This window comes from Thermobia domestica, chromosome 3, assembly GCF_964235325.1.
Source record: "Thermobia domestica chromosome 3, izTheDome1.hap1.1, whole genome shotgun sequence".
Taxonomy (NCBI): Eukaryota; Metazoa; Arthropoda; class Insecta; order Zygentoma; family Lepismatidae; genus Thermobia; species Thermobia domestica.
Window position 1 is genome coordinate 321,176,366 of NC_137456.1, and position 72,089 is coordinate 321,248,454.

At 36.7% G+C, this 72,089-nt stretch overlaps 1 protein-coding gene across 1 annotated transcript; it reads right to left on the reverse strand.

Moving 5' to 3' along the window:
* Nucleotides 1–4,409: 4,409 nt before the first annotated feature.
* LOC145682298 (glycine receptor subunit alpha-2-like) lies at nt 4,410–47,453 on the reverse strand. Its single transcript, XM_081753875.1, has 10 exons — nt 47,332–47,453; nt 45,349–45,455; nt 40,439–40,506; nt 38,106–38,219; nt 27,287–27,387; nt 23,472–23,554; nt 19,064–19,204; nt 16,753–17,012; nt 10,181–10,285; nt 4,410–4,709 (listed from the first exon to the last, which is right to left on the reverse strand). Exons 1-10 carry the CDS (start codon nt 47,451–47,453, stop codon nt 4,446–4,448), a joined length of 1,365 nt encoding a protein of 454 aa, XP_081610001.1. The 3' UTR covers nt 4,410–4,445.
* Nucleotides 47,454–72,089: the final 24,636 nt, after the last annotated feature.

Consider the following 72,089-nt stretch of genomic DNA (forward strand, 5'->3'; position numbering starts at 1 on the left):
TTTTGGATTGGCAAGTGCGTTTACTTTGACTTTGAAGTTCTGCGTTCTGATATATATATATATATATATATATATATATATATATATATATATATATATATATATATATATATATATATATATATATGAGTGTGTGTGTGTGTTGTTCCGAAAGTTCTACAAGTTGGGAAAAATAAACACAATGTATGAGAGTAATAGATGTTTTATTTGTCAGCATATCCTTCTAATACATTTCTACTAAAGCCTTCCAATGCCTTGACATCAGCACACTAGAACAATTCGCACAGACCTGTACAATAGAATGTCACTGTGGAGATGAGATTCTGCTCACTTCTAACAGTCTCAAACGATGGTACCAATGCTCCCAATCCTGTCTCCAATTCGGCTTTGACGGCTACCGCTTTTAGTACCATTTTTACAAGAAGGTTGATGACTATACGAGCTTCCTTTTGTTCTATCTTGTAACGCCACTTGCGTTGTTGCTCCTTCTCGTGTCTCAGAAAATGAGACTATCAGGCCATTGTGTTCCACGTTTTCCTGGACGCTGAGAGCAGGTGCGGCTTTGAAATACTAAGGGTTTGTTCCAATTGCAACACCATCTCGACGCGATATTTTAAAGTTTCTTAACAGTTCATATTATAAATATAGACTAAAAACTGTATCTTTATTGTCTTTTCATACACTTCTTCTGAATAGCATTAGCAAGCTGTGCCACTGCTTGTGAAGCATTCTTGTAAAATGGAGTGTTCATACAGAACCACTGCATTTGCTTTCACTAGAACGGTGTTACATCTGTTTTCTCTCAAGCAACTTCTGTCAGTTTTCTGTCAATGCTCGCCACTCGAGATGAAGCATTCTTAGTAGGAGCATTCATACGGATACACTGCCATGGCCCTCACTACAAAGGGTTCCAATGTTGTTGTTTTTTTCTAAAAGCTAGAATTTTATTTTGATTTATGATCAAAAAAGAAACTTGCATTTTGTTTATGGATTAAAATAAGCACCATTTTACAGAATTTACTGGAGTATTCGTTTGTATTGAAAGTACTATAGACTTTCTATATTTTGTGTTACAACTCGGTACTCATTCCTCTGGTGGACATGAGTTGATATGGTCACTAAAAGGAAGTAAGGTATCAGGAAGAAATTGTTGCTCTCTTCTATATATTACTATCATTTCATTTTCCAAACTACCTATGAAATTGTAACATGAGTCTTATCCATCCACTGTCTCCGATTAGGAGTGGTTTATAACATTCACCATTTTTCACGTAATTTATCAGTTGTTTTTGATAATTTAATACTGTTGAAAATTAGATTCTACAATCAAAATTAATTTCTAAAAATTACAAATTAATGCAAAATTAGGGTAAATGGAAAGATTTATACTTTAAAGAAAACTATTCCTGTATAACAGATTCGAAAGTCGAATAACAATAGATTAACAATCATTCCATTAACTTGAATACTTATAACATTTAAAATTCAATGAATATAGGACCAAGCAAAAGAACATGAAGAAACTATATTCCAGAATTAAACTGATCCTTGTAGTAACACAGTAAGGGTTTTTAATCTTACATTAAATTTCAATTTTCCATTCTCTATGTTCTGCCTATAACCAATGAAACAAGCTGCAAGTATCATTCAAATATAATATTTTTCCTTGAAATAGGAAAGTTAAAACTCTGCTCATAAGAATTTTTAATCTTTAACTCACCAGATAATAATTTGGCATCCGGTCACGATATGTCCAATAGCGGTATACTACACTCCATTATGCACTTAATTACAATCTGTCTTTTGAATTTGATCGGTTGAACACTAGTTAGCAACTAAAACAGTAACCACTCAAACTGGAGTACTTAAACTTTAGTTCCAATTTTTGCCATTAGTGGCGCTATAAGCGACTAACAAACCCTGGCGGCCGAAGCTCCTACAATAATAGTCAATGACATGAGACATGTGTGCGTGAAAAGAATAAAGGAGTAATCTTAAAATCAGTACAGTTTGTAATGTTTATAGAAGATAATCTCAATTATTCAAACACGACCTCAGTGCTCCAGCTTTCTTTTAATAACTTTAAAGTTCATGATAGTCAAACATCAAACACAACATTAGGGATAGCAGAGACTTTAAGATTTTTCTTTGTATTGTGATTTGTAAATAAGTCTACCTGGCGCTCCTTAGTATCTCTAATAATTGATTTTCAAGAATTTGTTTAGTAAAATGAGCTCATAATGATTTTCATTTGATATACGTAATTATAAATAATAGTATTTAGTAATATTTACGAAACTGTACCGATTTGACTTGGAATATCTTGAGGAAGCACAACAGAAGGGTTTGTTTACAGGTTACATAAATGCCTTTAGAGTAAAGTTTCTTTCTTCCTAGTGCGACATTTCAGATTAGGTTTCGTTTTATTTTATTTTTTGTTGCCCAATCTTGGTCTAAATTTCCATCTTTTAGTATTTAGCTTTAGATTTCGATCCGTTTCTTTCCTTAGTAGGGCTAATTAGAATACTTTCAACTTCTCATAATCAGTGTTAATTAGTTCCGCTACAGCTGAGGGTTTAGGATATTGTGTTTTGGTGGATTGATTTTTGCAAACTTCTTCACAAGGGATTGTCGATAACAAACTGCTGGCCTTGTTATTAAAGTCTGAGTTAACCTGAAAGATATCCTGAGTAACTTCAGTGCGCTGAACGGAGATATGCTTTCCGGGGAACATATGGAATGTGCAGATATGTTATTGATTATTAAATGTACCGTGTTTTTGATTGTTAGATGCATATATGTTTAATGTTACAGCACTAATCCTTGCTCATCTTTTATTTGTCTAATATGAATAAATAATTTATTTTCTTGTCTTTATTTTTTGTCAACCTGTACAAGTTCTTCACTCCATTTGATATTTAAAGTTTGTTTTACATTTTATTCCAGATCTGCGATTTTGCTCTAGCTACGCTTCCCATCAGGCTCTTGTTACTTGCCTTGAAGCAACATATATTCTCTTCTGCTCCAGAAGCATTCCAATTTTTCTTTGCTTCTCTCCTCTCGTATTTCTTGTATTTCCTCGTTCCACTAATACGTCGCTTTTCGTGGAGGAGTCCTTCTCTCATTCAGTTCTACCAAAATCCTACTGTTTATGTTCTATCCTTTTTGCACAACGTCTTCTTGCAGGTTTACTCATTCCATATTACTTCCTTTCAAGAATATCTTTAACTTATATTCTTTTAGTCGTCATGAATTAATTTTCAGTTCTCTATTTCACAGACTCCTTATTATCTACTCACGAGAACGTGCAGTATCTTCTCACCATTCTATGCTGCATGCTGACGCTTTCATCATTTATTATTTTCCATTTCTTAATTACCTTATTATAATGACAAAATTGGCCGATAAATGGACGGGAAGAATGGACAATGATCATTTTTTAACACTAAATTACAAGGAAAATATGCGCAAACAGATGAATTTAGAATGTTATGAAATGCACTAACTATCAATATTTACTCGTTATTGACTATAATCTAGAGAATAATATGAAAAAACCCAAGTCGAGTATATCAAATTGGATCTTAGGTGTAAGTGTGATAGAAATAATGAAGGTAAACGAAGAAGAATGAAAACAAAATTAGTCTTCGGGAAGATCAAAAGAAACCGTGACTGGATTAGCGAAAATTCAATCCACAAGCAAGCTCTTGACTATACAGAGATGGAACAGTCATTTGAGCTATAATGTTAGTTGCATAAATACTAGTACAACAACTGGATGAAGATTCGAGAATGATTCACTCGAAGCCTACGGTTGAAAATCTATTCTCAAGCACACGAACATTTCTTTCAGTTTGATGTTAGGTATCTTACAGTTGGATAATACAGCTAAACAAACATTAAAGTTTTGGAACTAATCATAATTTTGAACTATACTGCGTTCATCGTACTGTACGATATCCGATTGGTAGTGAAAGCTAGATAAGTGTGGTTTCTATAGTATCACTTTCATCTTAATAGACGTCCTCCTTATCTATTATTAGATCGTGAAGGGTCTATTATTAGTATTACAATAACCTTCCATTTTCTCGATTTTCCTGGACGTTACCTATGAGGATTTACACTTACTCATATCCAGAAGTATAAGTGGACCTGAAAAGGTAGGGGGATGGATGATATCACGCCGTCCCCCGGGCCTATCTTTGCCCATTGTATTTTTTAGGAAGTGGAGGGGACGCCACAAATATCTTTGGAAGAAGAAGAACGAGATCCTCCCGCGTACCCCCTCACTTTTACCCCTGCTCATATCATTTTGTCTAGATGAACGGGATCAATCAATTGATACATTAGTCAATTTGAACATTTTTGCTTCCGATCAACATTAATAACACTACAGAATATATTTAACAAGCTCTTACTTTATTCGCAAACAGCTACTACATTGTTTACAAACGTGGTAAATATACAGACCAGTAGATAGCGTTGAAAATAATGAAAGACAATGCGTAAACAACGATAGCCATTTTGTCCACAATGTTCCTTGGTCCTACCAAAGCACCACCATCACCTCGTTTTGCTTCCGACTTTGAGGGTTTTCGTTTTAAACTTCTGTCTGCAAACATTCTGAGAGGAATCTCGGTGTCTTTCCAAGGAAGTTCGTGAAGAGGTACGCTTTGTGTTGGGAATACTGCAGATGAAGTATTCTGTTTCTGAAAGAATACAAATAAAACTATTACGTGTAAGTGTGTAATAGCAACAAGGATGCGTATACATTCTGTACATCCCTTTACGATAACGTTAGAAAGTACCGACTAAGTTGTCAATATGTTATGAGTAATCAGTTTCTTAAGACAATAATGGGAAAATGTCTTGAGTGAGGCAAAAAATTTCAGTATTTTATAAAAAAAATATTATTTTTGGCAATAACGACACAACGTATCGACAGACTGCAACCGAATTTTCAGTAGTTGATTGGAAATATAATTACTTCTCTTTACGCCAAAGAAAAATTATCCAGTTGGTGCTGTACTTATTTTGCTGGTGATTGGACAACCAATAGTGAAGGTATATTTCCCGATAAGTCTATACGAAAAAAAAATATGACGAATCAAATTCTCGTTAATGTTTACCAGGTTTTAATCTTCTTCCCCATTTTTGAAGTTAAATCTAAAACATATCGCTATTTTTCGAAAATATTGAAAATTCTAGAAGTAGGTATCAAGTTTAATAATTAATGAACAATTGAAACCTCCCAGCTTTAATACAGAAATAATTTCTAAATAAAATTTTGCAATTGTTTTCATTTTTCGTATTTACTTATTAAGTGAAATGTTTGTCTACGCCTACAACTGAAAAATTTACTTCGAAGCAGAGTGAACATTTGATAATGGGCAAAATGTCGCTGAGAAAATAGCTTTGCGGAAGAATATGTCATGGCTCTTTCCCATGACAACTTATGAACTTGGCGCATAATAGAACAGCGTCCCCACCAATGCCGGATTGGGTCCCGATTGGGTACATTTTGCGGGGTCCCAGGTTTCCAACTTGCAAGAAGGTCTGTACAATATATATATATATATATATATATATATATATATATATATATATATATATATATTGCGCTCTCCCTGCTGGCCTAGTGGTTATACCCATTTCCCTTTATAACTTTTCTCTATCTGCAAAATAATCTGTTGAAAATGCTCACCCTGTTCATTGCTTATAGCAGCTAATTTTTCAGAGAAATAACTCAAATGGAAATGCAAACAGTGAATGAGTTTTAAAATACATATTTCACCCTTGTCCTTTGCAATTTTTCAAGAAGGTTCTGTACCAGTATTTCATAGTTTTCTTCTCTTACAAGTAAACCTATCCATGTCGAAATCTAGTTTCTCGACCAAACTTCGCATAGAAGTGTGGAATATCAAGAAGCAAGCGTTAACAAAATTTAAAGTGCTTCCGTCCATAAAGACGGCCGCAGAGGCCAAAATCCTGATTGATCAGAATAAGCCATAACAATGTGTTTTAAGTTTGAAAATTTCATTTTCTTGGTTAAATGGGTAAAGGGGTGAAAAACAAAAACACATTTCCCACACCGGAAGGAAATAGACATCTACTTGAGGGTATGCTTATCATGGTCAATATCTTGAAGGCCACCTTGATCTCGCTCCACTTTTTTAAATAGGGACGGGGGGCCATGTGATATATCAAATTGGGTTAGAATCTTATGAGAAATACAATGGTGAAATCTGTGTTTCCATAAGTTTATATTTGTACAACATAATGAAATTCACATTGATACGAATTCGTTGGTTCAAAGATTTCTTAAAAACTGTATTAAAAAAAAAAAGAATTCAAGTCAGGAAAACCTAATGTATGCTAGTGAGAACATCGTAGATAGCTACTTATGAAAGGTATAATCAACTTGAAATCGTTATCGACTGCAGACAATGAGTCGATCACAAACCTTAAGCAACTGTTGGAAGATGGATGACATATTTTCCATTAGATTATTTCAGTTAGAAGACAAATCTTTATAAGCAGCCACCTATTCAGTACGCACCAGTAAACATTCCTAACTCGATTTAAGAAAAAAATACATCCACGTAATTGTTGGTGTAGTACGTTTTCGCACGGTGCTCATTATCAAGCAACTTCAAATGGTTTGAGTCCCACGTTAAGCTATAGGTTCATTCTCATATAGCTTTGGTGCTGAATAGGACACTAAATATAAAATCACGGTTTGTCAAATGATATCGTTGCTATTATATTTGTTGTGATCATTTGCATGTCAGTATTGTATGTGCACTCAATTTAGTTGTCTGTGAAGAAGAGGAAAACTCATCCTGACTTGAATTTCGTTTTTCCGTGCTTCTCCCCAGGCAATGCCTTACACAATCAAAACCTATATTCTGAATTTCTGATCCATTTGAAATATAATACTAAAAACACATATACGAGCTAACTTCACAATATTATATATACAGTCGCACTAATACAAGGAAATTCTGCGATAAATAACATTGCAATTCTACTAGAAAATTGGCCCTTTAACCCATCTCGTCCGTGAAGAGTTAATTGATAATTTGTTTTCGAAATTTTTATCACATTAATTTAATTTTTATTAATAATCAACTTTGTATTAAAACAACAACTTTTCGTATTAATTTATACATTTCCCCAGCGTCCTTAGCTGTGCAGGATAAGTTATGCATAAACATTCATAAATGAGGGAAATTCACATTGCATAGCAGTGAACATTGTCATTTTCAATTTAAGTTTTAATCAATTAATTTTGAAACTAATCTTAATTTTTACCTGTTAATCTTTTTCATTAATTTTTCGAACTATGTCTATGGTAAATCTTGGTATGGGGAAAACATGACGATTAAATAGCACGTCTCGAAATAACTAAGCAATAGAACTGATGAATACGAGTATGCTATATTGAAACATGAAGGAGATATGCAGTATCCTTTCTATTATAATGTGCACAATAGGAAGAGTCGTATTAAGATCAAGCGACATACATGGCTAAAGATGTTCATCTGAGTTCGTGCTGAAGAAAATTAGAAATAATACTACCATCAAAAGAAGCAATTTCATCCACCCTAATCCTTCATATGTAGCACAGTCAGTCAAGTGTCTTGAACCTCTTGCAACACATATCTGAAGCCTGTTTAATACCTCATTACCGAACATTTGACAATATTATGCGATTTCTTATCGGTGCTAAGTTGTTACTATATGAGAAGTTTGGTTCAAATAGTGTGGCTTTATTTTATTAATGCATGTTTCGAATACATGCGAACAATAAAACACTTTTTTTCACTGCTTACTGTCTCGTTTTGTAATTGCCAATAATACTGACGCGCGATGACTGACTTAGGAAACAACATAGCCATACATCTTACCAATTGGCGAAGACAGTTGTACAATTAGCCTTCACTACTAACTGTCGAGACACAATGGTTAAAATGTTGCGCCACCAGTTATATCCATCATATTCATTTTGGTTTGGTGTTCACTGTATTATGTCTATTAGTTTGAAGGTTACAAGAAGAAGTCAAATGTCTAGAATTAAAACATCCGGTAAATATATTCAAATACGTAATAAAACACTAACAATCTGTATGAACTTTTATCATCCTCGTAAGTAATTTTACTTTACTGAAAAATCTATTTTAAATAAAATGAGGATCTTCTATGCATTTAGCGTTGTTAAACGTATATCTTCAGTTTGTGGTAAAAACTATAATCTTCATCATTACTAATCAACGGGAAACATTTTCCACATCAATTCTTTGGCCATACCTTTTATTGCATTCCCAATAATACAATTTATTCTTAAATGGAGCTTATCAGTCGTACATTGTTTTCTTGTGGCTTATTTCCACTAATTAGTCACTGAATTTTGATTTATACAGTGAGTGGTTTTCATTCCTTTTTATGCGCGTAATACTGAACCCTTTCAGTTTGTTATATCTTTCACGTAATATGTAAATTACTTCTCTGTACCAAACAACAAGGTACACAAAAGATTTCATAATTCTCCGTTCAGTTAATTCTTCTATTTTTTTCTTTCTTCAATTCTTGGTCATATTTTTATTTCTGTTTACATTTCAGAACTTCAGTAAACATTCTACTAAACTGAAGACATCTAATTTCCTTTCCGCTTTCCAATTTCTCAAGATGATACATTTGTCTTTGTTCCTATCATTAATACCTTCGATTTTAAACAATCACTTTTACCCCTCATGATTCTCAGCTTTTCCTCAAATTTCTAAGACTTCTTCTAAAGTACAGTGTGACAATTAATGAACTACATGATATAAAACAGTCATAATTTCTGAACAGTTCGTGTGATGACGTCCAAACTGCGTGGCTGAGCACAAAGCATGATGGGAATTCGTACGCGCAATTTGATGTCGGTCATTTGCAAGTGAAAATGCCATGGTATAGAGTGCAAGGCCGTATAGCACTTGTGAAGGCCTATTATGCGAGTAACAACAGTCCGATTGCGGCGCAAAGGAATTTTGCGCCCAAATACAAATTAAAGACAATCAGTCCAAGTGTTCTAACGATCAAAATTTTGATTCTCAAGTTTGGGAGAACAGATTGTGTTTGTGATGACAATGTTGGCAATGTCGGTCGACAAACAAGTGTGAAAACGTCTGAAAACTTTGCGAAGATACGCGCTGTGTTTCAAACCAACCGACGGACGTCGATCAAAGGAGCTGCACAACAGGTGGGAATCAACCGGGAGACACTGCGACAAACTGTTGTTGAAGACCTGCATCTCTTCCCATAAAAAAATCAAACCCATCGGCCATAAAGTCCCGTGCCCATGGAACAGCGGTTGTTTTTCGCCAACACTATTATCCAGGGAATTGACGACTAGGAATTTGATGTGAATATGGTTTGGTTTAGCTCTCATTTGGATGGTTTCGCCAGTAAGCCAAATTGGCGCATTTGGGGGACAGAATCCGCATTTCGCAATGGAGAAGCCTCTCCAACCTGAAGAGGTGACGGTGTGGTGTGCAATGTCCAACCATGAAATAATCGGTGCGATATTCCTTGACAGCATGGTGACTACTGCACGATATATGACAGTTTTGGAAAATGATTTCATACCGATTATCCAAAGTAACCCTAATTTCGACAAGATGTGGTCCATGCACGACGGAGCTCGACCCATCGGGTCATGAGAGTGTTTGAAGTCCTGGAGGAGTATTTTGGGGACCGCATTGTGGCTCTTGGATACCCAGAAGCCACTTTTAGGGGACTCGCTGGGCGCCATATTCCCTGAATATGAACCCATGTGATTCATTTTTGTGTGGCTATGTTAAGGACAAAATGTACAGTAATAACCCCAAAACCATTAAGGATGTCGAGCTGAAAACTGCCATTCAGGACGTAATCGACACTATAGCGGGTCATGCAGAATTTTGCTGTTCATCTGCGCCACATCATCGCCAGAGATGACAGACATATCAAACATGTCATAACCTACATTTGAATGCCTGTAGTGCAATTTACATGTGTAATACAGTTTTTTATTACGTAGTTTTTCACTAATTTCCGTTTTATTTCATATAGGTCATTACTTGTCACTCCTATTCTTTTTTAAATCTTAAAATAGAATCGTACTACAATTTTACGCTTTTAGTATACTTTTACTAACCTTTTTGTTCCAAAACTTAATGTGGAAATTTGTCCACTTGAAAGAATCTGTGCTTTCCCAACTGTAAGCTATAACAAATTCAACCAAGCTCAGAAATACGAATACCTGGAGGAAAAGTTTAAATATATGTTACGAGTAAAATTAATGAATAAACTAAAAGTTAAGAATAAAATGAATGCATTATATATTATGATTTAATAAATAAAGGGTCGAGCAAGTAAGTATGTTGGTTTTGAAATACTTGTCATGCATGCTGCTGTGGATGAGATGTGAACTAGAAACGTTAAATATACTTGTTGCCACATGTCATTTTAATAAGAATGGGGCCTTGGCCTACAGCACGTTGTGTGTTTGTTTACAATGCTTTCATTAAAACAGGGCATTCAGTTGTGCTTACGTAGGGTGGCCTCCTCGGTAACCAGACCTAATCCTTTGTGACTATTTTTACAGGATAACTAAAATGTAAAGTTTATAGACAAATCACGTACTCTTGAATCCCTTTCCGATATAATAATTCGAGGAATTCAATAGGTCATGCCTGCCATGCGTAGAAGCTGTATTCACAATATCATCGTTTGTCTACAAGAATATCTCAACAAAAATTGAGCCACCTAACTCATAATGACTTTTCGCAGCTTTTTTGTTACGTTTTAATATTTAACCTCAAACAGCAATATAACATTAATGAGTAATAACCATGCATCATGAAATTCGTTCAGAAATAAGTATATGATAGTCCTTTTAAACCACCATACCTGTGGCTCAGTGGTAGAACATTCACCTCTGGTGCGTGGGGTCCCTGGTTCGATTCCAGCTCCCACCAAGTGAACTTCTTGGTGGACAAACACCGTGTGCGTGGGTTTTCTCGGGATTGTCCCGTTTCCTCCCACTTTCTTCATTCCACTATTTCATTCATTTCTCATCATCACCGTCTCCTTTAGCCTAGTCGGCATATCTGTGGGACGTAAAACATAAAGATTTCATTTCATTTTCTCACTGCTGGGATCTGTACATTCAAATAAGGAGTACAGCGATAATCAGTCAACCTTTGTTAGGTGTAATATTAATATCATTTCCGGAGCAATGCCTGTGGAGTTCGTTATTCTTTTGTTTGATGCGCAGTCGCCGAATTTTTATTTCAGTGAAGACATTAGCAAACTGTTGTCTACAGAAAACAAAACAATACCTTCAGTATAACATTAACCAACTATTGCCTATAATAAATATACAGGGTGACCGCGTGACTATGTTACAAAATTTAAGGGATGATTCCTGACACGGAAACAAGAAAAACAGTTCAAATAAACTTTTGTCCAACGTACATAATTTCGGAGCTACAAGGTGCCGAAAGCGTGGGAAACTGACATTCAAAGCTCTATAGCTCGACTATGGTGAATGATAGAGCTAATGCGGCATGGTCACGTCAAAGACACCGAAGCTGCTGTATTCAAAAATGCTTAGGTCGAGATCGTGCAATTCGTGCACAAGGGATTCCCCAAAGGAGCGTAGGGATTCCCAGATAATCTGTCAAGAAAGATGGGTCGAAAAGGATACGGATGAATAGCTGTCCCAACTGCTAGCAATAATGCGTCTGTACTAAGTCGATATCTCGCACAAGCACAAAATGGCGAACAGTTTTATACGTGCCATGTGTGGTTGCATAACGCGCACTAAATAAGAATGGGAAACATGAAAGGAAAATGTGAATAATTTAGTACAAATGTTAAATACATGATATTACGCTGTCCTATCATTGAACATACGCATTTAATAAAAGGCAATAGTCATGAAACGTTCTAAAATGTTGTAAAAGGATCACACTATTAGTCTTTCTTCCATGTATTGTTGTCATTGAAAACAAATAAACAAAACTGAGCGAAACAACCATAATGCAAAAGAGGTTGTTTCCTAAAAACAAAAGTCACAAGAATGGGAATAATGTCTTCAATCAACATTTTACAGCAGGATTGAATGCAGCCAAGAACATCATCAATTACCTGTAAACGAGACAAATCTCCCAATTATCCTACAATAGGTGATGGACATGGCGTCCTTCTACTTCAACACAGGCGTTACAGCGTCGCAGTAAGATCTGACGCATCCGCTGTAACAACCCAGGATCTGTTCTTATAGTATCACAGACAGCGAGTATTCGTGCTAAGTTCTTCTGCGTTGTCTATACACGTTTCATAGACAAGTGTTTTGACATGACCCCACAAGAAAAAATTAAGTGGATGCAAATCTGGGGAACGTGAATGCCAATTACAAGGACCGCCTCTTCCAATCCATCTGTCACGAAACGTTTGATTCAAATACTCTCGAGCACTAGCTGAAAAGTGGGCTGGGGCGCCATCATGTTGAAACCACATCCGTTGACGAACACCGAGAGGGACATCCTCTAATAACTCTGGAAGTATGTCTCGCAGGAATCTCGTATACACTGGTGCAGTTAATCGTGGTGGTAGTAAATATGGACCTATTATCTGATCACTGATAATACCCGCCCACATATTTATAACGAATCGGTCTTGGTGGCCCCTTTCCACAATTGCATAAGGATTTTCGTCTGCCCATACATGACTATTGTGACTATTAAATATCCCGTCTTTCGTAAAACAAGCTTCGTCGGTGAAAAGCAGGTAGGAAGCAAACTGTGGATCAATTACAGAGCGTTGGAGAAACCACTCTCAAAACCGAACGCGAGGTTGAAAGTCAGTTGGACGTAAGGCCTGAACCCTCTGCGGGTGATAGGGGTGTAACTGTTGCTCGTGTACTACTTTCCAAACAGTATCTTGTGCTACTCCCCTTTCACGTGCTACTTTCCGGGTACTTACTGTTGGGTCTTGGGTGAAACGGTCAAGCACTTGTTCTTCAAAGTTCGGAGTACTTGTGGTTCTTCGTCTTCCTTGGTCGTAGTATTGAGGTTGTAAATTCCCCGTGTCTCGTAAGCGTTGAAAAAGTCTGGCAAACATAGTATGGGCTGGATGTCTTCTTTCTGGATATTTCAGTCGATATAACCTATTAGCTTGTCGACTGTTGCCATTTGCTTGACTGTATACAAATATCATGTGCGCAAGTTCTGCTATCGAATACTCCATTTGATCTCACATTCGAACAAGCAAAGCACAAACTGCACTAAGGAACTCGTACGCTACGAACAAAACCACATGAAGAATGACCTTCCACCTTCCACAACACCTTCTAGTAGGGTTGTCTTATACTTTCCTTACCTTCGATTGTTTTCTACGACAGAAGGAAGAACAAATGCTTGTGATCGAACCTGCAAACTGTGGTGTACTTCAGGTGATAGCACCGTCTGTGAAAACAAAATATTTTCTAAACGATAACAATACGCCATGTTAAGCATTCTAGTCCTGCAAAACATCGGAAGCAGCGACTAAAACAAACCTCCTGATAAATTGTTTTTCCTTGTTCTTTTTCAATGTTCGGGTAACGCACATTACGGCTAATGATAAGAAACGGATATTTTACTGTTGTTCTCTGGCAGTGGTCAAATTAACATGGGATGGCGGAAAAATCCCCCTCTCGTAAAAAGTATCCTCGGCTCGTATCATCAAATGAAATAAAGTTTCTGCCTGGAAGAAAGCACCCATATCCCCCGGTTTTTCCCCTTAGTTTTACTTGCTTTCAATGACAAAACTACATGAAAGAAAACAATGATAGTGTGATGTTTGTACAACATTTTAGTACGTTTCATGATTATTCCCTTTATTAAACGCGTCTATACGTACAATGAACAGGACAGTGTACTATCATGTATTTAACATTTGTACTAAATTATTCACATTTTCCTTTCATATTTTCCCCACTCTTATTTAGTGCGCGTTATGCAACCACACATGGCACGTATAAAACTGTTCGCCATTTTGTGCTTGTGCGAGATATCGACTTAGTACAGACGCATTATTGCTAGCAGTTGGGACAGCTATTCATCCGTATCCTTTTCGACCCATCTTTCTTGACAGATTATCCGGGAATCCCTACGCTCCTTTGGGGAATCCCTTGTGCACGAATTGCACGATCTCGACCTAAGCATTTTTGAATACAGCAGCTTCGGTGTCTTTGACGTGACCATGCCGCATTAGCTCTATCATTCACCATAGTCGAGCTATAGAGCTTTGAATGTCAGTTTCCCACGCTTATTGAATATTTTAAGTTACTGACTTATTGCTCAAAAACTAATCACCCGATTGATATGGTTACGACTTAGTTTTTTTAGAAGAGAGAAGTGATTATATTTTGGTGTAAGTTACATTGCAATGTTGCCATCGAGAGGGAAATGTAGAGGTAAAAATTTACAAAAAATTCCCTAACCGAATTTCAAGACTGCAACACTGCGTGCGGGCCTGTCCAATTCATGTCAGTGATTAGGTATCCATCCAAGGTATCTACCTAACAAATCTTAAGGAGATCTCTTCACAACGAAGGAAGCTACAGGGGGAAAAAAGAAAAGAAAATTCGAAATTCTAAAATTCTCGAATATTTTACTTTGGACAGAAATTTAAGAAGGAAATTGAACACCCAGAAGAAAAAGAAACTAATATGATAAACTATTGTCCAACCATATTTGACCAAACAAATTATCCCGATATCAAAATTATCCCTCCTGGGACCGAAAGGGTTAAGGAATTTTGATGTACGTATGTGTATCTTTTTTTAATAGTTGGAAGATATTTATCTATTTTTTTCCCGCATCACATATTCCTTTGTCATTTCCTCTTCTATTGTAATTATTATTTGGATCCCGTGAAGCTTTATCGATGAGACGCCTACCTTCCTACCGTGTAAACCGGATTGAATCCTCGGCGGGACATGGAATTTTGCTCGTTCCAATGGGACTTTGGTGTTCACCTACTCTTCTAAAAATGATTATTTGGGACAATTCGGAGAAGTAAAATAGCTAGAGTTGAGTTAATTGCATCCCGTCCATAATATGCAGCCTTTATTTCCACGAACAGCCTTCGCTGCAACCCGCTTTTACTGTGTTTCATGCAAATTGTTCTAAAACATGGGAATTCTGCTGAACCAACTCTTGTCATATGTCAATGAACATATTAGATTTTCTGTATTACCTTCTATCAGTATTTACTGCTAAACTCACTCCTATTAGGCTTTCCCTCGATCATGTATTTACAAATACTTTCGTTACATCGTGTGTCGATTAGCACTGATTCGATTAGCACCGTCGATTTGCAAAGCATTATAGTGAGTTTGTTAAAAATCATCAGTAAATACGTAGGTTCTCGTTTAAGACATTCTCGTAAAAAACAATCAGCTCTATCTTCCGTTCTATATGTGCGTTGTCTTCTAGGTGTAAGGCCATGAAGCAAACACACTGACAGAACTGAAAAGCACATCGCCCTGGTCGCATATCTGTTGGAACATTATCTTCCTTGCTCCAAATTTCCCGTTATTATCAAATGTGATCTCACTGGCAAGGTATATAGAAAGAGGCTAACGAATATAAATGCTATGATGTCAAACGCATTTTGAAATATTGACAGATATTTCGTGTAATGGCTGCAGAGACAAAATGTTTCTACTTTATCGTCCACATTTACCTTATTTATTCTTATTTATTGCACTATTGGTCGCTCATATTGTGAAGAATGTATTGTCTCTCTGAGTACTAGACACAATTTTACCGAATCCTCTTTATACTGTTATCTCAGAGAATAGCGAGAATGTCTAACGCTTTTCGTCGTCATGTATTGGCAGATTATCCCTTTTAGTCCCAGGTCACTGACAAATGAGGCTTACATTTTACCAGTAAGCTTTTCATCAAAGAAATGCGGTCTAACAACAGTCATCCAAGATGCTCCGCCATACACTGATAGACCACCGATACTAATGTAGAAGTAATCGCTGCGTTAGTGGATTGTCCCTGTTCCAATAATAAGGTGTTCTTGTCCTTTCCTTGGTGCTCTGTACTGCAACATTCTCTGAGTCTTCTTCGGCATTTCATTTCTTCTTCGCTTCTAGTATTTTTATATTTTCCTATTTCGTCATTTTGTTTCTTCCTATTCTGCGTTGCTGTCTTAAGTTTTATCTACCCTTAGTTATTATGTTATTTTTTTTTCTCGGTTTAATAACTTTCAACATTGTTTTTTCTTTCCATGATTCTGTTTCTGTTCTTAATTTTACGTTGCTTTCTTAATATTCGTCGCTTTCTATCACATTTGGCAGTCCGTGGTGTATTCATCTTTGCCATTAATGTTTATCGTGGCAAAGAAAAATGGCCGGGTTACTGACGTTCCCATTCCTTCTCCTTTCCAATCAACCCAGAAAGTGCCCTTGAGCTTTCATGTCCTATCTCAATAGGGGAAGGCTTTTACTTTACTTCAGCAGTTGTTAATTGTTGCTTTGTATTAGATTTCTTGAATCGGTCAAAGTAAGTCTGAAAACTATTTACTTGAAAGCCCTATACTCTCATAAACATATGTATTGTAATACTTTGATGTGAAATTAAGATTTGAAACACACATAGAAAATTTGAAATTTGTTTATTTGATTTTATACTTACAGTTAAAAAGTCTTATCTTTATACTCACCATACAGACGAACATCCATATATCTACAGCCTTCAAGTAAGACACAGGAGGTAAGGACTGTTGAATAGATACGAACTGCGTAGACAACGTGAGAAGCGTAGTTATGCCAAGAGCTACTCTCCCAGGTACAGCCGCCGTGTCAATTAGGAAAGACAGCCATGCAATGCAGACGAGAATAATGGACGGGAAATAGATCTTCCAAAGGTAGAATGTGTATCTACGTTCAAAATGAATAGTAAAACCAACACAGGCGTAAGTATCTGAAATAAAGAAGATATAAACAAAGAAGGTGTTGAGTGAGAAATCTGGAATACACACCAGGGGTGGCCGAAGAAAATTTTCCATAGGGGCATCTCCATGGTTGCTATAGTACGCCTGGTATCTCTGGTATTTAATATACTTGGTTTGCTATATTTTCGTGAGCCAGCGGGGCCAGGTTCCCCTGTCCCTCTTTGGGCGCCCGTGATACACACTGGCCCATAAATCAGTTGAAAGAATGGAATTTTCATGTATAAGTGAAGCACAAACCAAAAGTGGCATAAACAGTGCTGTAGTCCTAAACTTTTGAGAGGGTATACGCTGTTTTGTGATCATCTATGATTGTCGTAAAGGACATAGAAGTCATTTTTAATAAACAATGTACAACCCATGAATTAATTAATTGAATTTAAATAAAAAGGATATTTACTATTGTATAATCTAAAAGCATTTCATGCTGTTTACTTGATGGCATTCTTTACTTAAATCATACCATTAATGACATAAATGTGTGTAAGTATGGAGAAGAAAACAACTCACTTAGAGAAGGAACAGAAAACTTGCGCCTGATGTGCCAGAAGTAAGAAATTTTTCCCCAAATTTAACACTATAAAATCATTGACATTTTTTTTCTTCAACTAACAGGTTCTGTATTGCTCAAAGTTCTTTGCGTATTAACATTAGCATAATATTGAAAATATTCATACCTTAGTTTTAAAATATCAAATAAGTTTGGTTCCCTTTAGCAGAGAACAAGGTTTTAAGCAATTGAAATATCAGAAACATCGACCTTCAAAACGCTAGGATATCGACTCAGAAAAAATATACTCCATTTTGCATCGATTTATCCCCATAGCCTAAAACTAACAATTTTGTGTTTTGGTCTGGTGATATAGTCACTTTATCATTGGAATAATGGCCTGATTTAGTAAATAAAAATAAATAAAACAAAAGTAGAAAGTATTATATGCTTTGAAGCAGAAGGTACACTCTGATAACTAAGAGGGTATACGGCGTATACCGTCGTGTACCCTCAACTACAGCCCTGGACATAAATAACACACAATCTCCATAAAACATGAATGATAGTGCTCAGTCATACAAGATATGCCTAAAAAAGATGCTCAAAGTGGCTTTCATTCTGTTGAATGCAAATTTCACATCTGCGCAACACTGAAACTTAAGATTTGCAAAATTTTTCAGATAATGCAGGTTTTCAGATGTAAACTGAATTCCTTCCTTCAATTGCTACATATCACGAACTTTCAAGAATAAAACATTATATCTTAGTATAACCTAGGCGCAAAAGTTCACTGGACTAAGATCAGAAAGACATCGTTGTATTTATAGTCATGTTTGCACCATATTTTCAATACAAACAAGAATTTTATGAAAACTAAAAATGGATCAAAAGATTGCAATCTCGACCAATAATTATCTTTTATATCAGGAACCACAAACTTTTTGAACGAGTTTGCGTTTTTTCTACGGGATAAGCACATCATACTGAGCTAACTGATAGTTTGGGTTTGGCTACACTATACGTAGTTCTCCAGATATAAGGATTACAAAAACATTTTCGATTGAAATACATTGGATGTTTTGATCCAAAAAAAAACGCTGTTCTGTAGGAAGTTTTATATCCATTGCTTCTCAATTAACATGAATTAACTAGTACTAACAGCAGCACAGCTTAAATTGAAACCACCTTCATCTGACATGAGATCATCACATATAGTATTAGATGACTTATCCTAGTAAAGTAGGTACTCTACTAGTCAAATCAGAGTCTAATAAACTGCTAATGCCAACTGACTTGTTGGCTACATAGACATGTAAATGTTGGGTTGGTGTTTTTCCAAGAAAGAAAGGATTTTATTAAAATTGCTTCGATTTTGTATAGTTACCATGATAGAATAGAAAGAACATATTGACTCATCCAGAGGAAAATGGATTGTTATTTTGTTATTTTCCTTTCAAGTAGTCGCTGAAATTAAATTGCGATAAATTTTACATGTATGAATGTAGAAGACAGAAATGTTTGCTAACTAACCTGAGTAATCTCCCAGCGTCCATTCGAGAGCGCAATCTATCCCAGTCACATTATGAATATCATACTGAGGCAGAGACGGCATTTTGTCGTCTAGTTTCACACCATTCATCAATAGAACAACGTCTTTGGTCGATTTAGAATCTGTAAATAAGACTATTGTTATTACAGTATATATTATTATTATTATTATTATTATTAGTAGTAGTAGTAGTAGTAGTAGTAGTAGTAGTAGTAGTAGTAGAAGTAGTAGTAGTAGTTAGTTATATAGAGTCCGTGACTCCTGATCCGAAAGCATTCAGACACGACGACTCAAAGAGACCCATGGTCCAGTGACATCGAGACCTTATCATACATGTGGAAATTATTAGGAATAGTTATCTCTAAGTTGATTTGGAGGCTTAGTTGCTCATTCACAATAGAAGTCTGCACGGGCTCGGGCCGAGCCCGCGATCTTAAGCCCGACCCGGCTCGCAGGCCGAACTCGGGCGTCCAAAGCATATATCACTTCTGGCACTAACCGGGCTCGGGCCGTAAATTTCTAAATATACAACTATATTTCTTTTGCCTAACCTTGTAAATATACTGTAGAACGATATATATTGGATCGTTCTTTCTGAAGAACTTTTAAAATACAACTGCAAAATTAAACTTCTAATTGCTCTAAATAAAAATACAATTTTGCATCAATTATTACGTTTCTGTAATTCGGGCTTATTTCGGGTTCATTTGATTATCACACAAGCTCGGGCCTAAATGCTAAAACATATTTCGGACTAGGGTCGTGCCTTACATCATAAATTCGCGAACCGGGCCGGGGCCGGTCTGTAAATTCCGGCCCGTGCAGACCTCTAATTCACAACCGATGGTATATATGGATCAATAGCTTAACAAGGGATCCATGCCTCATGTGCTCCCACTGGAAATTGAACGTGAGTCTCCATAACAGAAGTGTGTATGCTAATGACTATAATTACAATGGCGCTCTATGAACGATATGTGTGGAACTGTTATCTAACAAGCATAACTTTAATTATTTCCTCTCCCTTATTTCTCATGAATTTCCTCGTAGCTCTGTGGAAAGCGTATGCAGCTTTGGCGTGGGTTCCATTCCCTGCGGGATCTCATGTGGTTCGGATTAAACTTTAATCTGTATGTCCACGTCTTATGTATTCTCGCTTCTAAACGGGAGGCTAAACTCAAATCTAACTGACTAACCAATCAATTTTTTCACTAAGCATTACACTGAAAGGTAACTCCAAAGTTTATCATTGTAACGGTAGCGTCATTTCAGACTTTAAGTAGTGTTGCAAACGTCAACAATGTTTATAAGCTCACGGGAGCGGTTTCAGGTATCAAATGCTGTAAGTGGCAAAATGATCTATTAGTCTATTGAAAAACATAAAGGTATTTAGTTATGACACTTATCTTCAAAAAAAATCGAAACAAATCCTTCCGAGAAATATTTTCAACTCCTAGTTTCGTCTCCATCGTCAAGTATGCAATAAATGCGCCCAGGGAACTAACTTGAAAATTTTAAATGATCACATGGCTCAAGAGATACTGGGAAAACAACTTTGGTAAGAAAGAAGTGTCTCACTCACAATCTCATTAAAAACGATAGTTTATCATCGTTCACTTGCCTTAATCACCCTTAGCCTAAAGGGCATAATCATTGGACACTAAACTGAAATATTTCATTTCATTTCATGTTTGAAATATCTCAAGATTAGAATCACAAAATTTGGTATTTAGTCTTTTCATTTAATGTAATTAAAGACATGTGCGACGTTTTCTGATGTTTCCCTTAGAAGGTAAAAAATGAGAGAAAAGTTTCGGGATTGCAATTCTTATAAAAATATAAATCTATATCTCGAAATCCTTTAAGATTAGAGATATATTAGAAATATGAAACTTGGTATATAAACTCCTTATTAAAAACAACTGGGAATATGTCACAGCGTTCCCGGAAATTCCCCTTTCAACAAGAATAGAAGTGAATGTAATTTCTAATTTTTATCCCAATATATAAAGATGACTTCAAGGTTGTCAGTCTCACCATTAGAAGGATAACGGGAGAATCATTTAAAATGAGTTTTTGAACACAGCGGTTGGGCTGAGATGTTTTTTTTAAAATCATTTCTCTCTTATCGAAATGCGTATTATAAGGGAGAAGGGTTTTAATATTTTTTACAAAGAATAGTGTCGTATACGTATTGTCGCCATGCGAAGCACGGAAGCAAAGTTTGAAAATGCAAGGTCGTTGGCCTAGCCAAAATAAGAGTCTGGGGGCAAAGTGCCCACCTAGTCAAAGACTATTTACAACTATAGTATGAAACAAAACAAACAGTACTGAAATTCACGTACGGATTCAGATGCACTGTGGTATGAGCTGTGAGCGCTACATGTATGTGGACTAGCAAAGTGTGCAGTTGGCGCGAAGATAATGGTAGTTACAACAGAAAAGAAAGTGTTTATTGTCTAGCACTATTGCCGCTCATACGGTGTGGGGCAAAATCTCACTGCAGAAGGTGATCACGCACATCTATTGTATTACGGTATTGCTCCACAGTGTAATTATGTCATATAAAGATTTCATCAGCAACATATCAGTGATGAAAGTCATGTGTATCTTTATCACTACATCAATCAACAGTTGATTATTTACCCATTCTTTCATGATTTGTGCGGTTTTAAAACACCAAAAATTTTGTATTACAACAATGGATGCAGCAAGACGGAAATACTGCCCAAACTGCAAGTGAGCCATTTACCCTTCTGCCCACAAGAGTTTGGGCATCATTTAATTAACCGTGGAATGGATTTTCCATATGCTTTCCACTCCTCTGACCTTACGGCTGCAGATGCCTACAGATGGGGAATGCTGAAGAAAGCAATTTTCCGAACAGTTAATCCCCTATCGCTTTACCGGAGTTAAGAGAGAAGATTCGATAATTTGTTTTGTCGTTCCATCAACCTGTGTTCATTAGCATGTTCATCGATCTGCAGGACTGCTATGAAGAATGTGTATGTCGTAGTAGTCAACATTTTGAACGCATAATGTACAGGCGTGACGTTTCTTAAATTTAAAATAAAAAGGTGCAGTTACATTTAGTTGTCATCCATTTGACATTTCTTATGTTTCATTATGTTGTATAACAAATAAATATATATCAATGATGTAACTTTAGTACGTTTTATTTTACCGCATACTGTATACAAAGACTATCATTCTCATATTATAGAAAGAAAAAATCAAAAATTATTTAAATAAATTTCCTACAGCACATCATTTCGGGTAGTATAGTCATGTTTACATATCTCTGCAACTGTTTGAGATATCAAGTAGACGTAAATTGCATTATGATCTTTGCATCTGTTGAAAACAACCTATATTATGTATACCCTAGTATTTCTTTTTGAAATAAATCCTTTCGAATCAAAGTCAAATTTGTAATATATTATGCTTTTGTTCTTAACTATTAGAAACACATCAATCATAACCAAAGTATTTAACACAGGAATTCCTTGAATATGCACTGCCATATCCGTCTTACTCCAGTTGTAGATACCTCCAAAGGTAATATGTTTGTAAGACTATATTGCCATTACTTTGCACACACTGACAATACATTTGGTATTTTACGTTTACGTGTAATAGACACATATTAATATATGCCATTTTTTACTACGATTATGCACAGAGACTAAGGGAGACGGTCAGATGCGATGGATAATGATGGTGGAATTGTAAAAGTGGAAGGAAACGGGAGAACCCCGATAAAACCCCTTTGCATACGATGTGTGTCTACAAGAATGCCCACTTTGTGAGAGTGAGATCGAACCAGAGACCCCACGCAAGAGATGAGCGCTCTATTACTGAGCTACTAAGAACCCTTATGATATTCTTGTTCAAAATGTTGTCCTAGTAATCATATTAAATCCATTTATTTTGTTAGGAGATTCTTTAAATTAAAATGTCAAAAAAATTAAAATATGATAACCCATCCACTGCAAGATAACAGACCGGTATAGTCAAAGCGGGATTTGAAAGAAAAGAAAAAGCTTTTTCACGCTGGAATGTTTCTACATAGAGTATTCACGTGTTTGAACAACATCATTTAACTTTGTGGTATTAGAGATACTGCTAACATATGACTCTAATTGCGTTTTAACATTCCGTAAGTGCAGCCATACCTTGCATATGAATTATTGTGATTAATTTACAAGCTTCTGACTCTAGAGTCCCTTTAGTCACATCAGTAACTTACTACTGGGAGTTTTATTCCAACATTATTAATTGAGGGATTGCTTCATTCCTTCCAGGATTTCGTACATTAATCTATACATGTTGTTGAGTATTTCTCACTACTGCAAAATTCTTACTCTGTTAATGCTACAAATTACTTACAGCTCTCTATTTCCAGAGTGCATTGCTGTCTATCAAATGGATAACTGCGGAAATCAAAGCTGCAAATCACAATGGCCATGTACCTAAAATAGCAAACAGAAATACAATACTTTAATTAATTAGAAACACAAAAGTTTAAAATAGATATATTAAGCATATTTTTAAAATGCATGTTGTCCTGTATCTTTGCGAAACATGGTCGTTTACTCTGCGAGAAGAACGTAGACTGATAATATTTGAGAACAAGATCCTGAGGTGAATATTCGGATCCAAGAGGAACGGCAATGGGGATTGGCGGAAACTTCATAACTAGGAACTACATAATTTAGCTCTATATCGTTTACCAAATATTGTTAGGGTCATTAAGTCTAGGAGGTACAAGTGGGCAGTTCATGTAGCCAGAATAGAAAGCTTTCAGAGTTTTAACTGGAAGTTCAAGCGGAAATCGAAGAAGACGTAGGTGCAGCTGGGAGGACAATATTAAGATGGATTTTGCAGAAATAGGAATACAAAGTAGAAACTGGATCCAGTTGGCTAAAGATAGAAGTCAATGGAGAGTTGTTGTGAACGCTGCATTAAATCTCCGGGTTCCATAGGCCATAGAGTTAGTTAGTTACATGGATAGATAGATAGTAAAAATAGAAATATTTTATTGACGCTTACATAGATCATCTCTCGCGAATTTAGTTCAGAATTAAAAAGCACTGACGACAATAAAGATAAAACTATAATTTCGGTCCAGAAACCAAGCTATGAGAGGTGTAATAGGAAATTGTTTATGACTAGGGTAGCAGACTTAATTTTGAAAACAAAAGCAGGAAAATTTTGTTATAAACTTATAGCTATTATGAACGTATAAACCTTTGTTTGATTTGATACATGTTATTCCATAAAAGGCTATAAGAACCTTTGCAGAGTACCGGAATTCTGAGTAATCGTGCTTGGAGTACTACGATTTCCATGATAATGACTTTGAACTTCTGCGGAGACAAAAATGCTAGGTCAGGCGAGCTGAAGATGGAGATAAATGGCTTCAAAGAAGCGTGGTAGATGTGAGCTGTTTCACTGTACAAAGAGGATGAAATGCAGGCTACTGTTGGTCACGTACATGGAGATCGAGTGATGATCTTACTGGTGGTAATGAGAATCAATCAGATTCCATCTTTGCAGACGATAGTATGAGGAGTTCGCAAAGCAACTCAAGTAACGGCAACTCTTGGAGTTTAACAAACTGGAGTGCAATAAATAATTTCTCACTGCTCAGAGTCAAAACCGGGGTACGATCAGTTACGACAACCAGGTAGACAGACAGCGACAGTTGCATTCCAGTGTTATGCTACATATGCACATCCTAAGATTACTCTATATCTTCATATGAGAAACATTTGGTGGTCTCGGAGCCCTAAAAACAAACAAACGAACAAAGTCCCACTCAACACAGTCAGTTCTAGACTCTGAGACTGAAATAGAAACCCCATCAGTTAATACTCAGAAGAATTCCAAGTTTCGACAAATACTTTCTATTCAAGAAGGTTTCAATAGAAGAAATTCCATTCACGATTACACAACCAGTGATAAATGTTAGTAGTAACACCGTGAAAAATAAGACTACAAAGACGCCTGGATCCATACTCCTGGTTCCAAAATTAAAATACTCATACTAACATCGAAAATATGGCACCAGCTCTGCATTCTACACACGGATTCTCTGAATCTATACAAGCAAAGTATGTCCATTGCTCTGTCATGTTTGGAAGACATTACTGTACAATTATCCCATCTCTTTGATGCTACAACTAGCTTCCCAACAAATAAAAAAAAGACTTTATGAACTTTTAAATGCACAGAAATTTACTGAAGAAGCTAAAATGTAAATCTCTGTCCACCTCTACTAAACCAATAGCCTATTTAATTAGAGGATCTCTTCCTGCCAGTATCTAAAGCGCCTCCGAACTGTGTGGATGTCAAAGTTAAAGAAGCATACGTTTATGTATGTAATAAAGGGTATGCGTATTTCAATGCAATTAGCACAGGTTCAAAAGGAGCAGCAGGACAAAAATATTCGTTTATCCAACCTAGTGCGAATCAAATCAAGACTTGGTCCCGTACCGCTGATTGGAACTTTTTCTTGGCACCCGAAGATGTGACAAAAAAAAAATTAGTAAGAAGTGTAAACTCAGAAGTTACTACTCAAGGTAGAATCATCCAGATCTAATGTATGATTGTCTTCTTATTGGAATTTCTTCTAATGCGGTCATTCTGTCCGGTTTTTAAAAATTCAAAGATGTGCTTCAGATGTAGAGGTATCCAGAATGTGTTCTACAAATTCCTATGCTGCTTGCAGGAAGGAGAACTATCGTACCGGAAACAGCAAATATCGAAAAAGTCCAAAACATCTTGGTTTCACGAAATCAGTACCAAACATAGCTTTTGATAAAAAGCTTAAAACAGCAATATTCTGTCCTTGAGAAAGCTAAAACAGCACTAAATTAGGCCACATTGACACCAGTCAATCACAGAGTAGAGGCAACAAACAATTTGATGTCGATAACCTGCTTCAACATCCAATTAAAGAGACGCAACAGACTGCTTCAAACATCAGGGAGGACATCAACTCGGCAATCTTTAGCTTCAAATCAAGAAATATTGGAATGGGTATCTTCCTTATTACTCATCAATATGAATGTACCACAACTGTTTCTTCTGCACAATTTCATTCAATCTACTGTTAAGAAGATATTAAAGTCCTCAATATCTATCTTACAAGACAGAAACAAAGATTTGTATATCTCACCATTACAACTGCAACAAGAAAGGAAAAACGTCAACTAAGCTGCACAATTTTTGCCCCGAAACAATCTTTTAAAGATTAGGAATAGCTCCAAAACTAATAGATACTCTTTAAGACAGGGTAATGTTATATCCAAACAGGGTATATATGTTGTGGACTCGATCTCTCTTTCTGTCTCAGCTTTCTGCCACCAGCATGCTCAGCAGTTTCCGTCTGGATAAAATATTGCTAGGTCACACCGTTATTTTATGGCATCAACCGTTATTTTATGAAAAACAATTCCGAAAACAGGATGTTACTTATGCATGTAGTATACGAGGGAAGAAAAAAGGTTACTTAAATAGCCATACTACTAGTATTCTATAAATACAAACCAATGGACAAAACAGCTGAAGAACTAGAGGTCCATCGCCCCTATCCAGGGATGTAAATGGATAAGTTTCGGGTTGGTTCGGTTCAGTTCGGTCGGTCTTCATAACATCAAAATACTTAAAGATCACTCGTCCTCTAATGGACTGAAATGAATCTATCTGTAGACTTGGAAGAAATTGTCCGAAACCTTGTACATTAGAATTACTAAATTAAATATTCCATTAGTAACCTGGGTAAATATTCCATATTAGTTACAGTCGATATAGTAGTACAAGATTCCAGGCACAAGTTTCATTTCATATTTTGCTTGGGCTGTGAGAAAGGGAAGATTCTCCACTGGTAGAAGTAATTTTGCGTTTTCCATTAGCACATTATTTTCCTATATCTCAAATTCAAGGGATAATTGTTCCCTTTTTATTAAATGCCGCCTACAATTTCTAGGGAAATCCCTAAGGAATTAAGTTCGAATAGTAGCCACTGATTCCCATTATCTAATTAAGAATTGAATAATGTACTATTTTGTTGACAAATTATGTGACCCATTATTTTAAGCTAGCCTAAACATAATAAAAATAAGTATAAGGGAATCAGACGAACTACTATCCTTCTAAGGAAAAAGTAACACACATACATAATATATACTAACACTCACCTGTTACTTCTAAACAATACCCCATCCTTTGTATATAAATTCAACGGTTGATGCAAAATTCGTCTGAAGGATACCCACTCCTTTACATTTCGGAAGTGAATCTGGAAGGGACAAAAATTGAAATAGATTAAAAGCAAAAAATATACTCGAGACTATAATGGAAAATAATTTATTTGAAAGATATTTGATTGTTTGTATCAGTATCCCATAGTTGTGTAATGTTTCAATTGTGGCGTAATGGGAAAGTACCTGATGGAATACAAACGTGATCTCCAAACTAAACCGAAGCACATCCAGCGCATTTTGTAGCTGTACAAATATCATGCTACTTAAACCCTCACAGCGCAGGTCGATTTCCAGTACACTATCAGACCTAACAGAGCGGGATCCCATTACACAGTAAAGAATGGATGTATCAATACAACACAATCGCTTGGTACTACCCAAATTGTGTTTAACACAAACCTGTGCTCACTTCAACACGCTCACACTTTGGAGTAAAATGTCACAATAATAGCAAACTGGATTATAAATATTTTACTCTATTTTGAGTAAAAAGCCCTAGGAATATTTTATTCTATTATATTAGTTAGGTCAACCATTTAATATGATATGGAGTTATTTCAGTGATACAGCATTGGATTTTGTTTTATCTGCAGTTGTCAAACACTAATTTGACAAGATGTACATAATTTCTTATTAAACGGACATCAGGGATAAGAAAATATAGCTCTTTATTATAAGTAAATAGATTCGGCGATGAGGAGAAACATGGTGTATATAAGATTAGTAGATGGCAAAATTTCCACTTTTGAAAATATTGATCAGAAAATATTTTCATAGTAAAAAGTAAAAGCTATTACAAATTTTCAATATAAATTGTTTAGTTAATTATGAATCTATCCAAGACAATCCGTATGCAAACATCATTTTCTCAACCTTTGTTTGTTAAAACTATGAAGCGCCACCTATAAAATGATGACGAGTTTTGGTTTTCCTTCCTTCTCCACATCCTTAACTTCCCTCTTCGTCATACTGCTGAGTACCGTTTCGCCAGACGTATATAGCCAAGGATGAACGAACCTACAGGTTTGGCAAGAGGACTGTCGCACCTTGGCTACACTCCAAGGGGTTGTCAAGATAGTCGCACCTTGACTACTTTTCATTGGCATGACATCACATGATAAAATTTAGCTACACTGACACATATACACTTCCGGTCATCAGACAAAGGACCGATTTTCCAATGGCAGGTCCACGCTCAGTCGCTGATCGCAATGTGAATGACACGCATCCAGGTCTCCCTCAATTGGTAACCGGTCCATCCATGAGTAGCAGGAAGTGCTTGCACGTAAGGAACTAACCATCGGCCTGATCCAGTAAGACAAAATCTCACAAACGACAAGACTTCGCAGCGTCTATTGAGTCAATAATGTCAACAGTTTCTAACGCCTCCATCCGCTCTAGATTGTAGACCGCCCAGAGTGCCAGCTATTTCAACCGACTACAGCACTCTTCACTTGACAAGAAACATTCTCTGGATTCATATATAGAATCAGAATCTGACCAAATGGACATCGGAAATTATTTCACACTGAAGATCCTTCAGCTACTGTTCACTCTATGCTGCTTGCTAACTGACACGAGATTTCATAATCCCAAGACGATAGCGATCCGGGTATGTAGATACCTATCTTCTATATCGCAAATTGTCTACACCAGGAATGGAATGGTTATGAAAACTTCTGATTTTGAGCACCATCAAGGACAAAGTGACATTTGACAATTTTGACAACAACGATCATCTTGGCCGCTCATTATAACTCATATTAAGCGAAACAAAGAACAAGTGACTAATGTAGAACAGTAGTGGTTCTTGAGGAAACTTACATTGGTAAATACTTATTCTTTTCTACGAAATAAGGGGAAAACGCTGTATAGACCTACAAGAATTAGTACACTAAATAAACTCTTTTCTCCTAGCTTGTAGCAATGCACTGAAATAGAATAACGTTACATCCTTCTAGTTGTTAAGGTGATCGCTATTTCTTTTCTAAACAACAAAGACTAAGAACCTAAATGCAAAGCCGAGTACTGTGTTATTGCAAACATTAGAGTACAAACAACACTCATATTTAATTGAAAGAATTGAGATCATAACAAATTAGGTAAATAATGGACCTATGTTAAATAAAATTCATGCACTGCACTAGTTCTTAATGACCCTCTCTTTACCGACCAGTGGTCGCGCGTAGCATAGTTGCCACCGCTCTCGCCTTTCCTACGAGCGGTCCTTCGGGTTGGATTCCCGATGGAGACACTTCCTCAAAAAGGTATACCAGCTTTTTCTGGTCATCCATCCTAAGTAAGTTTTTCCTGAATTTTCTTCATTTACACCAAGCAAACATCGGGATTGTATCTAACATATATGCCCCAGTTTACTTCCTTCCCTCTCCCTTTAACGGATACTGTGCACGTGGAGGGACATCATTACTCTCTTTGAAGTGCGGTGGTCACTTACACTAACCACTTTTCTCATATCTCACGTACGCTTTGGTATTGATGGTTGGAAACGCAAACTACTTCAAAGTTTTCTTTTTTCATATTTACCAAGCATTAACTCGGAATAACAAAATATTTGTCTTTTGAAAAGCATGATAAATAACATAGTACTTACTGTATGTGCTACTCAAAATGTAAGTCTCCTTTTTATGTCTTTCAAAGAGTTAAGGCCATAGATGCTGGTAATGCGCATAAATAAAATAAATAATAAATATTTAACCGATGATCGGCTTATTCGTTCATCTTCGAAGAAATATAATATGAATGTGGTTTCTGTGGAAGTCTACTGTTTCATTTAATATACAGTATTTCGATCCAGTGTCGTTGGAGCAACCTCTAGTCGAAACTTTTGATTTTCATAAGCTAAATGGATTCAATTATAGTAATGTAAAACGTTTCTTAAAGCAATTTACAAATGGTTTACATTATAAAGGCGATGAAGTGGTGTTCTTTTTTTTAAACCGACTGTTTCGTTATCCAACCGCGATGATATGTTAGCAGGCAGTTACACAGCAAACAATGAGGTGTTGAAACAACACCAAACGACTACCACTTTACCGTATCACTTGTGTGTCAATTCAACACCAAGTTGTTGTTTTTTTTTTCGTCGTCCCGCTAAAGGGTTTTCCGTTTCTTCGGGTAAGTGCTTCATATAAAAGTCAAATTGCAGTTTAATGTGGTTGGTCTAAGAGATGTACAAATATATAATATTTATTTATTTATTAAGTACATATACATACAGAGATGTGATTGAATGGTGAAAAAACATATAATGAAGTACAAGCATAATATAAGCATTGAGACAGCAATATGTAGAAAGTAATACATTTATTAGCATTCCGCGCTGAGATATGACGAATGAAAGACTGCAATAAATATAGTGTAGGAGGCAGTGGGGTGAGAAGTAGATCAAGACTAAATGCAGTGCTCTGAACGCCACATCACAGGGATTTGCTAGTACTGACGAATGCAAGTTATCTTCTGTTCCTGAGGCGATTCAGGAACTGATGAAGAGAGAGGAAGCCCATGTTAATAGGTAGTTACGGTGCAGATGATGTGTATATGAATAATGAAAGTTCACGTGGTTCGTAGATGGAAAGATTTCGGGATCCACTAGAACATCATCTAGTTGCAAATCATAAAGAGTCACAGTGTTGGGTAAGTTACTTGTAAAAATGTAACGCGTTACAAGTTACTTTACTTTCTCTTAAAATGTAACGCGTTACTAACGCGTTACTTGCCCCAAAAAAGTAACTGTTACTTTACTTCGAAAGTAACGCGTTAATTTAGGTCCGAAACTTTGAATATGTGCAAAAATCTTATTACTTCAATTTTCCGTACTACTCTTACTACCGCTATATTATTATTAATATTATTATTATTATTATTATTATTATTATTATTATTATTATTATTATTATTGCACGTTCTGAATTGCTTTTTGTAAATGCAAGGACAAATTTTTACTTGACAGCCATATGAATATTTTCATATAATGTAACATTGACTAAAATCCCATACTGCGTTACTCATAGGGATGGGCTATGGTGATCAGACGTACTGATTTTCGCAGTACAGTACTGTTTTTCAAAGAGCTGTCCTGCGTGTTGCGAAGACGCCTAGAAAATCGAGAAATATCCTTGTCTTAAATGTTCTGCGAAATGTCCAGAGTTAATTTATTTGCAATATCTTAATGTTTCATTCTTTATTCACAACATTTTGAATCAAATTCAATCTTTTCCTGAATGATGAACCGCTGTGCTTTTTAACACTCCTCAAAAGACTAGGAATGGAGAACAATCAACAAACCATTTTTTTTTTTTTTTTTTTTTTTACAATACATTGCTTTTACTGAGAAGGGCTTGTTGAGATATCGGTAAGGTAGGAAAAGTTTATTTTTCAACTTATGTTAGTGATGATCAAGTTAAGTACCTGTAGAAGTTCCCTTGTGCCGGTCTAATTTTTCTATTATTTCTTAAAATAATACCACGCTTCGAATTTTTTTTTAAAGCCCAACACGAAGTTTCACTGTATGTTCATAAAAATAAACCATTTTGTCATTCATCAAAGCATTTGGAGTTGTGTTGAATTCCTGGAATACTTTAGTTCAGTGCTTCTTCTTTTTAAAAAAATGTTGGTTAACTTAAGGTTAACATTAAATGAAATAAGGATATGCATATTGCCGACGCAGTAAACTACCATATACTATTATACCTGTGTCCTACTTTTCGTTTGTTAGAATCTGGTCACTCTAGGATGGGCGAGTTCTCTTTGAAACTAGATTCGACTAGAAACACATCTTTGAGTTCGACTCGAGAACTCGGCTCGAAAAATTTCCTCCAACTCGACTCGAATTCGGGTCGAGTTTCAAGTGGAATCGAGCCAGATCTGGTGGGTAGTTTCGAGTACTCTCTTCAAGTATCTTGCATAGACAATATAGGTTATCAATTATACTATTATTATTATTATTTTATTATTATTATTATTATTATTATTATTATTATTATTATTGTTATTGTCATAACAACACTGTGTTTAAACATGAAAGATAGGCGGTTTGTATTTGAATACTAAAAAGCTAGTTGATTTCCAACCTCAGTAGTCATGAAGTCTAGAAGTCAAGGACATTGTTCACGAGCTTCTGAATTTGGGTTGACGATGTAGGTTGAGTATTCAGGCTCGCGCCAAACATTGTTAATAGTTGTAGGGCGTTGGCCAAATATGTTCAAAATTGCTCGGCCCGGGTTTAGAATTGTCAACGACTTGAGCAGCTCGGCTCACAGCTCATTCACTATCGACCCGAACCGAGAAGTGAGCCGAGTCAACAGCTCATCCAACCAGTCGGCTAGAGCCTTCGGCCTAGATGAGCCGAACCGAGCAAATGGCTCATTCCAACCAAGCCAGCTCGAACCGATGGTTCACCCCAAGCAAGTCGGCTCGGGCCATCGGCTCAGTTGAGCCGTGTCGAGCTGAGTCTGTTATAAAAAATCTCTTGTGGTCTCGATATTGGGACGAAAAGAGATGCGAGCAGTGTCCCCTCTCGTGAGCAACACTAAAAGTATTCCATATTACTGCTTAGCTTACATTTCTCATGGCTTTCGGTTTCCAGTGTAATCAGGCCATGATTTCAAAACGAGTTAAAATGAGCGAACCATTTATCAAACTTAACTCGACTCGAAACTAGACGCCAAAAACAGTGAGTCGGCTCGGAACTAGACTCGACAATATCACCTTCAACTCAACTCAAAACTCGACTTGAATCTGAGTCGAGTTTTAGCTCGACTCTTGCCCATGAATATGCGTTAGAAAAAATGATTGCTTAATATTCTTTTGCTAAACTAATTATATAATAATAACAATGTTATGTAATATTGAAAATACAGAATATTGAGAAACATTACACTACAACTAATAAAATGAGAACACATTAACTGAAGGTGAATCAAAACTTGCCAGTAATTCTAAAATCGATACATGTTTTTTAAAGTTAGTTGTTCCAAACTCTATAATCTACGGGACTCTAGGATCCGCAAACTGACCTGAAAGAACTACAATATTACAAACCATCAACAAACTATTCTCTAGTAATAAAGTAGGCCTGCTCATCAGAACACAGTTTATTCATATTAACCCCTTACTCTATATCGTTAATTATGGTAAACTAGTTGTTGACAAAATTTCCCGCCGGGGCACCACTTTACTTCTAAATTCTGTCCACCATCATCTTCAGCTTTTAAGAAGAAGCATCTTTCAAATGTTCGAACGGTAAAATATTTTCGTTCTCCATCTTTATAAAAACAACACCAATCAAAGTAAAATAGACTATCGATACAATTGCACTCGTAGTTCACTCAGTGAATAGATTGGAGCTGTCAAAATCTATGACAAAACTTTCCAGGTGCTTGCAATCAGTACACGTGATTTTCCTGAGGCTGTCCTCATCTTCCAAAAACAGCAAGTGGTACTATGGTCTTAACTGATTCTTTGAGTGCCGGTGACTGACTGTCGGTCAGTGACATCGTTCATGCTCCATTGCTCCATTCCGAGAAATTCACTTACAGGAAAGAAACGTTCGTTCCGAAAAATAATATACATATATTGTAGTTACTCATCCGAAATGTAACGCGAAAAAAGTAACGCAAACTAGGTACGTTACTTAAAAATTAGTAACGCGTTACCGTTACAGTTACTTTGGAAAAATTGTAACGCGTTACTAGGAAACGTTACTTAAAAAGTAACGCGTTACTTGCGTTACGTTACTTCCCAACACTGAAGAGTCATGAAGTACTGTAGGGGAGTATCGAAGTAAATTGAGGGTGCGTCGTGATCCCGATCGTATCGTAGGATATCAAGTAACGTGGGATGCTGCTGGTCAATTCGCTTGCAAACGTACCGAGTACGAAGTTGTTCGAAATGATGTAATAAAGGTGGAAAATCAATCAGCTCATAAAGTAACCGTGTCGGATGCGGTAAGCTGATGCGATGTGCTAGGAGTAAAGTATAACGCTCTAGGATAGCCAATTTCTGATAGAAGTTTGGCGGTGCAAGTCTCCAGGCAGTGTGACCATATGTGACTGCACTGCACATAAATACTTTATACGTATTAAGTATTGTTAACGGTTTTAATTCCCAGGTTGTGCCAACTAAGCGTTTGAGGAGGTTGAGCCGATTTTCCGCTTGGCGTATGATCTTGGTGAAGTGTGGGGTCCAGGTAAGTTTGGAGTCAAATATGACAGCAAGATAAGCAAGAGTATTTGACGCCAGGACATGTGTATGATCTACTTGGAGGTTTAATCGTCTTGGATTTCTGTATATTCGCGAACGACGTCTATGTGGCAGGAAAACAATAGCCTGAGTTTTGGTAGAATTAATACTTAACCGCCATATAACACACCAGTGAACGAATGCATCAATTGCCGTTTTACTGATAGATTGCACTGTGCGGGCCGTCGTTAAAAAGGCGGTGTCGTCAGCAAACTGAAACATGCTGATGTTGTTTGGAACAACAAGGTCGGCAGTATACAATAGGTATAATAAAGGAGAAAGTGACGAGCCTTGAGGAATCTCAGATTGGAGGAAGATTGGATGAGAAATTGTTCCGCTAATAGAGATATATGCTAGTCGTCCTAGTAAAATAGAATGGATGAATCTGATATATGAAGATGGTGGAAAATAGTTACGGAGTGTGTACAGTAAATCAGGGTACCTATCAAAATTATATTGTCAAAAGATTTTTCTGGATCAAAGGCTACCAGACAAGAAGGAAAACCTGCGTTGTATTGTAATAACTGATCCAGCGTACTAAAATGATGTCGAAAACCGGCTTGATGAATAGAAAGTAGGTTATGAGTTGTAAGGTAAGCGTGAATGCGGTGGACTAGAATGCGTTCCAATATTTTGCAAAGGCAACTGGTGAGGTGAATAGGGCGATAAGACTGTGCATCAGATGGAGGCTTTTTAGGTTTGCGAATTAGAAGAACTTTTGAGTATTTCCAGTCGATTGGAAAAAAATCCAGTTCTCAAGATGAAAGTATATATGGTGCTGAGAAAAAGTAGAATAGCAGGTGGTGCTTGCCTGATGAGAACATAGGTAACAGAATCAAAGCCTCGGGCAGTATTGCGTTTACGGAGCAATGTTTAGCGAATATTGTCTGGTTGAATCGGAGTGGTAAGTTGATTATTGGGTTCTAAAGAGTGGTTGAAAGATGGGCGCAGAGAAGCAGATGTTGGATCTGTACGTCGGTTTATTGAATTTTGTAGGTGCTGGAAGAGATGTAAACATATCTTGAAAAATGAAGCAAACGTGTTAGCTTTATCCATATCAGTAATTACTGCGTGATTATTGTGAACAATAGGGCATGGTGTGCGGGATACCCCGGTGAGTCGATGAAATTTGCGCCAATATCAACACGAAGGTTTTTTTTTGCTAGCCGCAGCTAGCACCCACCCAAAGGGTTACGCCCTTTATTTGGGATGCGGAGTTGACAGGAACTTTAGGTGTTGGACTACTGTCGTCAGGCAAACGAGATTTTATTAACTTTATTATATCTGAACTTCATTATCATTAGAGGACATTATGGCCTTTAACCATAATCATCAGGTCTGGAAAAGAGAAATATACACTGGCGAGCAATTCAACATGAGAGTGGAGAGAGCAGAGCATCGGTGAAAATGATAATGAAACTATGAGGTGCACTTGACATCACAACACAATACAGAGAAGAGGGTTAGTGAGACGAATGAGTGTTATCTTCTGTCCAGGGGCTGCTCTGGACGCAATGGAAACGAGGGGAGCCCTGTTAGTGCGGGAAAGTCACTGTGCAACATGAGATGGAGTGATGAAGGGTGGGGGGAGTGCAATGAGGAAGTCTTCAAGAAGTTGAAAGTCAGGACTATTTGGTGGGAGAACGTAATGGAACAGAGTAAACAGCAGAGAGAGTGGAGAATGCCGGAGAATTGTTGAAGGTTTGCGGAGGGTGGCTTCGTGATGCATAGCATCAAAGAGCAATGGATGGTGAGTCTGGAATCGCTTTGTAATGTACCTGAGTCTGAGGTCTTCTAGGTGATAGAGAATGTGTGGAAAAGGTGTCCTGTCATATAAGTCCCGGGTAGGGCTGGGTAATTTAATTCGGAAGGCAAGGCGTAGGGCATGGCGCTCAAGAATTTGGAGTCGGCGGTAGTATGCCTCGGGTGCGGAAAGCCAGGCTGTAAAGCCATAAGTCAAAACAGGACGTAAAAATGCCTTGTAGGTGTTAAGTAGGATTTTAGGTTTCAGTCCCCAGGTAGTCCCAGTTAGGCGTCGAAGTAAGTTCAGTCGGTTGGTCACTTTTAGAGCAAGGCTTTTCAGATGAGCAGACCATTTCAAATGTGAATCGAAGATGAGGCCCAGGTATTTGACTGTGGGGCTAGCAGCAAGTGGTGTACCTGCAATCTCAATACTGAGGTTGGATGGATTGCAATGGACCCGACTGCGTTTGCCTGGTGGTAGAAAGATAATTGCTTGAGTTTTACTGGCGTTAAGCTTGAGTCGCCACGTATCACACCACTCAAGGAAAGCATCTATGGCAGTTTGAAGAATTTGGTTGATGCGTTGAATGGTATTTGCCGTTGCCAGAAAAGCCGTATCATCCGCATATTGAAAAAGGCTGACATTTGGATGGAGAGGAGGGAAGTCAGCTACATAGAGTAAGTATCAACACGAAGCACATCACCTTCAGAGCATATGAGAAATACCTCCTTACTGGCTGTGAGTATTTGCATTGTTTTTTATTGTTTGGTATGAGCAAAGCTTTGGGAAATATATTTCGCATTTATGGCAAATAACTAATAAAATTTTATGTTTTCTGTAATCGGTCACAATAATATTGTTGAGAACCTGTGAATCATCTGACGACAGTTACGCAGATAGCTGTGCTTCCATCTGTTTTCTTTATTTGTTATTCTTGTGTCTTAGCATATATGAACATAAGATGAACTGTTGCCTATGTAACTGTTGTCATACGATTCACAGGTTTACAACAATATTATTGTGACCGATTACTGAAAACATAGAACGTTATTCATTACTTGTCATAAGTGCCAAATATATTTCGAAAAGCTTTGCTCAGACTAAACGATAAATACTAATGCAAATTTTCTCAGGTAGTAACGAGTTATTTCTGATATGCTCGGAAGGCGATGTGCTTGGAGTTAAATTAACATACAAGTAACACGCTAAAGTTGTAGTCATTTTGTGTTGTTTCAACACCTCAGTTTTTACAGTGTACTGTCGTACATATCAAGCATTCAAAGTAAAATCAGTAAGTTCACTTGCATTTTGAAATATTACATTTGCTATCGTACACTATATGTATTAGTACATTTTGAAATTGCATTTAAGTCTTAAAGTGTACACAGTTCTGGAAAAAGATAGAATATACTTTTTATCCTTTTTCTAACCTATTTTTTACAATTCTTCTAGACTTTCTTTACTGTTGGATATTAAATTTAAATAAAACAGGAAGACTTTCAATTCAGCAATAACAGTATCGTACATAATATACGCTTATATTCTAAATCTGTATACTTTACCTCCAACTGCATTTCATCTGCAAAATATTCTATAATTGTTACTCATTGTTATTCTTTATGCTAGATTTCACAATACTACTACTTCATGCGGCGGAGAGGAAGTTGCTACGTCACTTTTCAAGTTACATGTTTTTTATCGGCATGACTTCTTCCAACAACAGTCACTGAATATGATGAAGTTACTTACGTCAGGTTGCCACAAACCAGTCATTTCGTCTAAGGACAAAAGTATATCATCTTTAACAGGAAACAGTCTACAGTCCTGCCACGTAATTCGTAAGAAGAAAGTGATTTCCATATCCTGAAAATAATGACATATTATAGAGTAGATTCCATTCTGTTTTAGAGTCCATACTTAAATTTGTAAGAAAGAGAGACAATTACGGATGTGCATCATTAGTCATTAAAATAAGGAAAAGAAATTCAAAGGCGCTGTAATGAGGATCGTCAAACTTGTTTCTGTGGCTTGCACAGCGTAAACTATAAACATATTGTCTGGCCACAAATTGTTTTTCCCAAGAACTGTCAATTTCCTACGTAGTTGAAGAACAAAGCCATAATAATGGCCGTGCAAGCAATACAATGCATCAAGAACTCTGGACGTAGGATCTCTGCAGTCGGTGTTTGAAATTCATATTACTGTTTATTGAATACTTGAATTACCCTGTTATTCATTTTGTGTACATATGTGAGGTTTCTACAGTATAAAATTTCAAAATAAGACTACCCATGGCTTTGGATTGATTATTTTAACAATTTTCGATATTGTTTGAAGAAGGATATGTTAGATATCCGAAACCGTTATTATAATTTAAAATAAAGTGTGTTTTAAGCTTTGGTCAGTGTTTCTTTTGTTAAAATTTGAAATTATTAGGAAGCTTGTATTGATCCTCCATCCCCATTGTTAAAATACAAGTAACATTCATGAAGGGAAATGATTTAAATATTAAAACGATTAAAACCGCTTGTATTAAGCAACACGTCTTACCTTGCAGATAGTCAGTTAAGACTGTGCCTTTCAATGTACAACGTATAATAGCAAAAATCAGTAAAACTATCGCGAAACCAGGCATCAATATATTATTATAATACTCATCAAAACCTTACGTGTGACTTCTTTATTGATATCGAAAGATGTGGTAGGTTTAATACTTTTATTTCAATGGTGTTATCTCTTCATGATCCCTCGGAAGGAAATTGTCAACCATTACTGCATCAAGGGACCCTCTGGATCGGCCGGGGAAAGAACGTATGTATCAATTCAAAGATACCACTCTATTACATCTTCAAATCAATTAGCTAATTAGGGGTCTCCTAAATATCCTCCAGAGTCAACTCATTGATTGTGGGATAAAGAATAGTTCTGACACCGGTGTAAAGTCAAATTTAACAGTATACTTATCACATCTGACTACGCTAGACTAAATTCACAAATCTGTTCAACCAATAGTCTTTCGAATCTTACTGAAGGAATCGTCTGGCATCCTTTTAGAGTGACATAGTGGAGATAAGGTCAAGGAAACTATATCCTAGCCAGATATTTTCTCCTGACTGGGACATTAAATGTTAAAAAGTTTCGAGTTCTTTTTCAACACTCAGGCTGTATATCGGAGGTGACGAACCTACAGTTCAACGTGGAAGTTCAAACACAGAGGTCTCATCTGGTCGTCGGGTCTTTCGTGGCAAGGGTAATTCATAAATAAAGTTGAGTTGAGTATAACGTCTCGTTCACCAACGAGACTATATGAAACGTGAACCTACTCATTAACGTGGAATCTGAACTGCATGAGCTCCCGCCGGGAATCGAACCCGGGTCTCCCACGCCAGAATAGAATAATTGAGTAATACAAAATCATCATACCTTCTGTAACTATGATTTTATTACTGAAATGACAATTGCCAGTGACGTTAAAGTAGAAAGCAAAGCTTCCTTAGTGAATCATAATAATGCCCAAGATGTAAGTATAGTTTTCGTGTATGCGAGACTAAAGGATATAATTCACTGATTTTGAAACCTGTGACAATTCGTGTAGCATTCGGGCCGCAATGAATTAAACGTTAACTGCAATGGGAAAGGATATAACTAAGGTTCTGTCAATCATTAACCGTGAGTCTAAAATTTGGGTTCTAAATAATTCAAATATTAATAGTCAGTCTCAGTTATCGCCTATAAAGTGGTGGCTAACAGTGAACGATGCGATTCATGAGGTACAAGAGACTAAGTTAATCAAAGTTGTTACACAAATAATTGTAGTGTAAACCTTGTGTTTGTTAAGGTCCAGCTTACTCTTTTAACTTGAGCATAGTAATAAGAACAGCATTTGTGCTAGATTTTGATCTTTAAAATATGATTTTTAGATATCATTTTTCTATTTCAAGTAACATTATTTAAAATATATGCCATGATATTTGGAGGTTCCAGTTACTCAAGCCATACTTTTTATAAGTGTTACAACTTTAAGAATTATACTTGTATAATAGCAAACTCATTGAAATGCCTAAATAATATAAATGACTTACCAATTCTGTTTCTCTTATTGCGGTTATGGCTACGATGGACACATCCACTGTCACGTTAACTGCTCGGCCTTTGAAGGTAAAAAAAGCAATTACATAGTTAAAGTATACTTTACTATGCTTTTTATTTACCTATCTTAGAATAAAGTCAGCTATTGAAAGTTAAACTCGCTGCATGATAATATCTATGTCAGTGTAGGAACTGAATAAATATCCATAAAACATATTTAAATATAGCACTTAGTCGAAATATTAACATATACTTTTACTTCAAGTGTTGAACTAAGCTCTAGTAAACAATTATGCTTTTTGATTTTGATTCTCAGTGCTTCGAACAGCTATATACATTTGCTAGTTTGATTAAGATTCTCACTACAGATAAAGAATAGTCAATATGCAGCCACGTATTGCAACGAACTTCAAGAGTTCGAATTTCAACGAAACGTTCGTTACTGAACTATCTATATCTGTGTGTGTGTGTGTGTTTGACTGTTATTTTCGATTCTCTTTTCAATTTTGAGCCCTTCAGTCAATAGAGTATCAAAGATTATCTGTAAGAAGTGATCAAATTCTTCCCGTCACTCTTACCATTCCCGGTATATTGGCTAAACAAGTTCCAATTTCTGGAGATTTAAGGACCCATATCTCGGGAACCGTTAGTCATAGGGAGTGATGATATTTTGCGAATTTTTCAATTTTGAGCACGTGTTGTCTTCATAAAAATAACATATAATAGAGCATGAAACATATAGTATAGTATAGTAAAAAACATATAGTATAGTAGAAATCACGTGGAAAACATTTTGTACTTATGGAAATTTTAAATGGATAAATATATTACAAGAATTGTTTAATGAGCATAATAATAAAGTACATATCTGGGGCTGAGAAGTAAAGTAATATAAGTCATAAAATATTATTTTCACAGGAGAAGCGAAAAAAGTGTTTTCAAGACAATATTTTGTTGAATTCAGTCGATTGTTTATTGACTGAAAAATTTTTCACTTCCCTGCCTTCCAGTTGTCCACATCTAAAACCTTTCCTAGTGTTTCTCGTACTACTGTAAGTAAAGAAAAATATGATAACTCAATTTCGGTCAAAAAGTGTCTTGACATAGTTTACCTCTCAGCCCCGGATATAACAATTGATATAAAGCCTATAGAAGTTAATAAGAAAAGTTAATTCTTTTTTAAGTTCGTTCCGTCATTGTTCTTGAAGCATTCCCAACTGGTTTTATCTTAAATCTTATCTGAACTTCCCAAAATTTGCCTACATTTTAGTTCAAATTCCTCTTGTGACGTAATTACAGTAAATAACCAGTTAAAATTAAGAAATTTTAATATTTTACTTCCACAACAAAACTTACGGTACTTTCGTGTTGAAATTCCCATTCAGTACTTTCATCTCGATCCCAGAATCCCTTTTCCGTAGAATTAAATATTTGGGGTTCTCAAATCTGTCGTCTTGGCAATGCGAAAACTAAACCATTTGATTTGTAATAACGGATAAGATTATGAAACTAATTTTAGCCTTTTAATTAATCATCGGTTCCTAACATCTACCTTTGTGGAAAATATATATTGTACACAATAAACCTGCTTCTTTACACTTAAATAGTCTCATAAACAAAATGAAATTTAAGCAGTAAAAGTAATTTAAAATCATATGATTTTAAATGGAATATTAAGTCGTATATATTCATGTGCGCAATATTCCCATGACGTTATCATATTTCCATCGATGCAATCACCAACCCTCTAATACACGAACTACAATAAAACACTTGAAATTACACATACTACAACATTAAAAAACTTATACTAGAACTCAGGTAATGGAACGTCAATAAATAGGTCCAGTACATGCTAACTTTTTATTGGCTCCAGTATCTACTCGTTCATTAATGTTTCGTGTTTAGTGTTTCTTTTGTTGGTTCCTCCACATGGGGAGTGCATTTAGATCTCTATGGTGGTGGTTACCTTCTAGTGATCACCGACAGTCTGCCTATTAATAATTTCTATCATCTTCCACGATTCCCACGATCTAACTTGAAGCGTTCTAATTGGCTAGCAATCCGGCAGTTCAGTACGTTCTATCTTCTTGATGGTTTTCTTATATGTGCCGCTGATAATCTATATGAGCAGACTGTTATAAACGCTGCCAATGGCTCCATTGTACAATGTGGAAGTGTCAGTAAGGCGATTTTCATTAGTTATGGAAATCCGTGGAAATATCCTCACTCGTCGGAGTGCTCTTGCAGTCTTTAACAGGCACCCGACTGCAGAGAATATTCAGCAGTTTTACATTCTTCGCGGCTGTGCTATATATCTTACTAAATCCTAGAAGCGCCAAATTTAGAAATATCACCTAATGCCTATTCGAACTCCTACGACTCCTACCTGGCGTCGGATTCACTCCTTAAATGGTCATTGTTCCAGTACCAATGCCTGCGTTTTCGGTGAACAAGACTCTGGCAACTAACGCCCTAGAGATAGCCAGTGTATTGGGCCGACATATTTTCTATCTCTGCCTCTGCACACCATTAGCTCGAGTTTAATCGCTTCCGTAATATATTGAGAGGAACTGTCTAAATTTGTATATTGAAAGATTATACTATGTTCCCTTCACGGGCCTTAAATTCGACTCTCCAATAATTTAGTCATCTTACACACTTCTAGGGATTGATCATATATTTTACAATATGTTGCAAGCACACGCAGACATCTTGCGTCAACCACAGTTTGCATTATTGCAGCTCCTGGTCGGAGGAGACGTTTTCACCTCGCTCTGGTCCTTCCCATCTTAAATCCAGAATTTTAAAAATATATAGTAATCCGGTTCTTGAAACGTTAATCATCAAATTTCTTTTGTATCGGCCTAACAAACAAAGTTTGTCCTGAGAACATCCGGACTTTATCCATTATGTAGGAAATGATTGGCATAGGCGTAGTTTGATTATTTAACCGCTTCCCGGTCTACACTTTTTTTTTTGCAGAAAAACGTTCCAAAAAAGTCATATTTTTAAATTTATCATAAATGCAACCTCTCATAATCTATGTTAATTGTCATTCACAACTAAATTTCGAAAGTTTCATCCCCTCAAAAACCTCTTTCTGGATTATCCCGAATTATTTCGGGCACTGAAAAATAGAAAAGCTGTAAAAATAAAATAAAATATATGCTGAAAATATGCTCCATTTAGTCATATACTTTTCCATATGACATAATATAATTGTTATATTGTCATAATATATGCTATTTTCATTTAATAGAAGCAAATCCAAGGTAAAAGTTAGTAATAATAAGACTGAAAATAAAGAAGTAAAGATAATTTATAAATACGCTGTAAACAGACAGAGAACTGATAACAGTACCTCATGTTGAATTTCAATGTGATGCATTGTGCCAGTTCCTCTGCGTAATTTATACATTTTTATTTACCCTCATACAAATTGGAAATATTAAAATAAAAAAATGTCTATGTTGAATTCACTGTCACTACTACTACTTGTATGTAACTAATAACATTGAAATTTTCTTCTTTGTCGCTGCTCATTGTTTGCAAAATGCACTAAATAGTGCAGTCGTAAACACAAAACGTCTTCAAAAGGAAAGAAAAGAAACTAACGAACAGCTTCCCGTAGTGATACTACTGAAAAAAAGACTACACCATTATGGGACTAATACACTGCCACCTGGTGTTATATCAAGAAATCAAAACAAAAGACAGTTGAATCACGTGCAAATATTTGCTCACTGTACTTTTCTTTATCACGACGCAATAGTTGGGGTTAATCCAGACAAGAACGTAAAAAAATATAATGACCGTAATAACTTGAGTTAATCCAGTTTTACGTATTATTCCCAAACGTAAATATTCGGGTTAATCCGGGAAGCGGTTAGTCGCGTAAATGCTGTCTTGGTAATGTATGACCGTAATCTGAGCTATTTGTAACAATTAGATTCCTAATGTATTTTATTTCCCCTTTTGCCCTTGCAGGTTGTTTAGCTATAAAACTGAGGAACGTGGTACAAGGAATCTATCTGAAATTTTTGGTAGGCATGGGAAAAGTTCCGTGAGGATCACTTCAAGTGGTTCCTCAAGTGTATGGAGAGAACAAGCGTTTTTAAGAGCCACAAGGAGTTCAAATAGCAGCGCGAGAAAGTAGAAGATGGCCACACGAGCGAGAGGCCTTGAAGAACTGACGTTAACGTCAAACAAGTAATCCAGAAATGTGCTGATTATCGACTAATTGTTCAATTGATCACCAGTTAGTCGGACATCTAAAAGGACAGTGTTTGGAACATTCAGGATTTGGCAGCTCCTGACCAAGTAGAACATCGTCTTCCTGGACCAGGCCCGTATCCACGGGGGGCAAGAGGGGCCGGGCCCCCCCAAATTTTGGCTGGCCCCCATAAAACTTCACGGTAGGCTTGCAAATGAACTATAATATGGTGATGAAGTATAATATGATTGGGTCGGGCCCCCCTAACTTCTACCAGCCCCACCCCCACCCTAAAATTTTGGGCTGGCTACGGACCTGTCCTGGACCAACCCTCTTATTCATCAAATCTTTCTACTGTGATGCCCTTTATTCCCCAAGATTAATGGATTGTCAAGCGAATCCATTTTTAAGGTTTGTAAACCATCAAGAAGACCTAACGGCAGAGCTTCGGAACATCCCAGCAGTGTCCTGCCAGCAGTGCATTGAAGCATGGCAGAGACAAATTGAGAACTGTGTTAGAGTGATGGGGGATTATTTTGAATGAGATATTATACAATTCGTAGCCTGCTACAGTCAGTGGAGCCAACCAAAAATATTTCGTATAATGATGATAATGAATTTCAAAATTACCAGAATTCAATATCTTGTACTTAATCTTTTATAACTCATTTTTGAATATAAACTTACCGTTCAGTTTAGGTGGTTCCTTCAAATTGTAATCGATGGGTAAAATGCTGCAAATATGACCAGAGTCTTTCAACTGAGGATCGCAAGATGGCTCTCCATCCACAGTACTGCAATCAAGAAACGATAAAATGTGAAAAGCATACCGTTAATATAAAGGTTTATTGTAATATACAACATGCAGCAAAACAAACAGTACTGATATCACATCGTTGACATTTATTTATTTATTTATTGTACAACATGAAACACAAGATATGCTGTCAAATGAATGTCAACTAAATGATACTCAACACATACTGTAAATTTAAGAGCAATTACGCATGTACATCATGTCCAAATTTTGACCATTACGTCCCGCACACCCTTCATATGTATGCAGTGCACAGTAAGATCTCACCAGGTGATGAGCCATTGTTTGCTGTTAAAAAGTATAGTTTGCTCTCTGGGTTTCAAGTGCCTTTACGTGATGGAACAAATTGATTTTTGTCGCCAGAAAAGATCATGCAACATTTTACTTGCAGTTCAAGAGTGTAAATATAATAGGAAAGTTTAGAAATGTTGGTTTACATGTTATTTGCGAAAGTAGGTCGGTTTACAGAACATCATATTATACAGTGTGTCCAGAAATACTACCATACTTTGAAGTGGTATTACGTCACTTTGTATAATCGTACTTTTATCTGAAATTAATCACATTTGAAAGAAAAACATTTTTTTACTATACCTCATAGACGTTGAATGCGAGCCACAAGAGTGGCGATACAGACATCAAGACGATAATCCCAATCACGCCACGGCAGCAGATAGGAACTTGGTTCTTGCAGGTTTTGAGGCAATGGGGATACGGAGACAAAGAAGTCACTGATCTGCAAGTCAGGCGATCTCGGCGGCCACTTGCCGAATACATTATCATCATTTCCGGCATACCCAATATATCTTCCTAGAAGCCGCTCATTCAGATGTTCCGAACATGTAAATGCCAGTGAGGAGGTGTTCCATCTTGTTGGAAAATAAAGCCAATGCCTTTTTCTTCCAATTGTGTGAATAACCAATTAGTGACCATGTAAACACAAGTGTGCTCACCAATTATTTAGCAGAAAGTAAACATTTCGCAAAAATTGATCCTTTTCGATATAAATTGTAGGTTACATAGCCAACCTGTTTCTAAAAGGTTAATATATTTCCTTTAAAATGTCCGTAGGTCGGGCTTTAACTGGCCCAGACACATCAAACAAAACAAGAAGCATGACACCGAGAACAGAACAAACATTCAGAAAACGTATGTCTTTCTCACATTCAGGGAACCATCAATTACAGGATAAAGGAAAATGGTTCCCAAATATGACTCTTATTTATATCCAGCCTGCAGTGTGTTAGAAAATCAGCCATTATTTCTGTACATTGACATAATAAGTAGGATTGAGGTACGACTAGCGCCACTTTTATGGGCTACGTGTGTTTGTCTTGATACTTTTAGTGAATGATCTCAACATTGCCACAGTTGCTGCCTCGTCTCTCCCTGTGCGTGGTCTACCAGTCTCGTGTCGATCTGCAACAGATCTACTTTCTTGGAATTCCTCAGAACTTTGAACTAGAGATCTACACGGGCCGAATTTTTCGGCCCGAGCCCAATCCAGCCCGAATGTACCTAGGTCCGGCCCAGCCCAAAAGTTTTGGAGATTTTCGGCCCGAGCCCGGACCGGCCCGATACGTTTTTTTTAAATTATTGGCCCAAGCCCGGCCTGGGCCCGATAAATTTTAAAAGTTTCATTTTGTAACAATTTTCACGGGCGCACTTCTTCAACGTTTGCCTTTGTTCTAATTATCGTTTAACGAAAGTCAATAATTATTAAAGAATTGCAATTAATCGGCCCCAGCCCGGCCCGACCTGAAGTGAGATCAGTGTCGGCCCGCCCAGGCCCGGTCCAGCCCAAAGAAATAACGGAGTCGGCCCGCCCAAGCCCGGCCCGTGCTCGTCTTTACTTTAAACACAGTGCTATTTCTGATGGCAGTCCTTTCCAGATGACAGTTGTTAAAATCAACTTGGTATCTGGTTCTCCAGAGATCGGCACGATCTCAATGCGCTCTGCATGCGTCAAGATCATGTGCTAACAAATCTCCTACAACATGACTAGCTCGGGAGAGTAATACTCCCGGAAGTAGGAACTATGTACGCGGTTCTGATTGATTGGCGTTATCCATGTCTTGCCACCTAGCATACATATAGCAGAAATCAAACACTTGCGGCTGTCGGCCCTCGTGGCCGAACGTGATATCGCTACGGGCTAATAACGGAAATTGCTTTTGGCGTGGGTTCAAACCCGGCTCTAGGAAAGTTTTTTCTTAATTTTCATAACACTTTTCCACTAAAATAAAATAAAAATAACACTTAAAAAGTGATTTACTTACTTTTGTGCAGATAAGTAATAGTAGTATTAGTAATAGTAGTACCAGTAGTAGTAGTAGTAGGAGGAGGAGGAAGAGGAGGAGTAAGAGCATGAAAATGAAATGAAATCTTTGAGTTTTACGTACCACGATTATGCCGGTTAGGATAAAGGAGCCGGTGATGATGAGAAATGAATTAAATGGTGGAATGAAGAAAGTGGGAGGAAACGGGAGAACCCCGAGAAAACCCACGAGCACGGTGTTTGTCCACCACAAAGTCCACACGGCGCGAGCTGGGATCGAACCAGGAACTACAAGCACCGGAGGTGAACGCTCTACTACTGAGCCACCGCGCCCCCAGCAGTAATAGTAGTACTAGGAGAAGTAGGAATAGTGGTAGTAGGATTAATAGTAGTAGCAGGAACGGGTTAGAAGCACCGCAGGATTCGTTTTATTCAACCTTGACCCCCATTATATAAATTTTGTGACAAACTTAAAACAGCTGGTTAGGGTAGCACGCGCAAAAGAAACGTACTTCCGGGAGTATTACTCTTCCGAGCGGGTCGTCCTACAACGATACAATCAAAGAAAGAGTAATAATTTCTTAATTGTTACAGCTAGAGCAAACCTAATAATACAATTCAATTTCTACGAAATTTTGCTATTAAAATTATACATCAATCGCTATAGCTTCCATTTAAGAAATTGCATGAAATTAAAGATTGCGGACTTCAAAATGAGACCCTCAATATGCCCTCAAACATCTTCTCCCATTCATATTTCCCACTTACATTGCCACTTTGGTTATTGTATGCAGTGTTCACAACTTATTAGGTTTTTTTCACACTTTTGGATCACCGTGTAGACAGTAGTGGATCTAGAAGGTAAAAACTGGGGGGACAAAACCCAGATTACAGAGGTTGTTCAGTCTACATTTGGCCAAATTCGACTTACCTAAAAATTTAGAAGAAGCCATGGCGCCAGGTCCGTAAGTGCTCGAAGTGTTGCCCTTGGTTCCTAACAATAGCCCGACAGCGTAATTTCCACTGTAATAGGCTTCTCTCAAAAGGGGGAATCTTGTCCCATTCCCTTTGCACGGGTTTCCAAAGTCCTTCCACAGTTGTCACACGCCGTTTTCCCAAAGCCCTCTTCAGTAATCTAAATCCACAATAGTCCATAGGACTTGCATCTGGAGACTTAACAGGTACCTTATGAAAGGTATCACCTGTATACCACTTGCCTCCTCCATCTCCCTGTAGAATGCAAGGGACGATCGTAAGGTATGTGATGAGGTCTTGTCCATGTGAATGCGCACAAGATTAACGTCATTTCCGTACATTGTTGGAATCTCATGCTCGTAGATCAGCCGCATGATCTGCTCCTGAAAATACTGCGAATTTATTTTGCAATTCTTCACCACCCTACGAATCTTCAGTTTACCTCGGTAACAGTAGCCAGTAACGACCATGAACCCTTTCGGGAAGGATTCTTTACAGACACGGACCCACCTTCTGAAGTTCTTGGCGCCTTTCTCTCGGTACATTGTTGCTCTCGGTTTGCCGCAGTCGGAAAGGTAAATCCATGCTTCATCGAGCGTTACGACGTACATCCACCTTTGTTTTGCCAGATGCCGTTTTACAGCTTTCGGGAGTTACACTTTCGTTCCTTTTGGTGGGCATCCGTGAGAAGATGGCCGCGAGCTTTCATGACTTATTCATGAAGTTGATGGTGTAACGTCCGGCTCACAGTCCCCAAAGACACGTCAAGACGAATAGCCATACACGTTTGTGTTGGCGGATTTTCTTGCACTGCCATTTTGCGAAGTTTCCTCTGCATGGTGGAGGTATTATTCCCACCTTGGTGCATTCCCGCTTCCTGGCAACTTCGTTATGATTCAAATGCTGGTGCTTCTTTGCCCTTATACTTTTTAATAACATTTTTTATTCCACTCAAATTGATGTTGCAACCATTCTTCTTGCACTGTTTTCTAATGACAGAAACACTAAAGTGGGCGTCATAAAGAACCGCAACATACCCTTCCCAAACCCGGCTTAGTTTGGGCGGCATTTTGGTCACAGAACGGAAACACACACACTTGGAAACAAATTTAAAACAACACTCACAACAATGGTCCTGTTTTGTGCGTTATTGTCGCCCGTGCGGAAAAACAACTCCGTTTCCAGGAAGCAACTGCACAACACTGCAGGACGCCAAGTGCCAGGTCGGGTGAGTCCATTCTGCCCGAGAGGGGGAATAAACGAAATCGGCCAAACGTAGGCTGAACAACCCCTGTATGATAGGTATATCATGAGTTTACTATAAACTTTCAAAAATATATTAGTAATAGCTTAAGTTATTTTTGTCGCTCAAAAAACTGGGGGCCTAGGCCCCCCGGCCCTAGCCTGGATCCGCAACTGCCTGTAGATGAAACACACTACATATTTTATGTGACATTTGTTGGGAAAGGATTACAAAGCTGTTTTTAATTAAGATTTCAATTTTCAGAATTGTTTCGCTTCTGAAAAACTGTTACCACAGCTCAGTAGCGTATATAAGGGGGTGTTCCGGGCTTAAGCTCAAGAAATTTTATTTACTATTTTAAAGTAAATGAAATATAGTAAGACTATTCATGGATTTGGATTGATTGTTTTAACAAAAGAGACACTGATCAAAGCTTAAAACCCACTTTATTTTAAATTATAATTTGTAACTGTTTCCGAAACAGTTACAAATTATAATTTAAAATAAAGTGGCTTTTAAGCTTTGGTCAGTGTCTCTCTTGTTAAAATGAAATATGTTGCAGAATTTTCACATTTTCAGAAATAAAGTTAGCAAAGTGCCCCTCTCCCGAAGCAAACTCGTAAATACGCCACTGCCACAATTAAACAAGCTTGAAACTACTACAGATTATTCACCAGATAACAAGTGATATGATAACTTATAAATGCATAGAAGTTGTTCCTTTATATACATATGTCGTTCATATACACTATGGATTTATGGATTTTCTCGCATTTAATATAGACTTGTTTCTTCACTCCCTAATGAATTCGTGACAATTATAAGTTTTGTTACAAATTCAAGCAACAGCGAAAGAAAACAAAACAACATTTGTAGCGTTTATCGGCTTTTTTAATCATTATTTTTGCTTTCGTGCCTGAAGTTCGGCTTCAGTCCTCAATACTAAATACGTGCTTAATGTCTCGCTAGTAAAGAGTACAAAATATGAAATGAAATCTTTGAATTCTAAGTCCCACGTTTATGCCGGTTAGGCTAAAGGGGACGGTAATGATGAGAAATGAATGAAATGGTGGAATGAAGAAATTGGGAAGAAACTGGAGAACCCAGAGTAAACTCATGCACATGGTGTTTGTCCACCACAAAATTCACTTGGCGCGAGCAGGAATCGAACTAGAGACTTCGTGCACCAGAGCTGAACGCTCTACCACTGAGCCACCGCGGCCCCGACAAAATATAAATTTTAGTATTTGTAGCCATGTCTCATGAAAACAAGTTAACAACGTGGAAAGGGGTTATAGCACTTTCTGACAAAATGTTCATATTTAGTCAGTGGCTTATTTAGACGGGCAATCGGGCTCAAGAGCTCCCCGAAATAAATTTGTTAGTTTTTCGCATTCCACGTACAACAACAATCCTTACCATTTCCAAGAATTTCATTGACTTTCTATTTTCTTATGCACTTTGTTTAAAAATAATACTGTATTTGTTAAATTTCATTCCAAATAAGAACTGTGTTCTTTTTTCTTTGTTTCGTCCATTCTACTCTTCTGTTTCTTTTTCTTAGTTGTTACTTTCTTTCGTTTCTCCTATCATACTTTCGACCGTTGTTAGTTGTGATTCAAGTAGGCCATCCTCAGTAACAACAAAATTAAGAGGAGCTGATTAGCGAAATTGGTGTTTCACACGAACTTGCACGGGTATCAACATAACTGGACTTTAGTTATTGTATCAAAGGAATACTTACATCATTTAGTTATAATGAATGGTTAAATGTTTGAATTAAAGAAAATCAAGAAGGGGGGATAAAAAGCCCGGGAAATTAGGTAAGCAAGGGGATGCTTCCTTTTTCTTCTATGAATAAAATAATAGCTTAGATGCACTGCTAAATTTTTGTGTCATAGATAAGATTCACCAGTCTCTAATTCCTGCCGTTAAAACTGCAATAAGTATATTTCAGCTTCAATTTGTCTCAACATTTTCGTTCAGGTAAAAACGTACACAGATAAAACTGAATATTTCCATTTTTTTTTTTTTCTAAAATGAAATCAGTTAATTTAAAATGAGATTACAGATATTCAACGTGTGTTTGCAGGAGCATCATTTCAGATTTGCCTGGGGGAGCGGGTAAGATCCTCCACAGACAAAGGAGTTTCACGTATTTTTCCTAGTATATTAGTAGTCAATCGACTAAAATATAATTAATTCTCAAACTCAGGTCGACAGTCTGCCCCCCCCCCCTGCTTCCTCATTGAAGACGTTGTGTGTTTGGGTTTTAAATGGTGAAAAGGAAAAAATATAAGTGCTAATTCACGTGTATTGCATAGACCCTGTAACAAAATCTTAAATACGCCACTGGTCGTATGTCTATACTGATCTGTACGTCGTTGCACCCAGTAATCTTGCCTATTTCCTTTGATATGTACACTCATGTCCAAAATTATTGTTGCATGTCTATAAATATGTTGTACGAATATAATTTGAGAATGAATTCGCCCGGTCTTTCTTATGATGTTAGTATGTATATAATCGGCAAAGGCATGTATGTGGCAAACTTCATGTCAAAAGAGCAGTAAATAAGAACAATAAAACGAAAATAAAACTTTCTCGTACATTTAGCAAGATTTTGTTTTACTTATTCTAATTTTTGTATTTATAATTCTTTTCCTATGAAATTATATTATGTGTGTGAGAGAGTGTATTTTTAATATGTTAATTAATAATAAGTAACTTTAAGATCAGAACTTTCATTCATTAAGAAATTAAGTAATTGCTATAAGTTGAAACATAATGTAGGAACCAATCTAGGCCTATATTTTGGATTTTAAACACTAGCATTATACACATTCTTCATCTTCATCGATCAATACTGAGGAATTCGAAAAGAAGCTCCTGAATTTCCGTTACATTTCATAAAATATATTTTACCGTAAAAAAATTGAAATTTAAAATGTTATTTGTGTGGCCACATTCAGAATATAATCACAAAAGTTTACAATTAATACTGGATATTAATTAGAAAAAAATATACTGTAGTGGGCTTAAAGTACCCCCCGTTGGTAGTCTGAGGGTTAAACGTTAATCAATCAATCAATGATTATTTTTTCTTAATAGCTGATTTTGAGTTATTTTTTGATAGTGGCCGTGCTTATATATATATACGAGGGCTATCCAGAAAGTAGATTACGTTTTCGTCTGTGTCCGCTAGGGGCGGGGCTAGCGCGGCCATCTTGGGGTCAGAGCGTTGCGCAGCTCAGTCGGCATCTAGCCGTGCTAGTGAGAGGTTCGTGCTGTGCTCCGTTAAGATACTGTGACGGTTTGAAATGTCTGCGTTAATTGAAAATCCCGCGAGCTGCGAGGTGCGTGCAGTAATAAGGTTTCTGACAGCAAAAAACTGTAAACCGATAGAAATCTATCGGCAGCTGTGTGAAGTGTATGGGGACAACATTATCACTGAAGGTGGAGTGCGACAGTGGGTCATAAGATTTAAAAATGGCCGAACCAATGTTCACGACGAAGATCGAAGTGGGAGACCCAGCAAAGTGACTGCCGAACTTGTCGAAAAAGTCGATGTTAAAGTCCGTGAAAATCGAAAGTTCACAATAACGGAACTTTCTTTGAGTTTTCCACAAATTTCGCGAAGTTTGTTGCACGAAATCATCAGCGAAAAGCTTGGTTACCACAAGTTTTGTGCAAGATGGATTCCAAAAATCTTGACAGAGGACCACAAAAATCAGCGAATGGCTGCAGCGTTGCACTTTTTGGACGCCTACAATAAGGATGGTGACTCTTTACTCGATCGCATCGTTACTGGTGACGAAACATGGGTGAAACACGTGAACTGTGAAACGAAATTGCAATCAATGCAGTGGGGGCACACAGGTTCTCCCCAAAAACCCAAGAAATGCATGCAAACAATGTCGGCAAGGAAGATGATGGCGACTGTTTTTTGGGACAGAAAAGGTGTGATTTTGGTGGACTTCCTGGAAAGAGGCACTACAATAAACGCTCAAAGGTATTGCCAAACTCTGCAAAACCTCAGAAGAGCAATTCAAAACAAGCGCAGAGGAATGTTGAGCTCTAAGATCTTGTTGATTCACGACAACGCCCGGCCCCACACGGCAAATGTCACGCGTGAAGTTCTTGAATCTTTTCAGTGGGAGTTGTTTCCTCATCCGCCGTACAGTCCCGACCTGGCACCGAGCGACTTCCACCTATTCCCAGCAATGAAGAAGTGGCTGGCTATGCAGCGTTTTGATGACGACGAACAGCTGCAAGAAGAGGTAACGAAGTGGTTGAAGTCGCAGGCGGCCGAATTTTTCGACGAAGGAATTTCCAAGCTCGTACATCGCTACGATAAATGCCTTAATTTGAATGGTGACTATGTCGAAAAGTAGTATTTGTGTGTGGCTTTCATCTGTATATAATAAAATTTGTTTCCTATACTTTGTTGATTTTTTATTCCAAAACGTAATCTACTTTCTGGATAGCCCTCGTATATATATATATATATATATATATATAAGCAAACCTGTATCGTCTATTGCATGCGGTACCAGTATGAAGCATTAGCTATGTAATTGACAAATGTCGACAAGAAAGAAGTATTACTTTGAAAGAAAATAGAATTGCATTAACCCATGCTTACTGTTATTTAACAAAAGTCACGAATTCAAAATTCCGATGAATAATGCTTCATCAGTAAATAAACCTTGGAAGGAGCAAATACATGTACCGTACTATGGTTTAATTCTCGCTACTGTAGGTGCCACTGCGTCGTAAAGGCGAACCTCGGTGTTGGAAACAAACATTTAGATCTAACTTCAATTAAGTAACATGAAAACGAAGAATCAAATAACAAAACAATGAAAGAACAATCGTTATGAGCTGTAAAATCATGAGTTAGGTTCTGACAAGTAAACCTTACGTTTGGGTGAATCGAGTTGCTGACTGAGACACATATGAGAAAGTAGTACTAAATGTGGTCAGTATTTCAGTGAAGTTGTAGGTGCGAAGCTCCAGGGGTTTGGGAGATACAGCTACCAGAACATCACATGGAAGTACAGAATAGTCTTCATACCGTTGGAGGTAAAAGCTCTGTAAGACCTCTTGTAACGACAAAAGGTGAACAACAAATATATGGGTATATATTAGAACTAGGGGGAAGTCATATAGTAAGGGTATACCAGACGGCGGCCATCTTGAAATCCACCATTTTCAATTAAGTTTAAGTTTTTAAAATAGGAATAGGGTCATGTGATACATGATTTAAGGCGCAAATTTAATCAAAAGAACAATGGTCACGTTAATTTTGAGTTACGCACAATTGGTAAAAAGTTACAGGGAAATTAAGTATTGTTGCAGCATATGTATTAGTCCTATAACCCACCTTGTAAATTTTGTGTTAATGATAATAATTAAATAAAAAGCAGGTGTATAAATATTAGGTCTATGGTAAGAGTTGCCTTGATGGCGGCCATGTTCAAATCAGACAAAAGTTTTAAACAAAACGCATAACATTGACACCTTATTAATAGCAAATTTTACCATAAATCCAACGGTATAACCATTTTTGCTTTATCATTAACCAGCATTTGTTATCGCATAAACAAGTTGCTAATTTAAGGAAAAATGACCAAAGAGGAATTGAGTCATAATTGAACTTGGGTCTTTCTTCTAGAAAAGTCCTCAATTAGTACAATCAATATGTAGTTCAGAAAAGAGTGCATGACTTGCACAAATGCTCTGCTCACAGTGAGCACACCTGAGAAAGGCAATCGAGTTACACTTGACACATCTGTCGTTAACAATTCCGTGAAAACAGTAGTCGTAAGGAGCGATCCATTTAATTTTGTGCTGGTTAATGATAAAGCAAAAATGGTTATACCGTTGGAGTTATGGTAAAATTTGCTATTAATATGGTATCACTGTTATGCGTTTTGTTTAAAATTTTTGTCTGCTTCAAAATGGCGGATTTGAACATGGCCGCCATCAAGGCAACTCTTACCATAGACCTAATATTTATCCATCTGCTTTTTATTTAATTATTATCATTAAAACAAAATTTACATGGCGGGGTAAAGGACTAATACATATGCTGCAACAATATTTAATTTCCCTGTAACTTTTTACCAATTGTGCGTAACTCAAAATTAACGTGACCATTGTTCTTTTGATTAAATTTGCGCCTTAAATCATGTATCACATGACCCTATTCCTATTTTTAAAACTTAACCTTAATTCAAAATGGTGGATTTCAAGATGGCTGCCGTCAGGTATACCCTTACTATATGACTTCCCCCTAGTCCTAATATGTACCCATATATTTATTATTCACCTTTTGTCGTTACAAGAGGTCTTACAGAGCTTTTACCTCCAACTGTATGAAGACTATTCTGTACTTCCATGTGATGTTCTGGTAGCTGTATCTCCTAAACCCCTGAAGCTTCGCACCTACAACTTCACTGAAATACTGACCACATTTAGTACTACTTTCTCATACATGTCTCGGTCAGCAACTCGATTCACCCAAACGTAAGGTTTACTTGTGAGCAGATTAATTAAAGATAACAATGGCAGCGTTTCTCAACCTTTTTTTCCTTTGGGGCACACCAGTAACAGTTTCAAACTTTCGCGACACCCCTCCATGTCAGTTTTTATAGGTGCAAAAAAACAAACATAAAAATGCATACAATACATTCTTTATGGAACGACTATGAGATACAAATCTCACAAGCAAATTACGTAAACTCTTGAATAGAAACATATTAATATAAAAGAAACTTACGACTCTTCAGCAGGAATATGAGAAAGAAATATTACCGTTAGAAATATAAGAAGATATCAAACTTAAAACTAGTGAGATACTTGTCCCTGGCGATTCTTGGAAACTATATCTATGCGTGTAAGAACTCTTAACAAACACACTCCCATGTCCAGTATTTCCTTCCAAAGAAAAATGAACAGCGTTAAAACCAGGGGCGGATCCAGGACCGACTTCTGGGGGGGGGGGCGATGGGTTGTCATACTGCTACTTTTAAGGGCTCCAAACTTTGGGATGGGTTTTATTTATATATATAAAATAAGAAAGTTTCCTCTTCTGGGGGGGGGCGATCGCCCCGATCGCCCCCCCCCCCTGGATCCGCCTCTGGTTAAAACCAAACTTTCCAGCTTTAAAGTTGCAAGACAAATATGAAATCAAGTCGATTGGCGATATTTTTTTTTTAATTTTCTTCTGCGGAAGATCTTAGAAGACATTAAAATCTCGCGACACATCTGGCATATATTCGTAACACACCAATGTGTCGCGACACAACAGTTGAGAAACGCTGGACTATAGAGTAACCCATAATTATGTATGTGTTGTTTGAAAGACTGTGGTTTAAAAAAAAACTAGCGACATAACTTGAATTGAATATAAACACACAAATCTCATACCTTTCCTTACAAGGATTTTAATGTCTATTCGCCTTGGCATGATCTACCAACATTGGCGGATCCAGGGGGGCGATCGCTCCTTCCCCAGAAGAGGAAACGTTCTTATTTTATATATGTAAATAAAATCCATCCCAGACTTTGGACCTCTTAAAAGTAGCTCTAAGTAGCAGTATTCCAACCCATCACCCACCCACCCAGAAGTCCGTCCTGGATGCGTCCCTGTCTACCAATGCACCATCCTAATCGATACATGCCTGAAGACAAAGACCAACGTTGTCACAAGCAGATTGACAGACCCGTATTGGCATCCTGAGGAACTATTCTGTGATAGCTTCCCGTATTATGAATAAATTGCTTATGTCATGTTGATACACTTTGTCCTTTAAAACACCTCATAATGAAAATACAAATCGGGACATCGAGCTGGCCACTCCACAGACCCACATCAACCGATCCAGTAGCTCGGGAATGATTCGTTTAGCCAGAGTAGCAGTGCGCCATCTGCTAACGATTCTAAGTCCAGTGACCGTTATCCTCACTCTCAAGCTACACAGTGTTGCCATATCGAAACATTTTGTCCAGAATCGCAAATACTACAGTCAATCAAATCATATACAAAATTATGGGCTACCATATATTATCATACAGTTAGCTCATTTTAAACTGAGTCATGAGTGATCATTGCTGCTGTTCCCTAGCCTAGCTCTGGTTGACATCAGTTTGCTACATGTTAACTCAAGTAGAGTGGGTATATGTTTAGTGTGCCGGGTTCGATTACCCATGGGTTTTGTTTTTCACGTTAAGCTATAGATCCACGTTTCTGTAACCTCCATGCTGAAAGAGATGTTAAACTTTAAAAATATTCACTTGCCTCAAAGTGGAGAATTAACGTCATAAATTTCCTGCCTCCTCCGATAGAAGCCACCGTAATATGTTCAAATTTCAAGTCTCTCCCGCCTGAGGAATCGAGCCTGATACATCATGCACAAAAGTGACCTAGGCACTTTCTCTTAAGTCACCTCAGAATGGATTATTTTATCCATAGTGTTCATCCGAATATTACTTTCTTTTCTATTTAATCTAATACAAATGGGACACGAATTTGAAAATTTACAGGACAGGTTAAACACGTCCAACTTCTTTTAGAAGCATTCCAATCCCTAATGTGTTTAGAATTACGCCTCATACTGCATAACTATACAACACCGGGCACCACTAAATCAATGGTGAAAACTTGCCTCCCCTAAGAAAGTAATTCGCGACACAGTGGCGTATTTAGGGGGCTCTCGGGCTCAAGCTCCCCTCCCCCGAAATAAATTTGTTAGTTTTTCGCACTTCACGTGCAACAATAATCCTTCTTTCCATTCCTAAGAATTTCATTGACTTTCCATTTTGTTATGTTCATTGTTCAGAAATAATACTTTATTTGTCAAATTTCACTTCATGTAAGAACTGCGTTCTCTTTTTCTTTCTTTCTCCATTCTACTCTTCTGTTTCTTTTTCTTAGTTGTTACTTTCTTTCGTTTCTCCTATCATACTTTCGACCGTTGTTAGTTCTGATTCAAGCCGGCCGTCGTCAGTAACACCAAAACTAAGAGGAGCTGATAAGCGAAACTAGTGTTACACACCAGGGTTTCTCAACCTGGGGATCGTGACCCCTAGGAGGGTCTTCGAGAGAGTTTCATGGGGGGTCGCGAAGATAATGGAAAGAGATAAATATAATTAGGACCTAATACCAGAAAAAATTTTAAATAATATTTTGATTTTTGTTCTGATTGGTATATTTTTATTTTTATATATACTGTTAAGAACAACAAAAAATAGGTCTAGTAAACATTTTCAACAGGTGCTGATAGACAGTTGTTTAAAAATCAAACTAGAAATTATGAGGGGGTCGCTGGCAAGAGGATGTGATAAAATGGGGATCGTGATAGGCATTGATATCAACATAGCGGGACTTAAGTTGTCATAGCAAAGGAATACTTACATGGTTTATAGGGATGCGCACGAGAGAAGATTTGTGGCTGTCTCGACTCGAAAAATATATATTTTCTATTGGAAAAGCCGTGTCTCGACTCGAATTTTGTCAGGAAAATCCTGTCTCAACTCGTCTCGTGCTCATCCCTAATTGTTTAGGTTTAATATATGAATTAAAGAAAATTAAGAGAGGGGGTAATGAGCAGTCCTGAAAATTATGTAGGCCAAGAGGATGCTTCCTTTTTCTTCTATGAATAGAATAAAAAGTTGGGTTCACTGCTAAATGTTTGTGTGATAAGTATAAGATTCACCAGTCTGCAATTCTTGCCATTAAAACTGCAATCAGTATATGAATCATACAGTTCCAAATCCCAGAAAACCAAGAAAAACTGCAGAATGTTGTAGAACTGAAAATATTTGAGGATGTTCAAGTTTCTCACATGAACACGCTGAAGTATTCCCAGCTTTACAAAGCATCCAGATTCTACACTTTTTTTCGAAGTTTTCTGTGATTTGCAGTAAATGGACAAAATCCGTTTTGGAACTGTCAGTACGACTCATGTTTCAGCTTCAACTTGTCTCAACATTTTCTTTCGGGAAAAAACGTACACAGGTAAAACTCGGCACCCAAACGGAAAATACATATAAGTGCTTATCCACATGTTGTGCATAGCGCCACCCGAAACAAAATCCTAAATACGCCACTGTTGCTACCACAAGTATTTTATTACCTATAGGCAATTTCATTAATATTTCCTCAATTTTAGAAATTATACCAGGATCAATAATTAAGCCGTTAAAAAATTTAATTAATTAATTGAAATTTTTATTGTTTTTTAAATTCATCGATTTAAAATTTCCAGGAGTTAGGGCCATAAAATCTACAAGAGGAGCTCGTTCGTGGCTTAGCGGTTAGCGTACGCACCTTTGGCGTGGGAGACCCGGCTTCGATTCCCGGCAGGAGCTCATGTGGTTCGGATTTCGCGTTAATCACTAGGTCCCGTCTCATATAGCTTCGCTGCTGAAAGGGACGTTAAACTTAAAATCAACAACAAAAACATCAAATCTAGCAGTGGCGGCCGGTGGATTGTGGTTTCGGGTGTTGCAGTACGAACGATAAGAGACAGAAGATATAAAGCGGACTCATTGACTAATCAGCATGGGCCTTATGCAGGGACGTTCTGACGTGCGATTAGTGCCATACTAAAGAGTTCGACTAACATATGTTTGCTGCAGTAGTCAAGTCTTTAGTATGACACTAGTCGTACGTCAAAACGACTCTGCATAAGGCGGCATAACTTTAGATGCAAATGCTATGTGACATGTGAAATTAAATAGAATTGTTTGTTTTTTTTTAAAAAAATGAAGAACATTTTATCCGATTAGTCACCTTAATTAATTAGTAAGTTCATTCTCCTCTCTTTGATTGGAGCAAATCTGTATAATACATACTGGTTGAACTCTAGTATTCTTATTGTCAGGTCTTTTTCGATGGAAAGCATAACCAATGGTGATAACCTTTCTTGGGACATTCAATTCCTTGAAAGTGTCAATTCTTTTTCATGTAGAAAAATACTTTTCGTCTTTTGCTGACGCCATAGGTACAGTTAATATTAATTTCAGAAGCTTTGTAGATTCACTAAATATTTTTTCTAGATTATTGCGAACGATTCATTCTAGCAAACTCAGTCCCTGACAGTGATCCGAATTCCTCTCCAGCGTTGACTGAAGAGAGTTTGTAACAGAGATTAGTATTATAAAAAATGTCCATTGAACACACTTTATTCACAGTTTATCCAGGAAAATTTAAAATAAATTGAGGAAATCTGTCTAGTGCTAACATTACTGCCATAAAACATCCTGTAAATTTAAACTGGATTTTTTTTTCGAACACTCTCCTGACTTGCCCTTTGCTTGTTTTGTCTAAGTCTTAATTGCAAATTTTTCCTCAGCTGAAAGCTGGTCAATGTTTTTGTAAGTTATTTACAGAAGTCATGGTATACAATGCATTCAGAATTTGTAGGTTAGTTACAGAATTAAAGCACACACAATTAAATTAAACCTAATAATTAAACCAAACCAGCTGATACAAAAGAGGTACTGGTATATGAATTCCGAATGTCACATATTCATACATCAACACACACACATGTGCGTAAAAGAAAAAAACTACATTCCAAATCATCCGTCTTGGTTGTTACGCAATGCACGATGAACACAATATACTTCCACATGAGGCGAAACAATGCTTCTCAATGTCATATGTTCTGGAAAGGAAACCTCGAAACCCGCCAGATGTGGGATCAGAATGTATACCTAACAGAAGGTAAAAGTAGAACATCAAAACAAACAGCACTGCCAGTTCTACACCCAGAAATGTGTGTTGGGAGGGTTCGATACGTCTATGCAATATATACCTTTCTTATTCTGCATCGCAAAAGACAATAAGTAATAACTGTCACCTGTATTCTTAGCAAAAAAGAAAAAAAAGAAAAAAGAAAAAGATAGAACGATTGTTTTTAAGAAAAGAGAGAGTGCATGATGAGGCGTAAAATAAAGTATTTAGCCTACATCAATCGTTTCTCTGTTAAACAAGTATAGTTCGTTAGGAAAGTTTACAAATGTTAGTCAAGTTTCGAAATTTTTGGGAGGTCCGGACCCGGTGAACCCTCCTCGTGACTACGCCCGTGAGCATTGCTAACTAATCCCAAATTCAATGTGGCGTTTCCCATTATACAGTTTTATGTGGAAATTATCAAGAGTATAAAATATACTTATTTTATAAAAGAAATATGTATATACTAAAATACTAGGCTATCCACAGAGGGAGGGGGCGATTCTACATACTGAGTTATTAATATTTGAATCACAAATTACTGTGGAAGAAGCCTTCATTATCAATATAAGCTAAAAATTAACTTGTAAATGCGGGTCTACTTTCATTTGTTTTTAGCTCTCTGCAATCACTTTTTTTAATTGTCATTATGTTGATTTGCTTCAGTATGGTCCTGTAATTTAAAAATATGATTCTATAAAAACAAATCCCATTCGTTAATTGCTAGTGAAAAAAAGTTCAGAAATCTTATTTAGCGTGAAAAACCTTCTCGTTCACTGAAAACCATGCTGTGTTGCAGAAGCACTGCAACGACCAGTCCCTTCTGAGATAGGGGAAAGGAGACTTAACATTTGCTCCAATTGCCGCGCTGAAGGAATCTGGTCGTTGTATGCTCGTTGCAACACAATATAAATTAGAGACTCTGTGATTATTTTTCGCTTTTTAAAACGGATTAACGGAACGGACAGTTACAGAAGTAAAAAAATATGAGTAGTAATCGCGTCACTATAGGACACTTTTTGGCCCCTGGGTCCCTGCCTCAGGACCCATGGTCCCTGGCCGGGGTCAATGACCTAGGGGTACATAGGACCACCCCCTCTAAATTTTGGCAGGGGTACCATGGCCCACCCCTAAATTTTGGCAGGGGTACATAGGACCACCCCCCTTAAATTTTGGAAATTGCCAAATCTAAAAATTTGGTATGGTAGCCTAGGACCATAGTATGTACCTCTATCAGTATTGGGGGTCTATGTCGTTCCCTTTCATGGGTAAAAAATTGCCAAAAAGTCAAATTTCGGAGGTTTTTTGACCTAATTTATCCCCTTGGATGAGGTGTTATTACCCTATATAGTTATATGGGCGTATACAGGGGGTCCATTCCCTTTCATAAGACATGGGTATATTAATGCACCCCTTGAAAAATTTGGGAGGGGTACCTTGGCCCACCCCTTAAATTTTGGAAATTGACCAATTTAAACATTGGGTATTATAGTACAGGACCCTAATATGTATTATGATAAATTTGAGTGGTCCACCTCGTTCCCTTCTAGGGGTACAAAATTGCCAAAATATAAACGTAAGCAATACGTAGTACCACGTGTTTGGTTTTTGGTCGATTTTATCCCCTTTGATGAGGTGTTATTATCCTATATAGTTATATGGTCATGTATAGGGGTCCATTACCTTTCATAAGATATGGGTATATTTGTGCACTCCTTTAAAAATTTGGGAGGGGTACTTTGGCCCACCCCTTAAATTTTGGAAATTGCTCATTTTATATATTTGGTATTATAGTATTGGACCCTAACATGTATTATAATAAATTTGGGTGGTCCACCTCGTTCCCTTCTAGGGCTACAAAATTGCCAAAATATAAACGTAAGCAATACGTTGTACCACGTGTTTGTTCTTTTGGCCCAATTTATCCTCTTGGATGAGGTTCTATTACCTTATATGGTTATGTATAGGGGTCTATTCCCTATCATAAGACATAGGTACATTTGTGCACTCCTTTAAAAATTTGGGAGGGGTACTTTGGCCCACCCCTTAAATTTTAGAAATTGCTCATTTTATATATGTGGTATTATAGTACAGGACCCTAATATGTATTATGATAAATTTGGGTGGTCTACCTCGTTCCCTTTTAGGGGTACAAAATTGCCAAAATATAAACGTAAGCAATACGTTGTACCACGTGTTTGGTTTTGACCTAAGTTATCCCCTTGGATGAGATCCTATTACCTTATATGGTTATATGGTTATGTATAGGGGTCTATTCCCTATCATAAGACATAGGTACATTTGTGCACTCCTTTAAAAATTTGGGAGGGGTACCTTGGCCCACCCCTTAAATTTTAGAAATTGCTCATTTTATATATTTGGTATTATAGTACTGGACCCTAATATGTATTATGATAAATTTGGGTGGTCCACCTCGTTCCCTTTTAGGGGTACAAAATTGTCAAAATATAAACGTAAGCAATACGTTGTACCACGTGTTTGTTTTGGCTCAATTTATCCCCTTGGATGAGGTCCTATTACCTTATATGATTATATGGTTATGTATATTGGTCCATTCCCTATTATAAGACATGGGTATATTGATGCACCCTTTAAAAATTTGGGAGGGGTACCTTGGCCCACCTCTTTATTTTGGAAATATCCCAATTTAAACATTTGGTATAATAGTATAAGACCCTAATATATATATATATATATATATATATTACTATAAATTTGGGTGGTCCATCTCGTTCCCTTTCATGGGTACGAAATTGCCAAATTTTAGTACAACCACGTGTTTCGTTTTTCACCTAATTTATTCACTTGGATGAGGTCCTACTGTATTACCTAATATGATTATATGGTCATGTATAGGGGTCCATTTTCTATCATAAGACATAGGTACATTGATGCACCCCGGGAGGGGTACCATAGCCAATCCCTTAAATTTTGGAAATTTTTCAATTTAAGCATTCGCTATCATAGTACATGACCTCAATATGTATCATGATAAATTTGGGTGGTCCACCTTGTTCCCTTTCATGAGTAAAAAAATGCCAAAATATAAACATAAGCAATATGTTGTATCACGTGTTTGGTTTTTGGCCCAATTTATCCCGTTTGATGCGGTCTTATTACCGTATATGGTCATATGGTCATGTATATAGGTTCATTCCCTATCATAAGACATGAGTACATTGATGCACCCTTTAAAAATTTGGGAGGGGTATCTTGACTCATCCACTCAGTTTTAGAAATTGTTTAATATAAGCATTTGGTATCTTCGTACAGGTCTTCAATATGTACCCCTATAAATTTGGATGGTCCACATCGTTCCCTTTCATGGGTAAAGAACTACCAAAAATCAAATTTCGGAGGTTATTGACCCTTTGATAAGTATTTAGCACGTTATATGGTTTATTACCTTTATATGTTTTTGTTCTCTTTTAAATTTGGGAATTATAAAATAACATAATTTGGTAAACGTTTTCTAGGACCCATTGTAGATGTTGGTGTTCCTCTTATGGCCAAATATTCAAAATTTAAAGGTTATTGACCGGCTTTATTATTGAATAACTACAGGATTTATTACTTTTTCATAAGACACAGGTGTATTTGTGTACCAATCTTAAATTTTGGGAGGGGTACATTTCTTATTGTCATATCAATAATTGGTAATTGTTCTTAAAATTGGATAGTATCTCATTCATTGGGTAAATCATTATGATCACGAGATCAGTTATTGACCTATGATGGGATTAGGAGTCCAGGACATTGGTACATTTAAACTTTGTAGGATAATTTGAGAATGCGTCATTGGTATTGATTATTACAGCCAAATATAAACGTAAGCAATACGATGTACCACGTGATTGACCTTGATGAGGCAATGTACAGGGATACATAGCTAACCTTATTCAATCTTATGACTCATAGTCTTAAGGGAATACATGCTACAACACTGGCAAAGTTATTGTTGATGCAATTTGATTGGTTGATCACTATCTTTCGTGCAATCTGATTGGCTGATCACTATCTTTCGTGCAATCTGATTGGTTGCTGATTTTCAAATCTTTGCTGCATTCAGTTTTAAGTTTTATTTAACATTTAAAAATCTTGGTTTCGTTCAACATTTTGCACTCACTGATAAATATGATCAAAACCGTTTATTTGTTAATCGAATAGTTAAAAACCGGATAAAGTTTGACGGTTAACCGTGAGACATGAAATTTTTTTAGTTTGAAAATTTTTTGTTTGAAAGTTTTTGTTTGAAAACTCTTGTTTCAAATTTGTGTTTGAATTTTTTTGTTTCAGAATTTTGTTTGAAATTTATGTTTCAAAATTTTTTGTTTGAAAATTTTTAATTTTTTTGTTGCAAAATTTTGTTTGAAAATTTTTTGTTTAAAATTTTTTCGTTTTCAATTTTTCGTTTTCAATTTTTTTTGTTTCGAATTTTGTTTTTTCAAAATTTTGTTTGAAAATTTTTTTCGTTTTAATTTTTCGTTTCCAAATTTTTTCGTTTCAAAAATTTTGTTTCAAAGTTTGGTTTGACATTTTTAAAAGTTTGTGCACTCATTAGTAAAAAACCGGAACTGTTTAGAACTAAAACCTCTGGCAACATTGTGGTGCAATAGTACACGTCAGAACATGATAATGCAACGTCATCATATATAAGTATCGTTCGAGTTAGTATTCATGATAACATCATCATTGCTACTTGTCTGCAGTTTCTAAACACACGTGATGTGATGAAATCATTTACCAAGATTACTGATTTACAACAGAATGTACCTTATAGAATCTTAGCTAGCCAAATGATCCCTACAAAGTTTGGATTAAGAATCGTAGTGAAGCTTGAAAATGATAAGAATATAATTTTACCAGCAAGATATTTACCCATGGAAGCATCAAAACAAGAAGAACTGCTGCGTTTCTTAAATACTGGATCTGTATCTTTATGTTACAAAGGATTCTTGGGTCGAAGTCATCAATTTGAATTTAGTACACAGCCAGATTCGTCAGCAATTGTGATGAAATCATGAATTCAAACGTCAGCACATTCCTTTGACGTCAGACATAGTTGTATGAATGTGGTTGGTCAGCATGACGTCAGCAACTGTGATGAAACTATAAATTCAAACGTCAGCACATCCTTTCCAATGACGTCAGCCGTAGTTCTATAAATCAACCAATACACTGTCATCCCACGAAATCATTTGAGCAAGTGCTTTTCAGGTGGAAAGATGTGTACTTCTAACGATAAAGAGTTCATCTTCGCAAGCTATTATCCAATAAATATATTTCAAACAAAACATGTGATGATTGGTATCAGTGCTAGAACATTTGAACCAGTAATTCGATTGGGCAAAGCAGAACAATTTGGTGTACAACTGGCCTGTGAAGAATGGCACGAATCGACCAAATGAACGATTATTTTCATGATGAGCTAAATGTGACCATAGTCAAATCATTAGGCTCAAATCATGAAGTGGTGCTGCGTACAGTCCTCGAAGAGAAGATGGTGCGTTACGTAAAAAGAGTACATTCCATGTCCCTCGCAACATGGTGTATCTAACACAAACGGAATGAAACAAATTCATCAGCGTATTTCAGTGTGTTAAACATGCAGTGGAAGTGTGCAACAAAACAAGTATATTTCTGAAAAAGTACTATTTTGAAAAATGTGTTATGCATATTGTACAACATGTATCTAGATATTGTGATGGTTGTCAACATCGTTCGTGGGTGCATAACTGTATTGATAAACAGTTTATTTGTGATCAAATGGACATTGAGTTTCCACCAATTGATATCGCAATAGACCTTAAAAGACTTCAATTGGAATTAAAATTATACGCTAAAGACAAACTAGTGCAAGAAGTTCAAAATACATTGTATCGACAATATCCAGAACCACTATCTGGTATGGATGTATGTGGAGTGTAATAAAATGATCCATTTCAATGAATTGTGTTTTTTTCATTTCAAGTACAACCCCATATTCTGATGTGTACTATTGCACCACAATGTTGCCACAGGTTTTAGTTCTAAACAGTTCCGGTTCTTTACTAATGAGTGCACAAACTTTTAAAAATGTCAAACCAAACTTTGAAACAAAATTTTTGAAACGAAAAAATTTGGAAACGAAAAATTAAAACGAAAAAAATTTTCAAACAAAATTTTGAAAAAACAAAATTCGAAACAAAAAATTGAAAACGAAAAATTGAAAACGAAAAAATTTTAAACAAAAAATTTTCAAACAAAATTTTGCAACAAAAAAATTAAAAATTTTCAAACAAAAATTTTGAAACATAAATTTCAAACAAAATTCTGAAACAAAAAATTCAAACACAAATTTGAAACAAGAGTTTTCAAACAAAAACTTTCAAACAAAAAATTTTCAAACTAAAAAAATTTCACGTCTCACGGTTAACCGTCAAACTTTATCCGGCTTTTAACTATTCGATTAACAAATAAACGGTTTTGATCATATTTATCAGTGAGTGCAAAATGTTGAACGAAACCAAGATTTTTAAATGTTAAATAAAACTTAAAACTGAATGCAGCAAAGATTTGAAAATCAGCAACCAATCAGATTGCACGAAAGATAGTGATCAGCCAATCAGATTGCACGAAAGATAGTGATCAACCAATCAACTTTGCCAGTGTTGTAGCATGTATTCCCTTAAGACTATGAGTCATAAGATTGAATAAGGTTAGCTATGTATCCCTGTACATTGCCTCATCAAGGTCAATCACGTGGTACATCGTATTGCTTACGTTTATATTTGGCTGTAATAATCAATACCAATGACGCATTCTCAAATTATCCTACAAAGTTTAAATGTACCAATGTCCTGGACTCCTAATCCCATCATAGGTCAATAACTGATCACGTGATCATAATGATTTACCCAATGAATGAGATACTATCCAATTTTAAGAACAATTACCAATTATTGATATGACAATAAGAAATGTACCCCTCCCAAAATTTAAGATTGGTACACAAATACACCTGTGTCTTATGAAAAAGTAATAAATCCTGTAGTTATTCAATAATAAAGCCGGTCAATAACCTTTAAATTTTGAATATTTGGCCATAAGAGGAACACCAACATCTACAATGGGTCCTAGAAAACGTTTACCAAATTATGTTATTTTATAATTCCCAAATTTAAAAGAGAACAAAAACATATAAAGGTAATAAACCATATAACGTGCTAAATACTTATCAAAGGGTCAATAACCTCCGAAATTTGATTTTTGGTAGTTCTTTACCCATGAAAGGGAACGATGTGGACCATCCAAATTTATAGGGGTACATATTGAAGACCTGTACGAAGATACCAAATGCTTATATTAAACAATTTCTAAAACTGAGTGGATGAGTCAAGATACCCCTCCCAAATTTTTAAAGGGTGCATCAATGTACTCATGTCTTATGATAGGGAATGAACCTATATACATGACCATATGACCATATACGGTAATAAGACCGCATCAAACGGGATAAATTGGGCCAAAAACCAAACACGTGATACAACATATTGCTTATGTTTATATTTTGGCATTTTTTTACTCATGAAAGGGAACAAGGTGGACCACCCAAATTTATCATGATACATATTGAGGTCATGTACTATGATAGCGAATGCTTAAATTGAAAAATTTCCAAAATTTAAGGGATTGGCTATGGTACCCCTCCCGGGGTGCATCAATGTACCTATGTCTTATGATAGAAAATGGACCCCTATACATGACCATATAATCATATTAGGTAATACAGTAGGACCTCATCCAAGTGAATAAATTAGGTGAAAAACGAAACACGTGGTTGTACTAAAATTTGGCAATTTCGTACCCATGAAAGGGAACGAGATGGACCACCCAAATTTATAGTAATATATATATATATATATATATTAGGGTCTTATACTATTATACCAAATGTTTAAATTGGGATATTTCCAAAATAAAGAGGTGGGCCAAGGTACCCCTCCCAAATTTTTAAAGGGTGCATCAATATACCCATGTCTTATAATAGGGAATGGACCAATATACATAACCATATAATCATATAAGGTAATAGGACCTCATCCAAGGGGATAAATTGAGCCAAAACAAACACGTGGTACAACGTATTGCTTACGTTTATATTTTGACAATTTTGTACCCCTAAAAGGGAACGAGGTGGACCACCCAAATTTATCATAATACATATTAGGGTCCAGTACTATAATACCAAATATATAAAATGAGCAATTTCTAAAATTTAAGGGGTGGGCCAAGGTACCCCTCCCAAATTTTTAAAGGAGTGCACAAATGTACCTATGTCTTATGATAGGGAATAGACCCCTATACATAACCATATAAGGTAATAGAACCTCATCCAAGAGGATAAATTGGGCCAAAAGAACAAACACGTGGTACAACGTATTGCTTACGTTTATATTTTGGCAATTTTGTAGCCCTAGAAGGGAACGAGGTGGACCACCCAAATTTATTATAATACATGTTAGGGTCCAATACTATAATACCAAATATATAAAATGAGCAATTTCCAAAATTTAAGGGGTGGGCCAAAGTACCCCTCCCAAATTTTTAAAGGAGTGCACAAATATACCCATATCTTATGAAAGGTAATGGACCCCTATACATGACCATATAACTATATAGGATAATAACACCTCATCAAAGGGGATAAAATCGACCAAAAACCAAACACGTGGTACTACGTATTGCTTACGTTTATATTTTGGCAATTTTGTACCCCTAGAAGGGAACGAGGTGGACCACCCAAATTTATCATAATACATATTAGGGTCCTGTACTATAATACCCAATGTTTAAATTGGTCAATTTCCAAAATTTAAGGGGTGGGCCAAGGTACCCCTCCCAAATTTTTCAAGGGGTGCATTAATATACCCATGTCTTATGAAAGGGAATGGACCCCCTGTATACGCCCATATAACTATATAGGGTAATAACACCTCATCCAAGGGGATAAATTAGGTCAAAAAACCTCCGAAATTTGACTTTTTGGCAATTTTTTACCCATGAAAGGGAACGACATAGACCCCCAATACTGATAGAGGTACATACTATGGTCCTAGGCTACCATACCAAATTTTTAGATTTGGCAATTTCCAAAATTTAAGGGGGGTGGTCCTATGTACCCCTGCCAAAATTTAGGGGGTGGGCCATGGTACCCCTGCCAAAATTTAGAGGGGGTGGTCCTATGTACCCCTAGGTCATTGATCCCGGCCAGGGACCATGGGTCCTGAGGCAGGGACCCAGGGGCCAAAAAGTGTCCTATAGTGACGCGATTACTACTATATGTTATTTAAAGTGTATATATGCGAATATTAAAAAGTATTTTTCTGTTCTTTACTACTATTGATAATAATATTTTTTCTTGAAATACTTTGGTCGTTGCGCAACACTGCAACACTAACATTAATAGCCACTGAAATCTACGAGGCTCAGGTGGGCAGATCTTGTATTTAGAATGGAAGACATAGGGACGTTTTCATAGTTTTAACTGAAAATTCAATCGGAAAACGGCCATTAGGAAGACCTAGGCGCAAAGGAGAGAACAATATTAAGGTGGATCTCACAAAACAGAAGTACAAAGTAATAAAAACTGGATCCAATTGGCTAAGGATAGAAGTCACCAAAGGGCTTTTGTGAACGTGGCATTGAACTTCCGGGTTCCATAGGTCATAGAGTTAGTTTATTAGTTAGGTGTTAAATTCTAATTGATGATCGTTAAAAGATTCGTAACGATTAAAAATATTTTATTTAACTATTTTTGTCTTAAACATATAAAATAGATATACTGCAATGACTTTTGCGACATATCAAAAAATTGAAAAGCGTTCCCACAGCACCAATTATTAAACTGGAAAATTATATGTATGTATAAAGTCCCTTGTAAAATTACAAAAGAAGTGGATGTGTAAATAGTTAAATTAAAAGACTTAATTTTTATTCAGGAGCCGTGGTGTGTTAGTAATAGAGCGTTCACCTCTGGTGCATGGGGAGCGCTCGCCAAGTGAGGCTTGTGGTGAACAAACATCGAGTGTGTGGGTTTACTCGGTGTTCTCCCGTTTCCTCACACTTTCTTCCATTCACCATTTCATTCATGTGTCGTCATCACCGTCTCCCCTAGTCACGCTCTATAGTTTTTAATAATTATCTGTCTTATTTGGAAATGATAGTTTCCATAATCATAATGGATATTTTTTTCATTTCTTTAATTCCATCCATTAATTTCAGATTAGCTTTCACAACTCAAGATATTCCTTATAGCATTGCAGTGAAACTTGTCATTTTCAACGAACTAAAAAGCTCGTTATTGAAT

What these genes read in the sequence shown, in the direction of transcription:
- LOC145682298 (XM_081753875.1), bottom strand. Translation starts at nt 47,453, where the DNA reads ATGATCTTGACGCATGCAGAGCGCATTGAGATCGTGCCGATCTCTGGA. An exon ending in CAATAAGAGAAACAGAATTG is followed by an intron (nt 38,220 to 40,438) that starts GTAAGTCATTTA and finishes CATTATTTTCAG; the next exon opens with GATATGGAAATCACTTTCTT. An exon ending in TATGGATGTTCGTCTGTATG is followed by an intron (nt 10,286 to 16,752) that starts GTGAGTATAAAG and finishes CTTTTCCTCCAG; the next exon opens with GTATTCGTATTTCTGAGCTT.